Source organism: Triturus cristatus, chromosome 3_1 (assembly GCF_964204655.1).
Source record: "Triturus cristatus chromosome 3_1, aTriCri1.1, whole genome shotgun sequence".
NCBI classification, from domain to species: domain Eukaryota; kingdom Metazoa; phylum Chordata; class Amphibia; order Caudata; family Salamandridae; genus Triturus; species Triturus cristatus.
Genome location: NC_140583.1, coordinates 24,582,251 through 24,652,309, shown reverse-complemented (window position 1 = coordinate 24,652,309; position 70,059 = coordinate 24,582,251).

Below are 70,059 nucleotides of genomic sequence, written 5' to 3'. Positions count from 1 at the left end.
GGACCCGCTGTGGTAAGACTTGGGCAGGACCCGCTGTGGTAAGACTTGGGCAGGACCCTCTGTGGTAAGACTTGGGCAGGACCCTCTGTGGTAAGACTTGGGCAGGACCCTCTGTGGTAAGACTTGGGCAGGACCCTCTGTGGTAAGACTTGGGCAGGACCCCCTAAGGTAAGACTTGGGCAGGACCCCCTGTGGTAAGACTTGGGCAGGACCCCCTGTGGTAAGACTTGGGCAGGACCCGCTGTGGTAAGACTTGGGCAGGACCCGCTGTGGTAAGACTTGGGCAGGACCCGCTGTGGTAAGACTTGGGCAGGACCTGCTGTGGTAAGACTTGGGCAGGAGCCTCTAAGGCAGAGGTCTTCAAACTTTTGGATGCCGAGACCCCCCTGTCAACATTTTGAGGCGTAAGGACCCCCTCTTGACAAAAATGTCTAAACCTGTTGACTAAATTGCGTGGGATGAAAATGTAAATAAGGTTATGTGATGCCGCGTATTTTGGGATAGCATTGCTTCATTATTTTGATATTTGTTACACACAGTAACGCTAAGGAAATTTTTCACCCAATCAGTACCCATTTATAACCAAAATACAGCAATTATCATCAGAAAGATTTCAAGTCAACGTTTGTGAAGGGCCTTCCACTCTGCAGCAATACGTGCTGCCACATTAGAAGCTCACCTGGCCCTGACCGGAAGAAGCAGGGGTCCCTTAAAACCCTGGCGGTTTTGTGTAGAGTTAAGCCTTTTACCCATGCAGCTTTCCTCTCACCCCCTCCCTTCCATCCCTCTCTCCTCTCCTAACCCCGGATCCCTCTCTCACTTTGCAGGTCATTTTCTTTCACCCCTTTTTACAACTTCTGAACTCTCCCCATTCAACCTCTCACTTCACCTTTAATCACCTCTTGCTATTCTGTCCTTTCACTGCCCTCATCTCTAACAGTCTCTCACATTTATCTCATGGCCTCTCTGGCCCTGTCACCTCCCGTGCCCCTCAGTACTTCTCATTCACCTCGTCTCTTCATTCAAATTTTTGTCTATTTGTATCTTACACCTCTCCAGTCCCCCCATTCCTCTTTCACATCTCCCCTTTGTTCTAACAGAAGCCCTCACCTTTGGATCACACTCACTTCTTGCGTGTCCACACTTCTCTTCGGCAATTCACATTTCTCCTCATCCCTGACCTCTTCAATCAAATTCTCTCACTCCCTTGCTGTCCTCTCTCATTTTGGGTGCGGATGCAAGTTCAGAATGGGATGAATGAATGTATGATTACTGATGGGCTTGTTTGAGTGAGTTGCATATTGAGTAGTGAGGGGGACAGGTGAGTGAAGTGTCACATGAGTGCAGGATGAGTAGTGTACTCGTGTGACTGCAGGTTGAGGTATAGTGTGAGCAGGACAAGTGCATTTTGAGAGCAGAGTGATCACTGTGAGTGCAGGGTGAGCGGGTGAATGGTGCAAGTGCATGGTGATCAGTGTGAGTGCATTGTGATCGCTGTGAGTGCAAGGTGAGCGGGTGAATGGTGCAAGTGCATGGTGATCAGTGTGAGTGCATTGTGATCACTGTGAGTGCAAGGTGAGCGGGTGAATGGTGCAAGTGCATGGTGATCAGTGTGAGTGCATTGTGATCACTGTGAGTGCAGGGTGAGCGGGTGAATGGTGCAAGTGCATGGTGATCAGTGTGAGTGCATTGTGATCACTGTGAGTGCAGGGTGAGCGGGTGAATGGTGCAAGTGCATGGTGATCAGTGTGAGTGCATTGTGATCACTGTGAGTGCAGGGTGAGCGGGTGAATGGTGCAAGTGCATGGTGATCAGTGTGAGTGCATTGTGATCACTGTGAGTGCAGGGTGAGCGGGTGAATGGTGCAAGTGCATGGTGATCAGTGTGAGTGCATTGTGATCACTGTGAGTGCAGGGTGAGCGTGACAATGAAGGGCGAGAATGAGGAATGAGTTGTCTGAATGCAGGGTGCATTCCCAGACCCATGAAGTAACTCAGCATGTTATTGACGGGGCGTAGACTTTAAGATCTAAGTTAAACTATTGCGGCATTAATCGGGGATCGAGGGTGAAGAAAATAAATAATGTGCTGATCCTGCAACAAACTTCCAGTCCTATGGTTAGGGTTGCCAGCAGATTATTTTGGTGGCCCAGTCGGTACAAAAAAAAAAACAGTCACCTAAAGCGGTATTTTCAGCGCTTATCTGTGCATACTTCCCAGGGCCAGCTTTAGTGCTGGTGGTGCCCTGTGCGACCATGTTTGTTGGTGCCCCCCACAATGACCACCCCCACCACGGATTCTCTCACTAGCACCCTTTAACAGTGACCAAGTCTCCATAACCCCACACTCTCAGATGCATTGAATTAGTTATATAGTGCCACTCATACCAGTGTAGGGTGTCCGAGCACTTTGCATCACACACACAATACACAGAGACAATCAATCATAAGTGTGTAAATCAGTGTATAGGAAATGTTACATAAGCCAAAGGACTAAAAGTATAGGAGTCACATGTCTTCCATACTGGTAGGCAGTATAGTTAAGAGTGCTTGGTGTGGAGAAACACAAACTCATAGTCGAAAAAGAAACAGCATAGTTGGGAGTTTCCTTTAATAATAAGAATTGATTTCTAGCCAAATTAACCCTTTTTGCAACATTAATCAATGGTCTAATAATGTATACTTTGTAGTGTGTATGCTGTTCTAGGATGAAAGTTAATAGCTCACTATTCTCTATTAGGACTTTAAGTTATAAATTGCAAGTAACAAAAGGATGTCTCTTTTGAAAGCAGTAACCTGCTGATCTCTTCATATCATATGCACTCTGTAATCTACTTGGTACACGTTCTTTGCAGCAGGCATATTAACCCTCTGCACTAACATCACCCAAGTCAAAACCTCAACTATACAACATTCTGATCTCTCTCCAGGAAGATAATTAATCACACAAGTTATCTTGACATTTATGTGAGGCCTGGTAATTGCCGGGGAAAGAACGCTGCAGCAGGTGCTTCAAAAGCACAATAAACTTTCACACACGGCGCCCCCAGGAAGCCAACTTTGTATTCCTTTCCATGAAATGCATTCTCACACTACAGCAGTGTATGTAAAATCCAAATGTAAGGAATAGGCACAGTGGGGACCCAGGGGGTACTGGCACCAGCAAAAAAACCTAAGCCTCTGTAAGCAGTTTACAAAGGCATGTTAAATGGTCTTTAAAGACCTGTGAAAAAACACGGGGGTGCCGGAGATAGGAATCCAGACACTGCCCAGCTGAGCCCCCAGCAGCTCAAGTTTCACTGCAGCAGCCCGGGCTGAGACACAGACGGGTGAAGGGGGGGGGGGGGGGCTGAAGCCCTTGGGCCTGGGCAGAAGTGTGACTGGGAAGGCGCGACCCCCTTTGCATCACTCCACGGCCCCCCTGGGGGTCGCGCCCCACAGTTTGAAGACCCCTGCTCTAAGGTAAGACTTGGGCAGGACCCGCTGTGGTAAGACTTGGGCAGGAGCCTCTTAGGTAAGACTTGGGCAGGACCTGCTGTGGTAAGACTTGGGCAGGACCCCCTAAGGTAAGACTTGGGCAGGACCCCCTGTGGTAAGACTTGCGCAGGACTCCCTGTGGTAAGACTTGCGCAGGACCCGCTGTGGTAAGACTTGGGCAGGACCCGCTGTGGTAAGATTTGGGCAGGACCCTCTGTGGTAAGATTTGGGCAGGACCCTCTGTGGTAAGATTTGGTAAGACTTGGGCAGGTCCCCCTTTGGTAAGACGTGGGCAGGAGTCCCTAAGGTAAGACTTGGGCAGGACCTGCTGTGGTAAGACGTGCGCAGGACCTGCTGTGGTAAGACTTGGGCAGGACCCTCTGTGTTAAGACTTGGGCAGGACCCCCTGTAATAACACTTGGGAGGAACCCCGGTGGTAACACTTGGGCAGGACCCTCTGTGGTAAGACTTGGGCAGGAGCCCCTAAGGTAAGACTTGGGCAGGAGCCCCTAAGGTAAGACTTGGGCAGGACCCCCTGTGGCAAGACTTGGGCAGGACCCACTGTGGTAAGTTTTGGGCAGGATACCCTGTGGTAAGACTTGGGCAGGACCCCCTAAGGTAAGACTTGGGCAGGACCCGCTGTGGTCAGACTTGGGCAGGACCCGCTGTGGTAGTCTTGGGCAGGACCCGCTGTGGTAAGACTTGGGCAGGACCCTCTGTGGTAAGACTTGGGCAGGACCCCCTGTGGTAAGACTTGGGCAGGACCCGCTGTGGTAAGACGTGGGCAGGACCCGCTGTGGTAAGACTTGGGCAGGAGCCTCTAAGGTAAGACTTGGGCAGGACCCGCTGTGGTAAGACTTGGGCAGGACCCCCTAAGGTAAGACTTGGGCAGGACCTGCTGTGGTAAGACTTGGGCAGGACCTGCTGTGGTAAGACTTGGGCAGGACCTGCTGTGGTAAGACTTGGGCAGGAGCCTCTAAGGTAAGACTTGGGCAGGACCCGCTGTGGTAAGACTTGGGCAGGACCCCCTGTGGTAAGACTTGGGCAGGACCCGCTGTGGTAAGACGTGGGCAGGAACCGCTGTGGTAAGACTTGGGCAGGACCCTCTGTGGTAAGACTTGGACAGGACCCCCTAAGGTAAGACTTGGGCAGGACCTGCTGTGGTAAAACTTGGGCAGGACCCCCTGTGGTAAGACTTGCACAGGACCCGCTGTGGTAAGACTTGGGCAGTACCCGCTGTGGTAAGACTTGGGCAGTACCCGCTGTGGTAAGACTTGGGCAGGACCCGCTGTGGTAAGACTTGGGCAGGACCCCCTGTGGTAAGACTTGGGCAGGACCCCCTGTGGTAAGACTTGGGCAGGACCCCCTAAGGTAAGACTTGGGCAGGACCTGCTGTTGTAAGACGTGGGCAGGACCCGCTCTGGTAAGACATGGGCAGGACCCCCTGTGGTAAGACATGGGCAGGACCCCCTGTGGTAAGACTTGGGCAGGACCCCCTGTGGTAAGACTTGGGCAGGACCCCCTGTGGTAAGACTTGGGCAGGACCCCCTGTGGTAAGACTTGGGCAGGACCCGCTGTGGTAAGACTTGGGCAGGACCCGCTGTGGTAAGACTTGGGCAGGACCCGCTGTGGTAAGACTTGGGCAGGACCCGCTGTGGTAAGACTTGGGCAGGACCCGCTGTGGTAAGACTTGGGCAGGACCCGCTGTGGTAAGACTTGCGCAGGACCCCCTGTGGTAAGACTTGCGCAGGACCCCCTGTGGTAAGACTTGCGCAGGACACCCTTTGGTAAGACTTGGGCAGGACCCGCTGTGGTCAGACTTGGGCAGGACCCGCTGTGGTAAGACTTGGGCAGGACCCGCTGTGGTAAGACTTGGGCAGGACCCGCTGTGGTAAGACTTGGGCAGGACCCCCGGTGGTAAGACTTGGGCAGGTCCCGTTGTGGTAAGACTTGGGCAGGTCCCGGTGTGGTAAGACTTGCACAGGACCCCCTGTGGTAAGACTTGCGCAGGACCCGCCATGGTAAGACTTGCGCAGGACCCGCCGTGGTAAGACTTGGGCAGGACCCGCTGTGGTAAGACTTGGGCAGGACCCGCTGTGGTAAGACTTGGGCAGGACCCCCTGTGGTAAGACTTGGGCAGGACCCTCTGTGGTAAGATTTGGGCAGGACCCCCTGTGGTAAGACTTGGGCAGGAGCCCCTAAGGTAAGACTTGGGCAGGAGCCCCTAAGGTAAGACTTGGGCAGGACCCCCTGTGGTAAGACTTGGGCAGGACCCCCTTTGGTAAGGCTTGGGCAGGACCCGCTGTGGTAAGGCTTGGGCAGGACCCGCTGTGGTAAGACTTTGGCAGGACCCGCTGTGGTAAGACTTGGGCAGGACCCGCTGTGGTAAGACTTGGGCAGGACCCTCTGTGGTAAGACTTGGGCAGGAGCCCCTAAGGTAAGACTTGGGCAGGAGCCCCTAAGGTAAGACTTGGGCAGGACCCCCTGTGGCAAGACTTGGGCAGGACCCACTGTGGCAAGTTTTGGGCAGGATACCCTGTGGTAAGACTTGGGCAGGACCCCCTAAGGCAAGACTTGGGCAGGACCCGCTGTGGTCAGACTTGGGCAGGACCCGCTGTGGTAGTCTTGGGCAGGACCCGCTGTGGTAAGACTTGGGCAGGACCCTCTGTGGTAAGACTTGGGCAGGACCCCCTGTGGTAAGACTTGGGCAGGACCCGCTGTGGTAAGACGTGGGCAGGACCCGCTGTGGTAAGACTTGGGCAGGAGCCTCTAAGGTAAGACTTGGGCAGGACCCGCTGTGGTAAGACTTGGGCAGGACCCCCTAAGGTAAGACTTGGGCAGGACCTGCTGTGGTAAGACTTGGGCAGGACCCTCTGTGGTAAGACTTGGGCAGGACCTGCTGTGGTAAGACTTGGGCAGGAGCCTCTAAGGTAAGACTTGGGCAGGACCCGCTGTGGTAAGACTTGGGCAGGACCCCCTGTGGTAAGACTTGGGCAGGACCCGCTGTGGTAAGACGTGGGCAGGAACCGCTGTGGTAAGACTTGGGCAGGACCCTCTGTGGTAAGACTTGGACAGGACCCCCTAAGGTAAGACTTGGGCAGGACCTGCTGTGGTAAAACTTGGGCAGGACCCCCTGTGGTAAGACTTGCACAGGACCCGCTGTGGTAAGACTTGGGCAGTACCCGCTGTGGTAAGACTTGGGCAGGACCCGCTGTGGTAAGACTTGGGCAGGACCCCCTGTGGTAAGACTTGGGCAGGACCCCCTGTGGTAAGACTTGGGCAGGACCCCCTAAGGTAAGACTTGGGCAGGACCTGCTGTTGTAAGACGTGGGCAGGACCCGCTCTGGTAAGACATGGGCAGGACCCCCTGTGGTAAGACATGGGCAGGACCCCCTGTGGTAAGACTTGGGCAGGACCCCCTGTGGTAAGACTTGGGCAGGACCCCCTGTGGTAAGACTTGGGCAGGACCCGCTGTGGTAAGACTTGGGCAGGACCCGCTGTGGTAAGACTTGGGCAGGACCCGCTGTGGTAAGACTTGGGCAGGACCCCCTAAGGTAAGACTTGGGCAGGACCCGCTGTGGTAAGACTTGGGCAGGACCCCCTGTGGTAAGACTTGCGCAGGACCCCCTGTGGTAAGACTTGCGCAGGACACCCTTTGGTAAGACTTGGGCAGGACCCGCTGTGGTCAGACTTGGGCAGGACCCGCTGTGGTAAGACTTGGGCAGGACCCGCTGTGGTAAGACTTGGGCAGGACCCGCTGTGGTAAGACTTGGGCAGGACCCCCGGTGGTAAGACTTGGGCAGGTCCCGTTGTGGTAAGACTTGGGCAGGTCCCGGTGTGGTAAGACTTGCACAGGACCCCCTGTGGTAAGACTTGCGCAGGACCCGCCGTGGTAAGACTTGCGCAGGACCCGCCGTGGTAAGACTTGCGCAGGACCCGCCGTGGTAAGACTTGGGCAGGACCCGCCGTGGTAAGACTTGGGCAGGACCCCCTGTGGTAAGACTTGGGCAGGACCCTCTGTGGTAAGATTTGGGCAGGACCCCCTGTGGTAAGACTTGGGCAGGAGCCCCTAAGGTAAGACTTGGGCAGGAGCCCCTAAGGTAAGACTTGGGCAGGACCCCCTGTGGTAAGACTTGGGCAGGACCCCCTTTGGTAAGGCTTGGGCAGGACCCGCTGTGGTAAGGCTTGGGCAGGACCCGCTGTGGTAAGACTTTGGCAGGACCCGCTGTGGTAAGACTTGGGCAAGACCCGCTGTGGTAAGACTTGCGCAGGACACCCTTTGGTAAGACTTGGGCAGGACCCGCTGTGGTCAGACTTGGGCAGGACCCGCTGTGGTAGACTTGGGCAGGACCCGCTGTGGTAAGACTTGGGCAGGACCCGCTGTGGTAAGACTTGGGCAGGACCCCCTGTGGTAAGACTTGGGCAGGACCCTCTGTGGTAAGATTTGGGCAGGACCCCCTGTGGTAAGACTTGGGCAGGAGCCCCTAAGGTAAGACTTGGGCAGGAGCCCCTAAGGTAAGACTTGGGCAGGACCCCTTGTGGTAAGACTTGGGCAGGACCCCCTTTGGTAAGGCTTGGGCAGGACCCGCTGTGGTAAGACTTGGGCAGGACCCGCTGTGGTAAGACTTGGGCAAGACCCGCTGTGGTAAGACTTGGGCAGGACCCGCTGTGGTAAGACTTGGGCAGGACCCACTGTGGTAAGACTTGGGCAGGACCCTCTGTGGTAAGTTTTGGGCAGGATACCCTGTGGTAAGACTTGGGCAGGACCCGCTGTGGGAAGACTTGGGCAGGACCCGCTGTGGGAAGACTTGGGCAGGACCCGCTGTGGTAAGACTTGGGCAGGACCCGCTGTGGTAAGACTTGGGCAGGACCCGCTGTGGTAAGACTTGGGCAGGACCCCCTGTGGTAAGACTTGCACAGGACCCCCTGTGGTAAGACTTGCGCAGGACCCGCTGTGGTAAGACTTGCGCAGGACCCGCTGTGGTAAGACTTGCGCAGGACCCGCTGTGGTAAGACTTGCGCAGGACCCGCTGTGGTAAGACTTGCGCAGGACCCGCTGTGGTAAGACTTGGGCAGGACCCGCTATGGTAAGACTTGGGCAGGACCCTCTAAGGTAAGACTTGGGCAGGACCCGCTGTGGTAAGACTTGGGCAGGACCCGCTGTGGTAAGACTTGGGCAGGACCCGCTGTGGTAAGACTTGGGCAGGAGCCCCTACGGTAATACTTGGGCAGGAGCCCCTACGGTAAGAATTGGGCAGGAGCCCCTACGGTAAGACTTGGGCAGGACCCACTGTGGTAAGACTTGGGCAGGAGCCCCTAAGGTAAGACTTGGGCAGGACCCCCTTAGGTATGACTTGGGCAGGACCCGCTTTGGTAAGACTTGGGCAGGACCTGCTTTGGTAAGACGTGGGCAGGACCCGCTGTGGTAAGACTTGGGCAGGACCCCCTAAGGTAAGACTTGGGCAGGACTCCCTAAGGTAAGACTTGGGCAGGACCCGCTGTGGTAAGACTTGCGCAGGACCCCCTGTGGTAAGACTTGCACAGGACCCGCTGTGGTAAGACTTGGGCAGGACCCGCTGTGGTAAGACTTGGGCAGGACCCGCTGTGGTAAGACTTGGGCAGGACCCCCTGTGGTAAGACTTGGGCAGGAGCCCCTAAGGTAAGACTTGGGCAGGACCCGCTGTGGTAAGACTTGGGCAGGACCCGCTGTGGGAAGACTTGGGCAGGAGCCCCTAAGGTAAGAATTTGGCAGGACCCGCTGCGGTAAGACTTTGGCAGGACCCGCTGTGGTAAGACTTGGGCAGGACCCGCTGTGGTAAGACTTGGGCAGGACACTCTGTGGTAAGATTTGGGCAGGACCCTCTGTGGTAAGACTTGGGCTGGACCCGCTGCGGTAAGACTTGAGCAGGACCCACTGCGGTAAGACTTGGGCAGGACCCGCTGTGGTAAGACTTGGGCAGGACCCGCTGTGGGAAGACTTGGACAGGACCCGCTGTGGTAAGACTTGAGCAGGACCCGCTGTGGTAAGACTTGAGCAGGACCCGATGTTGTAAGACTTGGGCAGGACCCGCTGTGGTAAGACTTGGGCAGGACCTGCTGTGGTAAGACTTGGGCAGGACCCGCTGTGGTAAGACTTGGGCAGGAGTCCCTACGGTAAGACTTGGGCAGGACCCCCTACGGTAAGACTTGGGCAGGACCCCCTACGGTAAGACTTGGGCAGGACCCCCTAAGGTAAGACTTGTGCAGGACCCGCTGTTGTAAGACTTGGGCAGGACCTGCTGTGGCAGGACCCGCTGTGGTAAGACTTGGGCAGGACCTGCTGTGGTAAGACTTGGGCAGGACCCACTGTGGTAAGACTTGGGCAGGAGCCCCTAAGGTAAGACTTGGGCAGGACCCACTGTGGTAAGACTTGGGCAGGACCCCCTAAGGTAAGACTTGGGCAAGACCCGCTGTGGTAAGCCTTGGGCAGGACCCGCTGTGGTAAGACTTGAGCAGGACCCTCTGTGGTAAGACTTGGGCAGGACCCCCTGTGGTAAGACTTGGGCAGGACCCCCTGTGGTAAGACTTGGGCAGGACCCGCTGTGGGAAGACTTGGGCAGGACCCGCTGTGGGAAGACTTGGGCAGGACCCGCTGTGGGAAGACTTGGGCAGGACCCTTTGTGGTAAGACTTGGGCAGGACTCGCTGTGGGAAGACTTGGCAGGACCCGCTGTGGTAAGACTTGGGCAAGACCCGCTGTGGTAAGACTTGGGCAGGACCCCCTGTGGTAAGACTTGGGCAAGACCCTCTGTGGTAAGACTTGGGCAGGACCCTCTGTGGTAAGTTTTGGGCAGGATACCCTGTGGTAAGACTTGGGCAGGACCCGCTGTGGGAAGACTTGGGCAGGACCCGCTGTGGGAAGACTTGGGCAGGACCCGCTGTGGTAAGACTTGGGCAGGACCCGCTGTGGTAAGACTTGGGCAGGACCCGCTGTGGTAAGACTTGGGCAGGACCCCCTGTGGTAAGACTTGCACAGGACCCCCTGTGGTAAGACTTGCGCAGGACCCGCTGTGGTAAGACTTGCGCAGGACCCGCTGTGGTAAGACTTGCGCAGGACCCGCTGTGGTAAGACTTGGGCAGGACCCGCTGTGGTAAGACTTGGGCAGGACCCTCTAAGGTAAGACTTGGGCAGGACCCGCTGTGGTAAGACTTGGGCAGGACCCGCTGTGGTAAGACTTGGGCAGGACCCGCTGTGGTAAGACTTGGGCAGGAGCCCCTACGGTAATACTTGGGCAGGAGCCCCTACGGTAAGAATTGGGCAGGAGCCCCTACGGTAAGACTTGGGCAGGACCCACTGTGGTAAGACTTGGGCAGGAGCCCCTAAGGTAAGACTTGGGCAGGACCCCCTTAGGTATGACTTGGGCAGGACCCGCTTTGGTAAGACTTGGGCAGGACCTGCTTTGGTAAGACGTGGGCAGGACCCGCTGTGGTAAGACTTGGGCAGGACCCCCTAAGGTAAGACTTGGGCAGGACTCCCTAAGGTAAGACTTGGGCAGGACCCGCTGTGGTAAGACTTGCGCAGGACCCCCTGTGGTAAGACTTGCACAGGACCCGCTGTGGTAAGACTTGGGCAGGACCCGCTGTGGTAAGACTTGGGCAGGACCCGCTGTGGTAAGACTTGGGCAGGACCCGCTGTGGTAAGACTTGGGCAGGACCCCCTGTGGTAAGACTTGGGCAGGAGCCCCTAAGGTAAGACTTGGGCAGGACCCGCTGTGGTAAGACTTGGGCAGGACCCGCTGTGGGAAGACTTGGGCAGGAGCCCCTAAGGTAAGAATTTGGCAGGACCCGCTGTGGTAAGACTTTGGCAGGACCCGCTGTGGTAAGACTTGGGCAGGACCCGCTGTGGTAAGACTTGGGCAGGACCCTCTGTGGTAAGATTTGGGCAGGACCCTCTGTGGTAAGACTTGGGCAGGACCCGCTGCGGTAAGACTTGAGCAGGACCCACTGCGGTAAGACTTGGGCAGGACCCGCTGTGGTAAGACTTGGGCAGGACCCGCTGTGGGAAGACTTGGACAGGACCCGCTGTGGTAAGACTTGAGCAGGACCCGCTGTGGTAAGACTTGAGCAGGACCCGCTGTGGTAAGACTTGAGCAGGACCCGCTGTTGTAAGACTTGGGCAGGACCCGCTATGGTAAGACTTGGGCAGGACCTGCTGTGGTAAGACTTGGGCAGGACCCGCTGTGGTAAGACTTGGGCAGGAGTCCCTACGGTAAGACTTGGGCAGGAGCCCCTACGGTAAGACTTGGGCAGGACCCCCTACGGTAAGACTTGGGCAGGACCCCCTAAGGTAAGACTTGTGCAGGACCCGCTGTTGTAAGACTTGGGCAGGACCCGCTGTGGTAAGACTTGGGCAGGACCTGCTGTGGTAAGACTTGGGCAGGACCCACTGTGGTAAGACTTGGGCAGGAGCCCCTAAGGTAAGACTTGGGCAGGACCCACTGTGGTAAGACTTGGGCAGGACCCCCTAAGGTAAGACTTGGGCAGGACCCGCTGTGGTAAGCCTTGGGCAGGACCCGCTGTGGTAAGACTTGAGCAGGACCCTCTGTGGTAAGACGTGGGCAGGACCCGCTGTGGTAAGACTTGGGCAGGACCCTCTGTGGTAAGACTTGGGCAGGACCCGCTGTGGTAAGACTTGGGCAGGACCCGCTGTGGTAAGACGTGGGCAGGACCCGCTGTGGTAAGACTTGGGCAGGACCCTCTGTGGTAAGACTTGGGCAGGACCCTCTGTGGTAAGACTTGGGCAGGACCCGCTGTGGTAAGACTTGGGCAGGACCCGCTGTGGTAAGACTTGGGCAGGATCCCCTGTGGTAAGACTTGGGCAGGACCCGCTGTGGTAAGACTTGGGCAGGACCCCCTGTGGTAAGACTTGGGCAGGACCCCCTGTGGTAAGACTTGGGCAGGACCCCCTGTGGTAAGACTTGGGCCGGACCCCCTGTGGTAAGACTTGGGCAGGACCCCCTGTGGTAAGACTTGGGCAGGACCCCCTGTGGTAAGACTTGGGCAGGACCCGCTGTGGTAAGACTTGGGCAGGACCCCCTAAGGTAAGACTTGGGCAGGACACGCTGTGGTAAGACTTGGGCAGGAGCCCCTACGGTAAGACTTGGGCAGGACCCGCTGTGGTAAGACTTGGGCAGGACCCGCTGTGGTAAGACTTGGGCAGGACCCACTGTGGTAAGACTTGGGCAGGAGCCCCTAAGGTAAGACTTGGGCAGGACCCACTGTGGTAAGACTTGGGCAGGACCCCCTTAGGTAAGACTTGGGCAGGACCTGCTTTGGTAAGACGTGGGCAGGTCCTGCAGCGGTAAGAAATGGGCAAGACCCGCTGTGGTAAGACTTGGGCAGGACCCGCTGTGGTAAGACTTGGGCAGGACCCGCTGTGGTAAGACTTGGGCAGGACCCGCTGTGGTAAGACTTGGGCAGGACCTGCTGTGGTAAGACTTGGGCAGGACCCGCTGTGGTAAGACTTGGGCAGGACCCGCTGTGGTAAGACTTGGGCAGGACCTGCTGTGGTAAGACTTGGGCAGGACCCCCTGTGGTTAGACTTGCGCAGGACCCCCTGTGGTAAGACTTGCGCAGGACCCGCTGTGGTAAGACTTGCGCAGGACCCGCTGTGGTAAGACTTGCGCAGGACCCGCTATGGTAAGACTTGGGCAGGACCCGCTGTGATAAGACTTGGGCAGGACCCGCTGTGGTAAGACTTGGGCAGGACCCGCTGTGGGAAGACTTGGGCAGGACCCGCTGTGGGAAGACTTGGGCAGGACCCGCCGTGGGAAGACTTGGGCAGGACCCGCTGTGGGAAGACTTGGGCAGGACCCGCTGTGGGAAGACTTGGGCAGGACCCGCTGTGGGAAGACTTGGGCAGGAGCCCCTGTGGTAAGATTTGGGCAGGACCTGCTGTGGTAAGACGTGGGCAGGACCTGCTGTGGTAAGACGTGGGCAGGACCCCCTAAGGTAAGACTTGGGCAGGACCTCCTAAGGTAAGACTTGGGCAGGACCCGCTGTGGTAAGATTTGGGCAGGACCCGCTGTGGTAAGATTTGGGCAGGACCCGCTGTGGGAAGACTTGGGCAGGACCCGCTGTGGGAAGACTTGGGCAGGACCCCCTGTGGTAAGACTTAGGCAGGACCCGCTGTGGTAAGACTTGGGCAGGACCCGCTGTGGTAAGACTTGGGCAGGACCCGCTGTGGTAAGACTTGGGCAGGACCCCCTGTGGTAAGACTTGCACAGGACCCCCTGTGGTAAGACTTGCGCAGGACCCGCTGTGGTAAGACTTGCGCAGGACCCGCTGTGGTAAGACTTGCGCAGGACCCGCTGTGGTAAGACTTGCGCAGGACCCGCTGTGGTAAGACTTGCGCAGGACCCGCTGTGGTAAGACTTGGGCAGGACCCGCTGTGGTAAGACTTGGGCAGGAGCCTCTAAGGTAAGACTTGGGCAGGACCCGCTGTGGTAAGACTTGGGCAGGACCCGCTGTGGTAAGACTTGGGCAGGACCCGCTGTGGTAAGACTTGGGCAGGACCCGCTGTGGTAAGACTTGGGCAGGAGCCCCTACGGTAATACTTGGGCAGGAGCCCCTACGGTAAGAATTGGGCAGGAGCCCCTACGGTAAGACTTGGGCAGGACCCACTGTGGTAAGACTTGGGCAGGAGCCCCTAAGGTATGACTTGGGCAGGACCCGCTTTGGTATGACTTGGGCAGGACCCGCTTTGGTAAGACTTGGGCAGGACCTGCTTTGGTAAGACGTGGGCAGAACCCGCTGTGGTAAGACTTGGGCAGGACCCACTGTGGTAAGACTTGGGCAGGACCCCCTAAGGTAAGACTTGGGCAGGACTCCCTAAGGTAAGACTTGGGCAGGACCCGCTGTGGTAAGACTTGCGCAGGACCCCCTGTGGTAAGACTTGCACAGGACCCGCTGTTGTAAGACTTGGGCAGGACCCGCTGTGGTAAGACTTGGGCAGGACCCACTGTGGTAAGACTTGGGCAGGACCCCCTGTGGTAAGACTTGGGCAGGACCCCCTGTGGTAAGACTTGGGCAGGAGCCCCTAAGGTAAGACTTGGGCAGGACCCGCTGTGGTAAGACTTGGGCAGGACCCGCTGTGGTAAGACTTGGGCAGGACCCGCTGTGGTAAGACTTGGGCAGGAGCCCCTACGGTAAGACTTGGGCAGGAGCCCCTACGGTAAGACTTGGGCAGGAGCCCCTACGGTAAGACTTGGGCAGGACCCGCTGTGGTAAGATTTGGGCAGGACCCACTGTGGTAAGACTTGGGCAGGAGCCCCTAAGGTAAGACTTGGGCAGGACCCACTGTGGTAAGACTTGGGCAGGTCCCCCTTAGGTAAGACTTGGGCAGGTCCCCCTTAGGTAAGACTTGGGCAGGACCTGCTTTGGTAAGACGTGGGCAGGACCCGCTGTGGTAAGACTTGGGCAGGACCCACTGTGGTAAGACTTGGGCAGGACCCCCTAAGGTAAGACTCGGGCAGGTCTCCCTAAGGTAAGACTTGGGCAGGACCCGCTGTGGCGAGACTTGCGCAGGACCCCCTATGGTAAGACTTGCACAGGACCCGCTGTGGTAAGACTTGGGCAGGACCCGCTGTGGTAAGACTTGGGCAGGACCCGCTGTGGTAAGACTTGGGCAGGACCCGCTGTGGTAAGACTTGGGCAGGACCCCCTATGGTAAGACTTGGGCAGGACCTGCTGTGGTAAGACTTGGGCAGGACCTGCTGTGGTAAGACTTGGGCAGGACCTGCTGTTGTAAGACATGGGCAGGACCCGCTCTGGTAAGACTTGGGCAGGACCCCCTGTGGTAAGACTTGGGCAGGACCCCCTGTGGTAAGACTTGGGCAGGACCCGCTGTGGGAAGACTTGGGCAGGACCCGCTGTGGGAAGACTTGGGCAGGACCCTCTGTGGTAAGACTTGGGCAGGACCCACTGTGGTAAGACTTGGGCAGGACCCCCTAAGGTAAGACTTGGGCAGGACCCCCTAAGGTAAGACTTGGGCAGGACCCCCTAAGGTAAGACTTGGGCAGAACCCGCTGTGGTAAGACGTGGGCAGGACCCGCTGTGGTAAGACGTGGGCAGGACCCGCTGTGGTAAGACGTGGGCAGGACCCGCTGTGGTAAGACGTGGGCAGGACCCGCTGTGGTAAGACGTGGGCAGGACCCGCTGTGGGAAGACTTGGGCAGGACCCGCTGTGGTAAGACTTGGGCAGGACCCCTAAGGTAAGACTTGGGCAGGATCCGCTGTGGTAAGACTTGGGCAGGACCCGCTGTGGTAAGACTTGGGCAGGACCCGCTGGAGTAAAACTTGGGCAGGACCCGCTGGGGTAAGACTTGGGCAGGACCCGCTGTGGTAAGACTTGGGCAGGACCCGCTGTGGTAAGACTTGCAGGACCCGCTGTGGTAAGACTTGGGCAGGACCCCCTGTGGTAAGACTTGGGCAGGACCCCCTGTGGTAAGACTTGGGCAGGACCCCCTTTGGTAAGACTTGGGCAGGACCCCCTGTGGTAAGACTTGCGCAGGACCCGCTGTGGTAGGACTTGGGCAGGACCCGTTGTGGTAAGACTTGGGCAGGACCCGCTGTGGTAAGACTTGAGCAGGAGCCCCTAAGGGAAGACTTGGGCAGGACCCCCTGTGGTAAGACTTGGGCAGGACCCGCTGTGGTAAGACTTGGGCAGGACCCGCTGTGGTAAGACTTGGGCAGGACCCGCTGTGGTAAGACTTGGGCAGGACCCGCTGTGGTAAGACTTGGGCAGGACCCCCTGTGGTAAGACTTGCGCAGGACCCCCTGTGGTAAGACTTGCGCAGGACCCGCTGAGGTAACACTTGGGCAGGAGCTCCTGTGGTAAGACTTGGGCAGGACCCCTTGTGGTAAGACTTGGGCAGGACCCGCTGTGGTAAGACTTGGGCAGGAACCCCTGTGGTAAGACTTGGGCAGGAGCCCCTGTGGTATGACTTGGGCAGGACACTCTGTGGTAAGACTTGGGCAGGACCCCCTAAGGTAAGACTTGGGCAGGACCTGCTGTGGTAAGACGTGGGCAGGACCCTCTGTGGTAAGACTTGGGCAGGATCCCCTGTGGTAAGACTTGGGCAGGAGCCCCTGTGGTAAGACTTGGGCAGGAGCCCCTGTGGTAAGACTTGGGCAGGAGCCCCTGTGGTAAGACTTGGGCAGGACCCGCTGTGGTAAGACTTGGGCAGGACCCGCTGTGGTAAGACTTGGGCAGGACCCGCTGTGGGAGGACTTGGGCAGGACCCCCTGTGGTAAGACTTGGGCAGGACCCGCTGTGGTAAGACTTGGGCAGGACCCGCTGCGGTAAGACTTGGGCAGGACCCGCTGTGGGAAGACTTGGGCAGGACCCGCTGCGGTAAGACTTGGGCAGGACCCGCTGCGGTAAGACTTGGGCAGGACCCGCTGCGGTAAGACTTGGGCAGGACCCCCTGTGGTAAGACTTGGGCAGGACCCGCTGTGGGAAGACTTGGGCAGGACCCGCTGTGGTAAGACTTGGGCAGGACCCGCTGTGGTAAGACTTGGGCAGGACCCTCTGTGGTAAGACTTGGGCAGGACCCGCTGTGGTAAGACGTGGGCAGGACCCGCTCTGGGAAGACTTGGGCAGGACCCCCTGTGGTTAGACTTGGGCAGGACCCCCTGTGTTTAGACTTGGGCAGGACCCTCTGTGGTTAGACTTGGGTAGGACCCTCTTTGGTAAGACTTGGGCAGGACCCCCTGTGGTAAGACTTGAGCAGGATCCCCTGTGGTAAGACTTGGGCAGGATCTGCTGTGTTAAGACTTGGGCAGTACCCCCTAAGGTAAGACTTGGGCAGGACCTCCTGTAATAAGACTTGGGCAGGACCCCCTAAGGTAAGACTTGGGTAGGACCCGCTGTGGTAAGCCTTGGGCAGTACCCGCTGTGGTAAGACTTGGGCAGGACCCGCTGTGGTAAGACTTGGGCAGGACTCCCTGTGGTAAGACTTGGGCAGGACCCCCTAAGGTAAGACTTGGGCAGGACCCGCTGTGGTAAGACTTGGGCAGGACCCTCTGTGGTAAGACTTGGGCAGGACCCCCTGTGGTAAGACTTGGGCAGGACCCCCTGTGGTAAGACTTGAGCAGGACCTCCTGCAATAAGACTTGGGCAGGACCCCCTAAGGTAAGACTTGGGCAGGACCCGCTGTGGTAAGCCTTGGGCAGGACCCGCTGTGGTAAGACTTGGGCAGGACCCTTTGTGGTAAGACTTGGGCAGGACCCTCTGTGGTAAGACTTGGGCAGGACCCTCTGTGGTAAGACTTGGGCAGGACCCGCTGTGGTAAGACTTGGGCAGGACTCCCTGTGGTAAGACTTGGGCAGGACCCCCTAAGGTAAGACTTGGGCAGGACCCGCTGTGGTAAGACTTGGGCAGGACCCTCTGTGGTAAGACTTGGGCAGGACCCCCTGTGGTAAGACTTGGGCAGGACCCCCTGCAATAAGACTTGGGCAGGACCCCCTAAGGTAAGACTTGGGCAGGACCCGCTGTGGTAAGCCTTGGGCAGGACCCGCTGTGGTAAGACTTGGGCAGGACCCTCTGTGGTAAGATTTGTGCAGGACCCTCTGTGGTAAGATTTGGGCAGGACCCTCTGTGGTAAGATTTGGGCAGGACCCCCTGTGGTAAGACTTGGGCAGGACCCCCTTTGGTAAGACTTGGGCAAGTCCCCCTTTGGTAAGACTTGGGCAGAATCCGCTGTGGTAAGACTTGGGCAGGACCCGCTGTGGTAAGACTTGGGCAGGACCCACTGTGGCAAGACTTGGGCAGGACCCGCTGTGGTAAGACTTGGGCAGGATCTGCTGTGTTAAGACTTGGGCAGTACCCCCTAAGGTAAGACTTGGGCAGGACCTCCTGTAATAAGGCTTGGGCAGGACTCCCTAAGGTAAGACTTGGGCAGGACCCGCTGTGGTAAGCCTTTGGCAGTACCCGCTGTGGTAAGACTTGGGCAGGACCCTCTGTGGTAAGACTTGGGCAGGACCCTCTGTGGTAAGACTTGGGCAGGACCCTCTGTGGTAAGACTTGGGCAGGACCCTCTGTGGTAAGACTTGGGCAGAACCCCCTGTGGTAAGACTTGGGCAGGACCCGCTGTGGTAAGACTTGGGCAGGAGCCCCTAAGGTAAGACTTTGGCAGGACCCGCTGTGGTAAGACTTTGGCAGGACCCGCTGTGGTAAGACTTGGGCAGGACCCGCTGTGGTAAGACTTGGGCAGGACCCTCTGTGGTAAGATTTGGGCAGGACCCTCTGTGGTAAGACTTGGGCAGGACCCGCTGCGGTAAGACTTGAGCAGGACCCGCTGCGGTAAGACTTGGGCAGGACCCGCTGCGGTAAGACTTGGGCAGGACCCGCTGTGGGAAGACTTGGACAGGACCCGCTGTTGTAAGACTTGGGCAGGACCCGCTGTGGTAAGACTTGGGCAGGACCCGCTGTGGTAAGACTTGGGCAGGACCCGCTGTGGTAAGACTTGGGCAGGAGCCCCTAAGGTAAGACTTGGGCAGGACCCACTGTGGTAAGACTTGGGCAGGACCCCCTAAGGTAAGACTTGGGCAGGACCCGCTGTGGTAAGCCTTGGGCAGGACCCGCTGTGGTAAGACTTGAGCAGGACCCTCTGTGGTAAGACTTGCGCAGGACCCCCTAAGGTCAGACTTGGGCAGGACCCGCTGTGGTAAGACTTGGGCAGGACCCGCTGTGGTAAGACTTGGGCAGGACCCCCTGTGGTAAGACTTGGACAGGACCCGCTGTTGTAAGACTTGGGCAGGACCCGCTGTGGTAAGACTTGGGCAGGACATGCTGTGGTAAGACTTGGGCAGGACCCGCTGTGGTAAGACTTGGGCAGGAGTCCCTAAGATAAGACTTGGGCAGGAGCCCCTACGGTAAGACTTGGGCAGGACCCCCTAAGGTAAGACTTGTGCAGGACCCGCTGTGGTAAGACTTGTGCAGGACCCGCTGTGGTAAGACTTGGGCAGGACCCGCTGTGGTAAGACTTGGGCAGGACCTGCTGTGGTAAGACTTGGGCAGGACCCGCTGTGGTAAGACTTGGGCAGGAGCCCCTAAGGTAAGACTTGGGCAGGACCCACTGTGGTAAGACTTGGGCAGGACCCCCTAAGGTAAGACTTGGGCAGGACCCCCTAAGGTAAGACTTGGGCAGGACCCGCTGTGGTAAGACTTGAGCAGGACCCTCTGTGGTAAGACTTGTGCAGGACCCCCTGTGGTAAGACTTGGGCAGGACCCGCTGTGGTAAGACTTGGGCAGGACCCGCTGTGGTAAGACTTGGGCAGGACCCGCTGTGGTAAGACTTGGGCAGGACCCGCTGTGGTAAGACTTGCGCAGGACCCCCTAAGGTCAGACTTGGGCAGGACCCGCTGTGGTAAGACTTGGGCAGGACCCGCTGTGGTAAGACTTGGGCAGGACCCCCTGTGGTAAGACTTGGGCAGGACCCACTGTGGTAAGACTTGGGCAGGACCCACTGTGGTAAGACTTGGGCAGGACCCGCTGTGGTAAGACTTGGGCAGGACCCGCTGTGGTAAGACTTGGGCAGGAGCCCCTAAGGTAAGACTTGGGCAGGACCTGCTGTGGTAAGACGTGCGCAGGACCTGCTGTGGTAAGACTTGGGCAGGACCCTCTGTGGTAAGACTTGGGCAGGACCCCCTGTGGTAACACTTGGGAGGACCCCCTGTGGTAAGATTTGGGCAGGACCCTCTGTGGTAAGATTTGGGCAGGACCCCCTGTGGTAAGAATTGGGCAGGACCACCTGTGGTAAGACTTGGGCAGGACCCACTGTGGTAAGTTTTGGGCAGGATACCCTGTGGTAAGACTTGGGCAGGACCCTCTGTGGTAAGATTTGGGCAGGACCCGCTGTGGGAAGACTTGGGCAAGAGCCCCTGTGGTAAGACTTGGGCAGGAGCCCCTGTGGTAAGACTTGGGCAGGAGCCCCTGTGGTAAGACTTGGGCAGGACACCCTGTGGTAAGACTTGGGCAGGACCTGCTGTAATAAGACTTGGGCAGGACCCCCTAAGGTAAGACTTGGGCAGGACCCGCTGTGGTAAGCCTTGGGCAGGACCCGCTGTGGTAAGACTTGGGCAGGACACTCTGTGGTAAGATTTGGGCAGGACCCCCTGTGGTAAGACGTGGGCAGGACCCCCTGTGGTAAGACGTGGGCAGGACCCGCTGTGGTAAGACGTGGGCAGGACCCGCTGTGGTAAGACTTGGGCAGGACCCTCTGTGGTAAGACTTGGGCAGGACCCTCTGTGGTAAGACTTGGGCAGGACCCACTGTGGTAAGACTTGGGCAGGACCCCCTAAGGTAAGACTTGGGCAGGACCCGCTGTGGTAAGACTTGGGCAGGACCCTCTGTGGTAAGACTTGGGCAGGACCCCCTGTGGTAAGACTTGGGCAGGACCCCCTGTGGTAAGACTTGGGCAGGACCCCCTGTGCAGGAGCCCCTGTGCAGGAGCCCCTAAGGTAATACTTGGGCAGGACCCGCTGCGGTAAGACTTGGGCAGGACCCGCTGTGGGAAGACTTGGACAGGACCCGCTGTTGTAAGACTTGGGCAGGACCCGCTGTGGTAAGACTTGGGCAGGACATGCTGTGGTAAGACTTGGGCAGGACCCGCTGTGGTAAGACTTGGGCAGGAGTCCCTAAGATAAGACTTGGGCAGGAGCCCCTACGGTAAGACTTGGGCAGGACCCCCTAAGGTAAGACTTGTGCAGGACCCGCTGTGGTAAGACTTGTGCAGGACCCGCTGTGGTAAGACTTGGGCAGGACCCGCTGTGGTAAGACTTGGGCAGGACCTGCTGTGGTAAGACTTGGGCAGGACCCGCTGTGGTAAGACTTGGGCAGGAGCCCCTAAGGTAAGACTTGGGCAGGACCCACTGTGGTAAGACTTGGGCAGGACCCCCTAAGGTAAGACTTGGGCAGGACCCGCTGTGGTAAGCCTTGGGCAGGACCCGCTGTGGTAAGCCTTGGGCAGGACCCGCTGTGGTAAGACTTGAGCAGGACCCTCTGTGGTAAGACTTGGGCAGGACCCCCTGTGGTAAGACTTGGGCAGGACCCGCTGTGGTAAGACTTGGGCAGGACCCGCTGTGGTAAGACTTGGGCAGGACCCGCTGTGGTAAGACTTGGGCAGGACCCGCTGTGGTAAGACTTGCGCAGGACCCCCTAAGGTCAGACTTGGGCAGGACCCGCTGTGGTAAGACTTGGGCAGGACCCGCTGTGGTAAGACTTGGGCAGGACCCCCTGTGGTAAGACTTGGGCAGGACCCACTGTGGTAAGACTTGGGCAGGACCCACTGTGGTAAGACTTGGGCAGGACCCGCTGTGGTAAGACTTGGGCAGGACCCGCTGTGGTAAGACTTGGGCAGGACCCGCTGTGGTAAGACTTGGGCAGGAGCCCCTAAGGTAAGACTTGGGCAGGACCTGCTGTGGTAAGACGTGCGCAGGACCTGCTGTGGTAAGACTTGGGCAGGACCCTCTGTGGTAAGACTTGGGCAGGACCCCCTGTGGTAACACTTGGGAGGACCCCCTGTGGTAAGATTTGGGCAGGACCCTCTGTGGTAAGATTTGGGCAGGACCCTCTGTGGTAAGAATTGGGCAGGACCACCTGTGGTAAGACTTGGGCAGGACCCACTGTGGTAAGTTTTGGGCAGGATACCCTGTGGTAAGACATGGGCAGGACCCTCTGTGGTAAGATTTGGGCAGGACCCGCTGTGGGAAGACTTGGGCAAGAGCCCCTGTGGTAAGACTTGGGCAGGAGCCCCTGTGGTAAGACTTGGGCAGGAGCCCCTGTGGTAAGACTTGGGCAGGACACCCTGTGGTAAGACTTGGGCAGGACCTGCTGTAATAAGACTTGGGCAGGACCCCCTAAGGTAAGACTTGGGCAGGACCCGCTGTGGTAAGCCTTGGGCAGGACCCGCTGTGGTAAGACTTGGGCAGGACACTCTGTGGTAAGATTTGGGCAGGACCCCCTGTGGTAAGACGTGGGCAGGACCCCCTGTGGTAAGACGTGGGCAGGACCCCCTGTGGTAAGACGTGGGCAGGACCCGCTGTGGTAAGACGTGGGCAGGACCCGCTGTGGTAAGACTTGGGCAGGACCCTCTGTGGTAAGACTTGGGCAGGACCCTCTGTGGTAAGACTTGGGCAGGACCCACTGTGGTAAGACTTGGGCAGGACCCCCTAAGGTAAGACTTGGGCAGGACCCGCTGTGGTAAGACTTGGGCAGGACCCTCTGTGGTAAGACTTGGGCAGGACCCCCTGTGGTAAGACTTGGGCAGGACCCCCTGTGGTAAGACTTGGGCAGGACCCCCTGTGCAGGAGCCCCTGTGCAGGAGCCCCTAAGGTAATACTTGGGCAGGACCCCCTGTGGTAAGACTTGGGCAGGACCCGCTGTGGTAAGTCTTGGGCAGGACCCGCTGTGGTAAGTCTTGGGCAGGACCCCCTAAGGTAAGACTTGGGCAGGACACGCTGTGGTAAGATTTGGGCAGGAGCCCCTACGGTAAGACTTGGGCAGGAGCCCCTACGGTAAGACTTGGGCAGGACCCGCTGTGGTAAGACTTGGGCAGGACCCACTGTGGTAAGACTTGGGCAGGAGCCCCTAAGGTAAGACTTGGGCAGGCCCCACTGTGGTAAGACTTGGGCAGGACCCCCTTAGGTAAGACTTGGGCAGGACCTGCTTTGGTAAGACGTGGGCAGGACCCACTGTGGTAAGACTTGGGCAGGACCCGCTGTGGTAAGACTTGGGCAGGACCTGCTGTGGTAAGACTTGGGCAGGACCCCCTATGGTAAGACTTGCGCAGGACCCCCTGTGGTAAGACTTGCGCAGGACCCGCTGTGGTAAGACTTGGGCAGGACCCGCTGTGGTAAGACTTGGGCAGGACCTGCTGTGGTAAGACTTGGGCAGGACCCGCTGTGGTAAGACTTGGGCAGGACCTGCTGTGGTAAGACTTGGGCAGGACCTGCTGTGGTAAGACTTGGGCAGGACCTGCTGTGGTAAGACTTGGGCAGGACCCCCTATGGTAAGACTTGCGCAGGACCCCCTGTGGTAAGACTTGCGCAGGACCCGCTGTGGTAAGACTTGGGCAGGACCCGCTGTGGTAAGACTTGGGCAGGACCCGCCGTGGTAAGACTTGCGCAGGACCCGCCGTGGTAAGACTTGGGCAGGACCCGCCGTGGTAAGACTTGGGCAGGACCCCCTGTGGTAAGACTTGGGCAGGACCCTCTGTGGTAAGATTTGGGCAGGACCTCTGTGGTAAGACTTGGGCAGGAGCCCCTAAGGTAAGACTTGGGCAGGACCCCCTGTGGTAAGACTTGCGCAGGACCCGCTGTGGTAAGACTTGCGCAGGACCCGCTGTGGTAAGACTTGGGCAGGACCCGCTGTGGTAAGACTTGGGCAGGAGCCCCTAAGGTAAGACTTGGGCAGGACCCGCTGTGGGAAGACTTGGGCAGGACCCGCTGTGGGAAGACTTGGGCAGGACCCGCTGTGGGAAGACTTGGGCAGGACCCGCTGTGGGAAGACTTGGGCAGGCGCCCCTGTGGTAAGACTTGGGCAGGAGCCCCTGTGGTAAGACTTGGGCAGGACACCCTGTGGTAAGACGTGGGCAGGACCTGCTGTGGTAAGACGTGGGCAGGACCTGCTGTGGTAAGACGTGGGCAGGACCCCCTAAGGTAAGACTTGGGCAGGACCTCCTAAGGTAAGACTTGGGCAGGACCCGCTGTGGTAAGATTTGGGCAGGACCCGCTGTGGTAAGATTTGGGCAGGACCCGCTGTGGGAAGACGTGGGCAGGACCCGCTGTGGGAAGACTTGGGCAGGACCCGCTGTGGAAAGACTTGGGCAGGACCCCCTGTGGTAAGACTTGGGCAGGACCCGCTGTGGTAAGACTTGGGCAGGACCCGCTGTGGTAAGACTTGGGCAGGACCCCCTGTGGTAAGACTTGCACAGGACCCCCTGTGGTAAGACTTGCGCAGGACCCGCTGTGGTAAGACTTGCGCAGGACCCGCTGTGGTAAGACTTGCGCAGAACCCGCTGTGGTAAGACTTGGGCAGGACCCGCTGTGGGAAGACTTGGACAGGAGCCCCTAAGGTAAGACTTGGGCAGGACCCGCTGTGGTAAGACTTGGGCAGGACCCACTGTGGTAAGACTTGGGCAGGACCCGCTGTGGTAAGACTTGGGCAGGACCCTCTGTGGTAAAACTTGGGCAGGAGCCCCTACGGTAATACTTGGGCAGGAGCCCCTACGGTAAGAATTGGGCAGGAGCCCCTACGGTAAGACTTGGGCAGGACCCACTGTGGTAAGACTTGGGCAGGAGCCCCTAAGGTAAGACTTGGGCAGGACCCACTGTGGTAAGACTTGGGCAGGACCCCCTTAGGTAAGACTTGGGCAGGACCCGCTTTGGTAAGACTTGGGCAGGACCCGCTTTGGTAAGACTTGGGCAGGACCTGCTTTGGTAAGACGTGGGCAGGACCCGCTGTGGTAAGACTTGGGCAGGACCCACTGTGGTAAGACTTGGGCAGGACCCCCTAAGGTAAGACTTGGGCAGGACTCCCTAAGGTAAGACTTGGGCAGGACCCGCTGTGGTAAGACTTGCGCAGGACCTCCTGTGGTAAGACTTGCACAGGACCCGCTGTGGTAAGACTTGGGCAGGACCCGCTGTGGTAAGACTTGGGCAGGACCCGCTGTGGTAAGACTTGGGCAGGACCCGCTGTGGTAAGACTTGGGCAGGACCCCCTGTGGTAAGACATGGGCAGGAGCCCCTGTGGTAAGACTTGGGCAGGAGCCCCTAAGGTAAGACTTGGGCAGGACCCGCTGTGGTAAGACTTGGGCAGGACCCGCTGTGGTAAGACTTGGGCAGGACCCGCTGTGGTAAGACTTGGGCAGGACTCGCTGTGGTAAGACTTGGGCAGGACCCGCTGTGGTAAGACTTTGGCAGGAGCCCCTACGGTAAGACTTGGGCAGGAGCCCCTACGGTAAGACTTGGGCAGGAGCCCCTACGGTAAGACTTGGGCAGGAGCCCCTACGGTAAGACTTGGGCAGGACCCGCTGTGGTAAGACTTGGGCAGGACCCACTGTGGTAAGACTTGGGCAGGAGCCCCTAAGGTAAGACTTGGGCAGGACCCACTGTGGTAAGACTTGGGCAGGACCCCCTTAGGTAAGACTTGGGCAGGACCTGCTTTGGTAAGACGTGGGCAGGACCCGCTGTGGTAAGACTTGGGCAGGACCCACTGTGGTAAGACTTGGGCAGGACCCCCTAAGGTAAGACTTGGGCAGGACTCCCTAAGGTAAGACTTGGGCAGGACCCGCTGTGGTAAGACTTGCGCAGGACCCCCTGTGGTAAGACTTGCACAGGACCCGCTGTGGTAAGTCTTGGGCAGGACCCGCTGTGGTAAGACTTGGGCAGGACCCGCTGTGGTAAGACTTGGGCAGGACCCGCTGTGGTAAGACTTGGGCAGGACCCGCTGTGGTAAGACTTGGGCAGGACCTGCTGTGGTAAGACTTGGGCAGGACCTGCTGTGGTAAGACTTGGGCAGGACCTGCTGTTGTAAGACATGGGCAGGACCCGCTCTGGTAAGACTTGGGCAGGACCCCCTGTGGTAAGACTTGGGCAGGACCCGCTGTGGTAAGACTTGGGCAGGACCCGCTGTGGTAAGACTTGGGCAGGACCCGCTGTGGTAAGACTTGGGCAGGTCCCACTGTGGTAAGACTTGGGCAGGACCCCCTAAGGTAAGACTTGGGCAGGACCCCCTGTGGTAAGACTTGGGCAGAACCCGCTGTGGTAAGACGTGGGCCGGACCCGCTGTGGTAAGACGTGGGCAGGACCCGCTGTGGTAAGACGTGGGCAGGACCCGCTGTGGTAAGATGTGGGCAGGACCCGCTGTGGGAAGACTTGGGCAGGACCCGCTGTGGTAAGACTTGGGCAGGAACCCCTAAGGTAAGACTTGGGCAGGATCCACTGTGGTAAGACTTGGGCAGGACCCGCTGTGGTAAGACTTGGGCAGGACCCGCTGGGGTAAGACTTGGGCAGGACCCGCTGGGGTAAGACTTGGGCAGGACCCGCTGGGGTAAGACTTGGGCAGGACCCGCTGTGGTAAGACTTGGGCAGGACCCGCTGTGGTAAGACTTGGGCAGGACCCGCTGTGGTAAGACTTGGGCAGGACCCCCTGTGGTAAGACTTGGGCAGGACCCCCTGTGGTAAGACTTGGGCAGGACCCCCTGTGGTAAGACTTGGGCAGGACCCGCTGTGGTAGGACTTGGGCAGGACCCGCTGTGGTAAGACTTGGGCAGGACCCGCTGTGGTAAGACTTGGGCAGGAGCCCCTAAGGGAAGACTTGGGCAGGACCCCCTGTGGTAAGACTTGGGCAGGACCCGCTGTGGTAAGACTTGGGCAGGACCCGCTGTGGTAAGACTTGGGCAGGACCCCCTGTGGTAAGACTTGCGCAGGACCCCCTGTGGTAAGACTTGCGCAGGACCCGCTGAGGTAACACTTGGGCAGGAGCTCCTGTGGTAAGACTTGGGCAGGACCCCCTGTTGTAAGACTTGGGCAGGACCCGCTGTGGTAAGACTTGGGCAGGAACCCCTGTGGTAAGACTTGGGCAGGAGCCCCTGTGGTAAGACTTGGGCAGGACACCCTGTGGTAAGACTTGGGCAGGACCCCCTAAGGTAAGACGTGGGCAGGACCTGCTGTGGTAAGACGTGGGCAGGACCCTCTGTGGTAAGACTTGGGTAGGATCCCCTAAGGTAAGATTTGGGCAGGACCTGCTGTGGAAAGACGTGGGCAGGACCCTCTGTGGTAAGATTTGGGCAGGATCCCCTGTGGTAAGACTTGGGCAGGAGCCCCTGTGGTAAGACTTGGGCAGGAGCCCCTGTGGTAAGACTTGGGCAGTAGCCCCTGTGGTAAGACTTGGGCAGGACCCGCTGTGGTAAGACTTGGGCAGGACCCGCTGTGGTAAGACTTGGGCAGGACCCGCTGTGCTAAGACTTGGGCAGGACCCGCTGTGGTAAGACTTGGGCAGGACCCGCTGTGGTAAGACTTGGGCAGGACCCGCTGCGGTAAGACTTGGGCAGTACCCGCTGTAGGAAGACTTGGGCAGGACCCGCTGCGGGAAGACTTGGGCAGGACCCGCTGCGGGAAGACTTGGGCAGGACCCGCTGCGGGAAGACTTGGGCAGGATCCCCTGTGGTAAGACTTGGGCAGGACCCGCTGTGGTAAGACTTGGGCAGGACCCGCTGTGGTAAGACTTGGGCAGGACCCGCTGTGGTAAGACTTGGGCAGGACCCGCTGTGGTAAGACGTGGGCAGGACCCGCTGTGGTAAGATGTGGGCAGGACCCGCTCTGGGAAGACTTGGGCAGGACCCCCTGTGGTTAGACTTGGGCAGGACCCTCTGTGGTTAGACTTGGGCAGGACCCTCTGTGGTAAGACTTGGGCAGGACCCCCTGTGGTAAGACTTGAGCAGGATCCCCTGTGGTAAGACTTGGGCAGGACTCCCTGTGGGAAGACTTGGGCAGGACCCGCTGTGGGAAGACTTGGGCAGGACCCGCTGTGGGAAGACTTGGGCAGGACCCGCTGTGGGAAGACTTGGGCAGGACCCCCTAAGGTAAGACTTGGGCAGGACCCGCTGTTCTAAGACTTGGGCAGGACCCGCTGTTCTAAGACTTGGGCAGGACCCGATGTGGCAAGACTTGGGCAGGACCCGATGTGGCAAGACTTGGGCAGGACCCCCTGTGGTCAGACTTGAGCAGGACCCGCTGTGGTAAGACTTGGGCAGGACCCCCTGTGGTAAGACTTGGGCAGGACCCCCTGTGGTAAGACTTGGGCAGGACCCCCTGTGGTAAGACTTGGGCAGGACCCGCTGTGGTAAGACTTGGGCAGGACCCGCTGTGGCAAGACTTGGGCAGGACCCGCTGTGGTAAGACTTGGGCAGGATCTGCTGTGTTAAGACTTGGGCAGTACCCCCTAAGGTAAGACTTGGGCAGGACCTCCTGTAATAAGACTTGGGCTAGACCCGCTGCGGTAAGACTTGGGCAGGACCCGCTGCGGTAAGACTTGGGCAGGACCCGCTGTGGTAAGACTTGGGCAGGACCCGCTGTGGTAAGACTTGGGCAGGACACTCTGTGGTAAGATTTGGGCAGGACCCTCTGTGGTAAGACTTGGGCAGGACCCGCTGTGGTAAGACGTGGGCAGGACCCGCTGTGGTAAGACTTGGGCAGGACCCTCTGTGGTAAGACTTGGACAGGACCCCCTAAGGTAAGACTTGGGCAGGACCTGCTGTGGTAAGACTTGGGCAGGACCCCCTGTGGTAAGACTTGAGCAGGAGCCCCTAAGGTAAGACTTGGGCAGGACCCGCTGTGGTAAGACTTGGGCAGGACCCCCTGTGGTAAGACTTGGGCAGGACCCACTGTGGTAAGACTTGGGCAGGACCCCCTGTGGTAAGACTTGGGCAGGACCCCCTGTGGTAAGACTTGGGCAGGACCCGCTGTGGTAAGACTTGGGCAGGACCCGCTGTGGTAAGACTTGGGCAGGAGCCCCTAAGGTAAGACTTGGGCAGGACCTGCTGTGGTAAGACGTGCGCAGGACCCTCTGTGGTAAGACTTGGGCAGGACCCTCTGTGGTAAGACTTGGGCAGGACCCTCTGTGGTAAGACTTGGGCAGGACCCCCTGTGGTAAGATTTGGGCAGGACCCTCTGTGGTAAGAATTGGGCAGGACCCCCTGTGGTAAGAATTGGGCAGGACCCCCTGTGGTAAGAATTGGGCAGGACCACCTGTGGTAAGACTTGGGCAGGACCCACTGTGGTAAGTTTTGGGCAGGATACCCTGTGGTAAGACTTGGGCAGGACCCTGTGTGGTAAGATTTGGGCAGGACCCGCTGTGGTAAGACTTGGGCAGGAGCCCCTGTGGTAAGACTTGGGCAGGAGCCCCTGTGGTAAGACTTGGGCAGGACCCCCTAAGGTAAGACTTGGGCAGGACCCGCTGTGGTAAGCCTTGGGCAGGACCCGCTGTGGTAAGACTTGGGCAGGACCTGCTGTGGTAAGACTTGGGCAGGACACACTGTGGTAGGACTTGGGCAGGAGCCCCTACGGTAAGACTTGGGCAGGAGCCCCTACGGTAAGACTTGGGCAGGACCCGCTGTGGTAAGACTTGGGCAGGACCCACTGTGGTAAGACTTGGGCAGGAGCCCCTAAGGTAAGACTTGGGCAGGACCCCCTTAGGTAAGACTTGGGCAGGACCTGCTTTGGTAAGACGTGGGCAGGACCCGCTGTGGTAAGACTTGGGAAGGACCTGCTGTGGTAAGCCTTGGGCAGGACCCGCTGTGATAAGACTTGGGCAGGACCCTCTGTGGTAAGATTTGGGCAGGACCCTCTGTGGTAAGACTTGGGCAGGATCCCCTGTGGTAAGACTTGGGCAGGACCCGCTGTGGTAAAACTTGGGCAGGAGCCCCTAAGGTAAGACTTTGGCAGGACCCTCTGTGTAAGACTTTGGCAGGACCCCTGTGGTAAGACTTGGGCAGGACCCGCTGTGGTAAGACATGGGCAGGACCCGCTGTGGTAAGACATGAGCAGGACCCGCTGTGGTAAGACTTGAGCAGGACCCGCTGTGGTAAGACTTGGGCAGGACCCGCTGTGGGAACACTTCGACAGGAACCGTTGTGGTAAGACTTGGGCAGGACCCTCTGTGGTAAGACTTGGGCAGGACCCTCTGTGGTAAGACTTGGGCAGGACCCTCTGTGGTAAGACTTGGGCAGGACCCACTGTGGTAAGACTTGGGCAGGACCCCCTAAGGTAAGACGTGGGCAGGACCTGCTGTAATAAGACTTGGGCAGGACCCCCTAAGGTAAGACTTGGGCAGGACCCGCTGTGGTAAGCCTTGGGCAGGACCCGCTGTGGTAAGACTCGGGCAGGACCCGCTGTGGGAAGACTTCGACAGGACCCGCTGTGGTAAGACTTGGGCAGGACCCTCTGTGGTAAGACTTGGGCAGGACCCTCTGTGGTAAGACTTGGGCAGGACCCTCTGTGGTAAGACTTGGGCAGGACCCGCTGTGGTAAGACATGAGCAGGACCCGCTGTGGTAAGACTTGAGCAGGACCCGCTGTGGTAAGACTTGGGCAGGACCCGCTGTGGTAAGATATGGGCAGGACCCGCTGTGGTAAGACATGAGCAGGACCCGCTGTGGTAAGACTTGAGCAGGACCCGCTGTGGTAAGACTTGGGCAGGACCCGCTGTGGGAAGACTTGGGCAGGACCCTCTGTGGTAAGACTTGGGCAGGACCCCCTGTGGTAAGACTTGGGCAGGACCCTCTGTGGTAAGACTTGGGCAGGACCCTCTGTGGTAAGACTTGGGCAGGACCCACTGTGGTAAGACTTGGGCAGGACCCCCTAAGGTAAGACTTGGGCAGGACCCCCTGTGGTAAGACTTGGGCAGGACCCTCTGTGGTAAGACTTGGGCAGGACCCTCTGTGGTAAGACTTGGGCAGGACCCGCTGTGGTAAGACTTGGGAAGGACCCGCTGTGGTAAGACTTGGGCAGGACCTGCTGTGGTAAGACTTAGGCAGGAGCCTCTAAGGTAAGACTTGGGCAGGACCCGCTGTGGTAAGACTTGGGCAGGACCCCCTAAGGTAAGACTTGGGCAGGACCTGCTGTGGTAAGACGTGGGCAGGACCCGCTGTGGTAAGACTTGGGCAGGACCCGCTGTGGTAAGCCTTGGGCAGGACCCGCTGTGGTAAGACTTGGGCAGGACCCTCTGTGGTAAGACTTGTGCAGGACCCCCTGTGGTAAGACTTGGGCAGGACCCTCTGTGGTAAGACTTGGGCAGGACCCCCTGTGGTAACACTTGGGAGGACCCCCTGTGGTAAGATTTGGGCAGGACCCTCTGTGGTAAGAATTGGGCAGGACCCCCTGTGGTAAGAATTGGGCAGGACCCCCTGTGGTAAGAATTGGGCAGGACCACCTGTGGTAAGACTTGGGCAGGACCCACTGTGGTAAGTTTTGGGCAGGATACCCTGTGGTAAGACTTGGGCAGGACCCTCCGTGGTAAGATTTGGGCAGGACCCGCTGTGGTAAGACTTGGGCAGGAGCCCCTGTGGTAAGACTTGGGCAGGAGCCCCTGTGGTAAGACTTGGGCAGGACACCCTGTGGTAAGACTTGGGCAGGACCTGCTGTAATAAGACTTGGGCAGGACCCTGTGTGGTAAGACTTGGGCAGGACCCTGTGTGGTAAGACTTGGGCAGGACCTGCTGTGGTAAGACGTGGGCAGGACCCGCTGTGGTAAGACTTGGGCAGGAGCCCCTAAGGTAAGACTTGGGCAGGACACGCTGTGGAAAGACGTGGGCAGGACCTGCTGTGGGAAGACGTGGGCAGGACCCCCTATGGTAAGACTTGGGCAGGACCCTGTGTGGTAAGACTTGGGCAGGACCCCCTGTGGTAAGACGTGGGCAGGACCCCCTATGGTAAGACTTGGGCAGGACCCTGTGTGGTAAGACTTGGGCAGGACCTGCTGTGGTAAGACGTGGGCAGGACCTGCTGTGGGAAGACGTGGGCAGGACCCTCTGTGGTAAGACTTGGGCAGGACCCACTGTGGTAAGACTTGGGCAGGACCCCCTAAGGTAAGACGTGGGCAGGACCTGCTGTAATAAGACTTGGGCAGGACCCCCTAAGGTAAGACTTGGGCAGGACCCGCTGTGGTAAGCCTTGGGCAGGACCCGCTGTGGTAAGACTCGGGCAGGACCCGCTGTGGGAAGACTTCGACAGGACCCGCTGTGGTAAGACTTGGGCAAGACCCTCTGTGGTAAGACTTGGGCAGGACCCTCTGTGGTAAGACTTGGGCAGGACCCTCTGTGGTAAGACTTGGGCAGGACCCGCTGTGGTAAGACATGAGCAGGACCCGCTGTGGTAAGACTTGAGCAGGACCCGCTGTGGTAAGACTTGGGCAGGACCCGCTGTGGTAAGATATGGGCAGGACCCGCTGTGGTAAGATATGGGCAGGACCCGCTGTGGTAAGACTTGGGCAGGACCCGCTGTGGGAAGACTTGGGCAGGACCCTCTGTGGTAAGACTTGGGCAGGACCCCCTGTGGTAAGACTTGGGCAGGACCCTCTGTGGTAAGACTTGGGCAGGACCCTCTGTGGTAAGACTTGGGCAGGACCCACTGTGGTAAGACTTGGGCAGGACCCCCTAAGGTAAGACTTGGGCAGGACCCCCTGTGGTAAGACTTGGGCAGGACCCTCTGTGGTAAGACTTGGGCAGGACCCTCTGTGGTAAGACTTGGGCAGGACCCGCTGTGGTAAGACTTGGGAAGGACCCGCTGTGGTAAGACTTGGGCAGGACCTGCTGTGGTAAGACTTAGGCAGGAGCCTCTAAGGTAAGACTTGGGCAGGACCCGCTGTGGTAAGACTTGGGCAGGACCCCCTAAGGTAAGACTTGGGCAGGACCTGCTGTGGTAAGATGTGGGCAGGACCCGCTGTGGTAAGACTTGGGCAGGACCCGCTGTGGTAAGACTTGGGCAGGACCCCCTAAGGTAAGACTTGGGCAGGACCTGCTGTGGTAAGATGTGGGCAGGACCCGCTGTGGTAAGACTTGGGCAGGACCCGCTGTGGTAAACCTTGGGCAGGACCCGCTGTGGTAAGACTTGGGCAGGACCCTCTGTGGTAAGACTTGTGCAGGACCCCCTGTGGTAAGACTTGGGCAGGACCCCCTGTGGTAAGACTTGGGCAGGACCCCCTAAGGTAAGACTTGGGGAGGACCCGCTGTGGTAAGACTTGGGCAGGACCCTCTGTGTTAAGACTTGGGCAGGACCCCCTGTGGTAAGACTTGGGCAGGACCTGCTGTAATAAGACTTGGGCAGGACCCTGTGTGGTAAGACTTGGGCAGGACCCTGTGTGGTAAGACTTGGGCAGGACCTGCTGTGGTAAGACGTGGGCAGGACCCGCTGTGGTAAGACTTGGGCAGGAGCCCCTAAGGTAAGACTTGGGCAGGACACGCTGTGGAAAGACGTGGGCAGGACCTGCTGTGGGAAGACGTGGGCAGGACCCCCTATGGTAAGACTTGGGCAGGACCCTGTGTGGTAAGACTTGGGCAGGACCCCCTGTGGTAAGACGTGGGCAGGACCCCCTATGGTAAGACTTGGGCAGGACCCTGTGTGGTAAGACTTGGGCAGGACCTGCTGTGGTAAGACGTGGGCAGGACCTGCTGTGGGAAGACGTGGGCAGGACCCTCTGTGGTAAGACTTGGGCAGGACCCACTGTGGTAAGACTTGGGCAGGACCCCCTAAGGTAAGACGTGGGCAGGACCTGCTGTAATAAGACTTGGGCAGGACCTGCTGTGGGAAGACGTGGGCAGGACCCTCTGTGGTAAGACTTGGGCAGGACCCACTGTGGTAAGACTTGGGCAGGACCCGCTGTGGTAAGACTTGGGCAAGACCCTCTGTGGTAAGACTTGGGCAGGACCCTCTGTGGTAAGACTTGGGCAGGACCCTCTGTGGTAAGACTTGGGCAGGACCCGCTGTGGTAAGACATGAGCAGGACCCGCTGTGGTAAGACTTGAGCAGGACCCGCTGTGGTAAGACTTGGGCAGGACCCGCTGTGGTAAGATATGGGCAGGACCCGCTGTGGTAAGATATGGGCAGGACCCGCTGTGGTAAGACTTGGGCAGGACCCGCTGTGGGAAGACTTGGGCAGGACCCTCTGTGGTAAGACTTGGGCAGGACCCCCTGTGGTAAGACTTGGGCAGGACCCTCTGTGGTAAGACTTGGGCAGGACCCTCTGTGGTAAGACTTGGGCAGGACCCACTGTGGTAAGACTTGGGCAGGACCCCCTAAGGTAAGACTTGGGCAGGACCCCCTGTGGTAAGACTTGGGCAGGACCCTCTGTGGTAAGACTTGGGCAGGACCCTCTGTGGTAAGACTTGGGCAGGACCCCCTAAGGTAAGACTTGGGCAGGACCCCCTGTGGTAAGACTTGGGCAGGACCCCCTAAGGTAAGACTTGGGCAGGACCTCCTGTAATAAGACTTGGGCAGGACCCCCTAAGGTAAGCATTGGGCAGGACCCGCTGTGCTAAGCCTTGGGCAGGACCCGCTGTGGTAAGACTTGGGCAGGACCCGCTGTGGTAAGACTTGGGCAGGACCCCCTGTGGTAAGACTTGGGCAGGACCCCCTGTGGTAAGACTTGGGCAGGACCCCCTGTGGTAAGACTTGGGCAGGACCCCCTAAGGTAAGACTTGGGCAGGACCTCCTGTAATAAGACTTGGGCAGGACCCCCTAAGGTAAGACTTGGGCAGGACCCGCTGTGGTAAGACTTAGGCAGGACCCTCTGTGGTAAGACTTGGGCAGGACCCCCTGTGGTAAGACTTGGGCAGGACCCCCTGTGGTAAGACTTGGGCAGCACCCCCTGTGGTAAGACTTGGGCAGGACCCCCTGTGGTAAGACTTGGGCAGGAGCCCGCTGTGGTAAGACTTGGGCAGGAGCCCGCTGTGGTAAGACTTGGGCAGGACCCGCTGTGGTAAGACTTGGGCAGGACCCGCTGTGGTAAGACTTGGGCAGGACCCGCTGTGGTAAGACTTGGGCAGGAGCCCCTACGGTAAGACTTGGGCAGGACCCGCTGTGGTAAGACTTGGGCAGGACCCACTGTGGTAAGACTTGGGCAGGAGCCCCTAAGGTAAGACTTGGGCAGGACCCCCTTAGGTAAGACTTGGGCAGGACCTGCTTTGGTAAGACGTGGGCAGGACCCGCTGTGGTAAGACTTGGGCAGGACCTGCTGTGGTAAGCCTTGGGCAGGACCCGCTGTGATAAGACTTGGGCAGGACCCTCTGTGGTAAGATTTGGGCAGGACCCTCTGTGGTAAGACTTGGGCAGGATCCCCTGTGGTAAGACTTGGGCAGGACCCGCTGTGGTAAAACTTGGGCAGGAGCCCCTAAGGTAAGACTTTGGCAGGACCCTCTGTGGTAAGACTTTGGCAGGACCCCTGTGGTAAGACTTTGGCAGGACCCGCTGTGGTAAGACTTGGGCAGGACCCGCTGTGGTAAGACATGGGCAGGACCCGCTGTGGTAAGACATGGGCAGGACCCGCTGTGGTAAGACATGAGCAGGACCCGCTGTGGTAAGACTTGAGCAGGACCCGCTGTGGTAAGACTTGGGCAGGACCCGCTGTGGGAAGACTTCGACAGGACCCGCTGTGGTAAGACTTGGGCAGGACCCACTGTGGTAAGACTTGGGCAGGAGCCCCTACGGTAAGACTTGGGCAGGAGCCCCTACGGTAAGACTTGGGCAGGACCCGCTGTGGTAAGACTTGGGCAGGACCCGCTGTGGTAAGACTTGGGCAGGACCCACTAAGGTAAGACTTGGGCAGGACCCCCTTAGGTAAGACTTGGGCAGGACCTGCTTTGGTAAGACGTGGGCAGGACCCGCTGTGGTAAGACTTGGGCAGGACCTGCTGTGGTAAGCCTTGGGCAGGACCCGCTGTGATAAGACTTGGGCAGGACCCTCTGTGGTAAGATTTGGGCAGGACCCTCTGTGGTAAGACTTGGGCAGGATCCCCTGTGGTAAGACTTGGGCAGGACCCGCTGTGGTAAAACTTGGGCAGGAGCCCCTAAGGTAAGACTTTGGCAGGACCCTCTGTGGTAAGACTTTGGCAGGACCCCTGTGGTAAGACTTGGGCAGGACCCGCTGTGGTAAGACATGGGCAGGACCCGCTGTGGTAAGACATGGGCAGGACCCGCTGTGGTAAGACATGAGCAGGACCCGCTGTGGTAAGACTTGAGCAGGACCCGCTGTGGTAAGACTTGGGCAGGACCCGCTGTGGGAAGACTTCGACAGGACCCGCTGTGGTAAGACTTGGGCAGGACCCGCTGTGGTAAGACTTGGGCAGGAACCGCTGTGGTAAGACTTGAGCAGGACCTGCTGTGGTAAGACTTGGGCAGGACCCGCTGTGGTAAGACTTGGGCAGGACCTGCTGTGGTAAGACTTGGGCAGGACCCGCTGTGGTAAGACTTGGGCAGGACCCGCTGTGGGAAGACTTGGGCAGGACCCGCTGTGGGAAGACTTGGGCAGGACCCACTGTGGTAAGACTTGAGCAGGAGCCCCTAAGGTAAGACTTGGGCAGGACCCGCTGTGGTAAGACTTGGGCAGGACCCCCTGTGGTAAGACTTGCGCAGGACCTCTTGTGGTAAGACTTGCACAGGACCCGCTGTGGTAAGACTTGGGCAGGACCCGCTGTGGTAAGACTTGGGCAGGACCCGCTGTGGTAAGACTTGGGCAGGACCCACTGTGGTAAGACTTGGGCAGGAGCCCCTAAGGTAAGACTTGGGCAGGACCCGCTGTGGTAAGACTTGGGCAGGACCCCCTGTGGTAAGACTTGCACAGGAGCCCCTGTGGTAAGACTTGCGCAGGACCCGCTGTGGTAAGACTTGGGCAGGACCCGCTGTGGTAAGACTTGGGCAGGAGCCTCTGTGGTAAGATTTGGGCAGGACCCTCTGTGGTAAGATTTGGGCAGGACCCCCTGTGGTAAGACTTGGTCAGGACCCCCTGTGGTAAGACTTGGTCAGGACCCCCTGTGGTAAGACTTGGGCAGGACCCGCTGTGGTAAGACTTGGGCAGGATCCGCTGTGGTAAGACTTGGGCAGGAATCCCTGTGGTAAGACTTGGGCAGGACCCGCCGTGGTAAGACTTGGGCAGGACCCCCTGTGGTAAGACTTGGGCAGGACCCCCTGTGGTAAGACTTGGGCAGGATCCGCTGTGGTAAGACTTGGGTAGGACCCACTGTGGTAAGACTTGGGCAGGACCCGCTGTGGTAAGTTTTGGGCAGGAGCCCCTAAGGTAAGACTTGGGCAGGACCCGCTGTGGTAAGACTTGGGCAGGACCCCCTGTGGTAAGACTTGGGCAGGACCCCCTAAGGTAAGACTTGGGCAGGACCCGCTGTGGTAAGACTTGGGCAGGACCCGCTGTGGTAGACTTGGGCAGGACCCGCTGTGGTAAGACTTGGGCAGGACCCGCTGAGGTAAGACTTGGGCAGGACCCCCTGTGGTAAGACTTGGGCAGGTCCCGGTGTGGTAAGACTTGGGCAGGTCCCAGTGTGGTAAGACTTGCACAGGACCCCCTGTGGTAAGACTTGCGCAGGACCCGCTGTGGTAAGACTTGCGCAGGAACCGCTGTGGTAAGACTTGGGCAGGACCCGCTGTGGTAAGACTTGGGCAGGACCCCCTGTGGTAAGACTTGGGCAGGACCCCCTGTGGGAAGACTTGGGCAGGAGCCACTGTGGTAAGACTTGGGCAGGACGCCCTTTGGTAAGACTTGGGCAGGACCCCCTGTGGTAAGACTTGGGCAGGTCCTGGTGTGGTAAGACTTGGGCAGGACCCACTGTGGTAAGACTTGGGCAGGACCCACTGTGGTAAGACTTGGGCAGGACCCACTGTGGTAAGACTTGGGCAGGACCCCCTAAGGTAAGACTTGGGCAGGACCCCCTAAGGTAAGACTTGGGCAGGACCTTCTGTGGTAAGACGTGGGCAGGACCCGCTGTGGTAAGACTTGGGCAGGACCCGCTGTGGGAAGACGTGGGCAGGACCCTCTGTGGTAAGACTTGGGCAGGACCCACTGTGGTAAGACTTGGGCAGGACCCCCTAAGGTAAGACTTGGGCAGGACCCCCTAAGGTAAGACTTGGGCAGGACCCCCTAAGGTAAGACTTGGGCAGGACCCCCTGTGGTAAGACTTGGGCAGGACCCCCTGTGGTAAGACTTGGGCAGGACCCCCTGTGGTAAGACTTGGGCAGGACCCGCTGTGGTAAGACTTGGGCAGGACCCGCTGTGGTAAGACTTGAGCAGGACCCCCTGTGGTAAGACTTGGGCAGGAGCCACTGTGGTAAGACTTGGGCTGGGCCCCCTGTGGTAAGACTTGGACAGGACCCCCTATGGTAAGACTTGGGCAGGAGCCCCTGTGGTAAGACTTGGACAGGACCCCCTGTGGTAAGACTTGGGCAGGACCCGCTGTGGTAAGACTTGGGCAGGACCCGCTGTGGTAAGACTTGGGCAGGACCCGCTGTGGTAAGACTTGGGCAGGACCTGCTGTGGTAAGACTTGGGCAGGACCCGCTGTGGTAAGACTTGGGCAGGACCCGCTGTGGTAAGACTTGGGCAGGAGCCCCTAAGGTAAGACTTGGGCAGGACCTGCTGTGGTAAGACGTGAGCAGGTCCCAGTGTGGTAAGACTTGCACAGGACCCCCTGTGGTAAGACTTGCGCAGGACCCGCTCTGGTAAGACTTGGGCAGGACCCGCTGTGGTAAGACTTGGGCAGGACCCGCTGTGGTAAGACTTGGGCAGGACCCGCTGTGGTAAGACTTGGGCAGGACCCCCTGTGGTAAGACTTGGGCAGGACCCGCTGTGGGAAGACTTGGGCAGGAGCCACTGTGGTAAGACTTGGGCAGGACCCGCTGTGGTAAGACTTGGGCAGGACCCCCTTTGGTAAGACGTGGGCAGGACCCTCTGTGGTAAGACTTGGGCAGGAGCCCCTAAGGTAAGATTTGGGCAGGACTTGCTGTGGTAAGACTTTGGCAGGACCCCCTGTGGTAAGACTTGGGCAGGACCCCCTTTGGTAAGACTTGGGCAGGACCCCCTTTGGTAAGACTTGGGCAGGTCCCGGTGTGGTAAGACTTGGGCAGGACCCGCTGTGGTAAGACTTGGGCAGGTCCCGGTGTGGTAAGACTTGCACAGGACTCCCTGTGGTAAGACTTGCGCAGGACCCGCTGTGGTAAGACTTGCGCAGGACCCGCTGTGGTAAGACTTGAGCAGGACCCCCTGTGGTAAGACTTGGGCAGGACCCCCTGTGGTAAGACTTGGGCAGGACCCCCTGTGGTAAGACTTGGGCAGGACCCGCTGTGGGAAGACTTGGGCAGGACCCGCTGTGGTAAGACTTGGGCAGGAGCCCCTGTGGTAAGACTTGGGGAGGAGCCCCCAAGGTAAGACTTGGGCAGGACACCCTGCTGTAAGACTTGGGCAGGACCTGCTGTGGTAAGACGTTGGCAGGACCTGCTGTGGTAAGACGTGGGCAGGACCTCCTGTGGTAAGACTTGGACAGGACCCCCTAAGGTAAGACTTGGGCAGGACCCGCTGTGGTAAGACTTGGGCAGGACCCCCTGTGGTAAGACTTGGGCAGGAGCCCCTGGGGTAAGACTTGGGCAGGAGCCCCTGTGGTAAGACTTGGGCAGGAGCCCCTGTGGTAAGACTTGGGCAGGAGCCCCTGTGGTAAGACGTGGGGCAGGAGCCCCTGTGGTAAGACTTGGGGCAGGAGCCGCTGTGGTAAGACTTGGGCAGGACCCGCTGTGGTAAGACGTGGGCAGGACCTGCTGTGGGAAGACGTGGGCAGGACCCCCTGTGGTAAGACTTGGGCAGGACCCTCTGGGGTAAGACTAGGGCAGGACCCCCTGTGGTAAGACTTGAGCAGGATCCCCTAAGGTAAGACGTGGGCAGGACCCGCTGTGGTAAGACGTGGGCAGGACCCGCTGTGGTAAGACTTGGGCAGGACCCCCTGTGGTAAGACTTGGGCAGGACCCTCTGTGGTAAGACTTGGGCAGGACCCACTGTGGTAAGACTTGGGCAGGACCCCCTAAGGTAAGACTTGTGCAGGACCCCCTGTGGTAAGACTTGGGCAGGACCCCCTGTGGTAAGACTTGGGCAGGACCCCCTGTGGTAAGACGTGGGCAGGACCCGCTGTGGTAAGACTTGGGCAGGACCCGCTGTGGTAAGACTTGGGCAGGACCCGCTGTGGGAAGACTTGGGCAGGACCCGCTGTGGTAAGACTTGGGCAGGAGCCCCTGTGGTAAGACTTGGGGAGGAGCCCCCAAGGTAAGACTTGGGCAGGACACCCTGCTGTAAGACTTGGGCAGGACCTGCTGTGGTAAGACGTTGGCAGGACCTGCTGTGGTAAGACGTGGGCAGGACCTCCTGTGGTAAGACTTGGACAGGACCCCCTAAGGTAAGACTTGGGCAGGACCCGCTGTGGTAAGACTTGGGCAGGACCCCCTGTGGTAAGACTTGGGCAGGAGCCCCTGGGGTAAGACTTGGGCAGGAGCCCCTGTGGTAAGACTTGGGCAGGAGCCCCTGTGGTAAGACTTGGGCAGGAGCCCCTGTGGTAAGACGTGGGGCAGGAGCCCCTGTGGTAAGACTTGGGGCAGGAGCCGCTGTGGTAAGACTTGGGCAGGACCCGCTGTGGTAAGACGTGGGCAGGACCTGCTGTGGGAAGACGTGGGCAGGACCCCCTGTGGTAAGACTTGGGCAGGACCCTCTGGGGTAAGACTAGGGCAGGACCCCCTGTGGTAAGACTTGAGCAGGATCCCCTAAGGTAAGACGTGGGCAGGACCCGCTGTGGTAAGACGTGGGCAGGACCCGCTGTGGTAAGACTTGGGCAGGACCCCCTGTGGTAAGACTTGGGCAGGACCCTCTGTGGTAAGACTTGGGCAGGACCCACTGTGGTAAGACTTGGGCAGGACCCCCTAAGGTAAGACTTGTGCAGGACCCCCTGTGGTAAGACTTGGGCAGGACCCCCTGTGGTAAGACTTGGGCAGGACCCCCTGTGGTAAGACGTGGGCAGGACCCGCTGTGGTAAGACTTGGGCAGGACCCGCTGTGGGAAGACTTGGGCAGGACCCTCTGTGGTAAGACTTGGGCAGGACCCACTGTGGTAAGACTTGGGGAGGACCCCCTAAGGTAAGACTTGGGCAGGACCCCCTAAGGTAAGACTTGGGCAGGACCCCCTGTGGTAAGACTTGGGCAGGACCCCCTGTGGTAAGACTTGGGCAGGACCCTCTGTGGTAAGACTTGGGCAGGACCCTCTGTGGTAAGACTTGGGCAGGACCCGCTGTGGTAAGACTTGGGCAGGACCTGCTGTGGTAAGACTTGGGCAGGACCCGGGCAGGAGCCCCTAAGGTAAGACTTGGGCAGGACCTGCTGTGGTAAGATGTGAGCAGGACCCGCTGTGGTAAGACTTGGGCAGGACCCTCTTTGGTAAGACTTGGGCAGGACCCTCTTTGGTAAGACTTGGGCAGGACCTGCTGTGGTAAGAATTGGGCAGGACCCCCTGTGGTAAGACTTGGGCAGGAACCCCTAAGGTAAGACTTGGGCAGGACCCCCTGTGGTAAGACTTGGGCAGGACCCCCTGTGGTAAGACTTGGGCAGGACCCCCTGAGGTAAGACTTGGGCAGGACCCCCTGAGGTAAGACTTGGGCAGGACCCGCTGTGGTAAGACTTGGGCAGGACCCGCTGTGGTAAGACTTGGGCAGGACCCGCTGTGGTAAGACTTGGGCAGGACCCGCTGTGGTAAGACTTGGGCAGGACCCGCTGTGGTAAGACTTGTGCAGGACCTGCTGTGGTAAGACTTGGGCAGGACCCGCTGTGGTAAGACTTGGGCAGGACCCGCTGTGGTAAGACTTGGGCAGGACCCCCTGTGGTAAGACTTGGGCAGGACCCCCTGTGGTAAGACTTGGGCAGGAGCCGCTGTGGTAAGACTTGGGCAGGACCCGCTGTGGGAAGACTTGGGCAGGACCCACTGTGGTAAGACTTGGGGAGGACCCCCTAAGGTAAGACTTGGGCAGGACCCGCTGTGGTAAGACTTGGGCAGGACCCGCTGTGGTAAGTTTTGGGCAGGAGCCCCTAAGGTAAGACTTGGGCAGGACCCCCTGTGGTAAGACTTGGGCAGGACCCCCTGTGGTAAGACTTGCGCAGGACCCCCTGTGGTAAGACTTGCGCAGGACCCCCTGTGGTAAGACTTGCGCAGGACCCCCTTTGGTAAGACTTGGGCAGGACCCGCTGTGGTCAGACTTGGGCAGGACCCGCTGTGGTAAGACTTGGGCAGGACCCGCTGTGGTAAGACTTGGGCAGGACCCGATGTGGCAAGACTTGGGCAGGACCCCCTGTGGTCAGACTTGAGCAGGACCCGCTGTGTTAAGACTTGGACAGGATCTGCTGTGTTAAGACTTGGGCAGGACCCCCTAAGGTAAGACTTGGGCAGGACCTCCTGTAATAAGACTTGGGCAGGACCCTCTGTGGTAAGATTTGGGCAGGACCCTCTGTGGTAAGATTTGGGCAGGACCCCCTGTGGTAAGACTTGGGCAAGTCCCCCTTTGGTAAGACTTGGGCAGGATCCGCTGTGGTAAGACTTGGGCAGGACCCGCTGTGGCAAGACGTGGGCAGGACCCGCTGTGGCAAGACTTGGGCAGGACCCCCTGTGGTCAGACTTGAGCAGGACCCGCTGTGGTAAGACTTGGGCAGGATCTGCTGTGTTAAGACTTGGGCAGGACCCCCTAAGGTAAGTCTTGGGCAGAACCTCCTGTAATAAGACTTGGGCAGGACCCCGTAAGGTAAGCCTTGGGCAGGACCCGCTGTGGTAAGCCTTGGGCAGGACTCGCTGTGGTAAGACTTGGGCAGGACCCCCTGTGGTAAGACTTGCGCAGGACCCGCTGTGGTAAGACTTGGGCAGGACCCGCTGTGGTAAGACTTGGGCAGGACCCGCTGTGGTAAGACTTGGGCAGGACCCGCTGTGGTAAGACTTGGGCAGGACCTGCTGTGGGAAGCCTTGGGCAGGACCCACTGTGGTAAGACTTGGGCAGGAGCCCCTAAGGTAAGACTTGGGCAGGACCCGCTGTGGTAAGACTTGGGCAGGACCCGCTGTGGTAAGACTTGGGCAGGACCCGCTGTGGTAAGTTTTGGGCAGGAGCCCCTAAGGTAAGACTTGGGCAGGACCCCCTGTGGTAAGACTTGGGCAGGACCCCCTGTGGTAAGACTTGCGCAGGACCCCCTGTGGTAAGACTTGCGCAGGACCCCCTGTGGTAAGACTTGCGCAGGACCCCCTTTGGTAAGACTTGGGCAGGACCCGCTGTGGTCAGACTTGGGCAGGACCCGCTGTGGTAGACTTGGGCAGGACCCGCTGTGGTAAGACTTGGGCAGGACCCGATGTGGCAAGACTTGGGCAGGACCCACTGTGGTAAGACTTGGGCAGGAGCCCCTAAGGTAAGACTTGGGCAGGACCCGCTGTGGTAAGACTTGGGCAGGACCCGCTGTGGTAAGACTTGGGCAGGACCCGCTGTGGTAAGTTTTGGGCAGGAGCCCCTAAGGTAAGACTTGGGCAGGACCCGCTGTGGTAAGACTTGGGCAGGATCCGCAGTGGTAAGACTTGGGCAGGACTCCCTGTGGTAAGACTTGGGCAGGACCCGCCGTGGTAAGACTTGGGCAGGACCCGCTGTGGTAAGACATGAGCAGGACCCGCTGTGGTAAGACTTGAGCAGGACCCGCTGTGGTAAGACTTGGGCAGGACCCGCTGTGGTAAGATATGGGCAGGACCCGCTGTGGTAAGACATGAGCAGGACCCGCTGTGGTAAGACTTGAGCAGGACCCGCTGTGGTAAGACTTGGGCAGGACCCGCTGTGGGAAGACTTGGGCAGGACCCTCTGTGGTAAGACTTGGGCAGGACCCTCTGTGGTAAGACTTGGGCAGGACCCCCTGTGGTAAGACTTGGGCAGGACCCTCTTTGGTAAGACTTGGGCAGGACCTGCTGTGGTAAGAATTGGGCAGGACCCCCTGTGGTAAGACTTGGGCAGGAACCCCTAAGGTAAGACTTGGGCAGGACCCCCTGTGGTAAGACTTGGGCAGGACCCTCAGTGGTAAGACTTGGGCACGACCCGCTGTGGTAAGACTTGGGCAGGACCCCCTAAGGTAAGACTTGGGCAGGACCCCCTAAGGTAAGACTTGGGCAGGACCCCCTGTGGTAAGACTTGCGCAGGACCCGCTGTGGTAAGACTTGGGCAGGACCCGCTGTGGTAAGACTTGGGCAGGACCCGCTGTGGTAAGACTTGGGCAGGAGCCCCTAAGATAAGACTTGGGCAGGACCCGCTGTGGTAAGACTTGGGCAGGACCCGCTGTGGTAAGACTTGGGCAGGACCTGCTGTGGGAAGCCTTGGGCAGGACCCACTGTGGTAAGACTTGGGCAGGAGCCCCTAAGGTAAGACTTGCACAGGAGCCCCTGTGGTAAGACTTGGGAGGACCCACTGTGGTAAGACTTGGGCAGGACCCGCTGTGGTAAGACTGGGGCAGGACCCGCTGTGGTAAGACTTGGGCAGGACCCTCTGTGGTAAGATTTGGGCAGGACCCTCTGTGGTTAGATATGGGCAGGACCCCCTGTGGTAAGACTTGGGCAGGACCCCCTGTGGTAAGACTTGGGCAGGACCCGCTGTGGTAAGACTTGGGCAGGATCCGCTGTGGTAAGACTTGGGCAGGACTCCCTGTGGTAAGACTTGGGCAGGACCCGCCGTGGTAAGACTTGGGCAGGACCCGCCGTGGTAAGACTTGGGCAGGACCCCCTGTGGTAAGACTTGGGCAGGATCCGCTGTGGTAAGACTTGGGCAGGACCCCCTGTGGTAAGACTTGGGCAGGACCCGCTGTGGTAAGACGTGGGCAGGAGCCCCTAAGGTAAGACTTGGGCAGGACCTGCTGTGGTAAGACGTGGGCAAGACCCGCTGTGGTTAGACTTGGGCAGGACCCTCTGTGGTAAGACTTGGGCAGGACCCCCTGTGGTAAGACTTGGGAGGACCCCCTGTGGTAAGACTTGGGCAGGACCCTCTGTGGTAAGATTTGGGCAGGACCCCCTGTGGTAAGACTTGGGCAGGAACCCCTAAGGTAAGACTTGGGCAGGAGCACCTAAGGTAAGACTTGGGCAGGACCCCCTGTGGTAAGACTTGGGCAGGACCCCCTTTGGTAAGACTTGGGCAGGACCCCCTAAGGTAATACTTGGGCAGGACCCGCTATGGTAAGACTTGGGCAGGACCTGCTGTGGTAAGACTTGGGCAGGACCTGCTGTGGTAAGACTTGGGCAGGACCCACTGTGGTAAGACTTGGGCAGGACCCTCTGTGGTACGTTTTGGGCAGGACACCCTGTGGGAAGACTTGAGCAGGACCCTCTGTGGTAAGACTTGGGCAGGACCCCCTGTGGTAAGACTTGGGCAGGACCCGCTGTAGTAAGACTTGGACAGGAGCCCCTAAGGTACGACTTGGGCAGGACCCGCTGTGGTAAGACTTGCGCAGGACCCCCTGTGGTAAGACTTGCGCAGGACCCCCTTTGGTAAGACTTGCGCAGGACCCGCTGTGGTCAGACTTGGGCAGGACCCGCTGTGATAGACTTGGGCAGGACCCGCTGTGGTAAGACTTGGGCAGGAGCCCCTAAGGTAAGACTTGGGCAGGACCCCCTGTGGTAAGACTTGGGCAGGTCCCGGTGTGGTAAGACTTGGGCAGGACCCCCTGTGGTAAGACTTGCATAGGACCCCTGTGGTAAGACTTGCGCAGGACCCGCTGTGGTAAGACTTGGGCAGGACCCGCTGTGGTAAGACTTGGGCAGGACCCGCTGTGGTAAGACTTGGGCAGGACCCGCTGTGGTAAGACGTGGGCAGGACCCGCTGTGGTAAGACTTGGGCAGGAGCCCCTAAGGTAAGACTTGGGCAGGACCCGCTGCGGTAAGACTTGGGCAGGACCCCCTGTGGTAAGACTTGGGCAGGACCCGCTGTGGGAAGACTTGGGCAGGACCCGCTGTGGTAAGACTTGGGCAGGAGCCCCTGTGGTAAGACTTGGGCAGGACCCGCTGTGGTAAGTCTTGGGCAGGACCCGCTGTGGTAAGACTTGGGCAGGAGCCCCTAAGATAAGACTTGGGCAGGACCCGCTGTGGTAAGACTTGGGCAGGACCCGCTGTGGTAAGACTTGGGCAGGAGCCCCTAAGATAAGACTTGGGCAGGACCCGCTGTGGTAAGACTTGGGCAGGACCCGCTGTGGTAAGACTTGGGCAGGACCCGCTGTGGTAAGACTTGGGCAGGACCTGCTGTGGGAAGCCTTGGGCAGGACCCACTGTGGTAAGACTTGGGCAGGAGCCCCTAAGGTAAGACTTGCACAGGAGCCCCTGTGGTAAGACTTGGGAGGACCCACTGTGGTAAGACTTGCACAGGAGCCCCTGTGGTAAGACTTGCGCAGGACCCCCTGTGGTAAGACTTGGGCAGGACCCGCTGTGGTAAGACTTGGGCAGGACCCGCTGTGGTAAGACTTGGGCAGGACCCTCTGTGGTAAGATTTGGGCAGGACCCTCTGTGGTTAGATATGGGCAGGACCCCCTGTGGTAAGACTTGGGCAGGACCCCCTGTGGTAAGACTTGGGCAGGACCCGCTGTGGTAAGACTTGGGCAGGATCCGCTGTGGTAAGACTTGGGCAGGACTCCCTGTGGTAAGACTTGGGCAGGACCCGCCGTGGTAAGACTTGGGCAGGACCCGCCGTGGTAAGACTTGGGCAGGACCCCCTGTGGTAAGACTTGGGCAGGACCCCCTGTGGTAAGACTTGGGCAGGACCCCCTGTGGTAAGACTTGGGCAGGACCCCCTGTGGTAAGACTTGGGCAGGACCCGCTGTGGTAAGACGTGGGCAGGAGCCCCTAAGGTAAGACTTGGGCAGGACCTGCTGTGGTAAGACGTGGGCAAGACCCGCTGTGGTTAGACTTGGGCAGGACCCGCCGTGGTAAGACTTGGGCAGGACCCGCCGTGGTAAGACTTGGGCAGGACCCCCTGTGGTAAGACTTGGGCAGGACCCCCTGTGGTAAGACTTGGGCAGGACCCCCTGTGGTAAGACTTGGGCAGGACCCCCTGTGGTAAGACTTGGGCAGGATCCGCTGTGGTAAGACTTGGGCAGGATCCGCTGTGGTAAGACTTGGGCAGGACCCCCTGTGGTAAGACTTGGGCAGGACCCGCTGTGGTAAGACGTGGGCAGGAGCCCCTAAGGTAAGACTTGGGCAGGACCTGCTGTGGTAAGACGTGGGCAAGACCCGCTGTGGTTAGACTTGGGCAGGACCCCCTGTGGTAAGACTTGGGAGGACCCCCTGTGGTAAGACTTGGGCAGGACCCTCTGTGGTAAGATTTGGGCAGGACCCCCTGTGGTAAGACTTGGGCAGGAACCCCTAAGGTAAGACTTGGGCAGGACCCCCTTTGGTAAGACTTGGGCAGGACCCCCTAAGGTAAGACTTGGGCAGGACCCGCTATGGTAAGACTTGGGCAGGACCTGCTGTGGTAAGACTTGGGCAGGACCTGCTGTGGTAAGACTTGGGCAGGACCCACTGTGGTAAGACTTGGGCAGGACCCTCTGTGGTACGTTTTGGGCAGGATACCCTGTGGTAAGACTTGGGCAGGACCCTCTGTGGTAAGATTTGGGCAGGACACCCTGTGGGAAGACTTGAGCAGGACCCTCTGTGGTAAGACTTGGGCAGGACCCCCTGTGGTAAGACTTGCGCAGGACCCGCTGTAGTAAGACTTGGGCAGGAGCCCCTAAGGTACGACTTGGGCAGGACCCGCTGCGGTAAGACTTGGGCAGGACCCCCTGTGGTAAGACTTGGGCAGGACCCGCTGTGGGAAGACTTGGGCAGGACCCGCTGTGGTAAGACTTGGGCAGGAGCCCCTGTGGTAAGACTTGGACAGGACCCCCTGTGGTAAGACTTGGGCAGGACCCGCTGTGGGAAGACTTGGGCAGGACCCGCTGTGGTAAGACTTGGGCAGGAGCCCCTGTGGTACGACTTGGGCAGGAGCCCCTGTGGTACGACTTGGGCAGGAGCCCCTAAGGTAAGACTTGGGCAGGAGCCCCTAAGGTAAGACTTGGGCAGGACACCCTGTGGTAAGACTTGGGCAGGACCTGCTGTGGTAAGACGTGGGCAGGACCTGCTGTGGTAAGACGTGGGCAGGACCCCCTAAGGTAAGACTTGGGCAGGACCCCCTAAGGTAAGACTTGGGCAGGACCCGCTGTGGTAAGACTTGGGCAGGACCCGCTGTGGTAAGACTTGGGCAGGACCCGCTGTGGTAAGACTTGGGCAGGAGCCCCTGTGGTAAGACTTGGGCAGGACCCGCTGTGGTAAGACTTGGGCAGGACCCGCTGTGGTAAGACTTGGGCAGGACCCGCTGTGGTAAGACTTGGGCAGAACCCTCTGGGTAAGACTTGGGCAGGACCCCCTGTGGTAAGACTTGGGCAGGACCCGCTGTTGAAAGACTTGGGCAGGACCCGCTGTTGAAAGACTTGGGCAGGACCCCCTGTGGGAAGACTTGGGCAGCACCCTCTGTGGGAAGACTTAGGCAGGACCCGCTGTGGTAAGACTTGGGCAGGACCCGCTGTGGTAAGACTTGGGCAGGACCCCCTGTGGTAAGACTTGGGCAGGACCCGCTGTGGTAAGACTTGGGCAGGACCCGCTGTGGTAAGACTTGGGCAGGACCTGCTGTAATAAGACTTGGGCAGGACCCCCTAAGGTAAGACTTGGGCAGGACCCGCTGTGGTAAGACTTGGGCAGGACCCGCTGTGGTAAGACTTGGGCAGGACACTCTGTGGTAAGATTTGGGCAGGACCCTCTGTGGTAAGACTTGGGCAGGACCCGCTGTGGTAAGACGTGGGCAGGACCCGCTGTGGTAAGACTTGGGCAGGACCCTCTGTGGTAAGACTTGGACAGGACCCCCTAAGGTAAGACTTGGGCAGGACCTGCTGTGGTAAGACTTGGGCAGGACCCCCTGTGGTAAGACTTGAGCAGGAGCCCCTAAGGTAAGACTTGGGCAGGACCCGCTGTGGTAAGACTTGGGCAGGACCCCCTGTGGTAAGACTTGGGCAGGACCCACTGTGGTAAGACTTGGGCAGGACCCCCTGTGGTAAGACTTGGGCAGGACCCGCTGTGGTAAGACTTGGGCAGGACCCGCTGTGGTAAGACTTGGGCAGGAGCCCCTAAGGTAAGACTTGGGCAGGACCTGCTGTGGTAAGACGTGCGCAGGACCTGCTGTGGTAAGACTTGGGCAGGACCCTCTGTGGTAAGACTTGGGCAGGACCCCCTGTGGTAACACTTGGGAGGACCCCCTGTGGTAAGATTTGGGCAGGACCCTCTGTGGTAAGAATTGGGCAGGACCCCCTGTGGTAAGAATTGGGCAGGACCACCTGTGGTAAGACTTGGGCAGGACCCACTGTGGTAAGTTTTGGGCAGGATACCCTGTGGTAAGACTTGGGCAGGACCCTCCGTGGTAAGATTTGGGCAGGACCCGCTGTGGTAAGACTTGGGCAGGAGCCCCTGTGGTAAGACTTGGGCAGGAGCCCCTGTGGTAAGACTTGGGCAGGAGCCCCTGTGGTAAGACTTGGGCAGGACACCCTGTGGTAAGACTTGGGCAGGACCTGCTGTAATAAGACTTGGGCAGGACCCCCTAAGGTAAGACTTGGGCAGGACCCGCTGTGGTAAGCCTTGGGCAGGACCCGCTGTGGTAAGACTCGGGCAGGACACTCTGTGGAAAGATTTGGGCAGGACCCTCTGTGGTAAGACGTGGGTAGGACCGCCTGTGGTAAGACTTGGGCAGGACCCGCTGTGGTAAGACGTGGGCAGGACCCGCTGTGGTAAGACTTGGGCAGGACCCTCTGTGGTAAGACTTGGGCAGGACCCTCTGTGGTAAGACTTGGGCAGGACCCTCTGTGGTAAGACTTGGGCAGGACCCTCTGTGGTAAGACTTGGGCAGGACCCCCTAAGGTAAGACTTGGGCAGGACCCCCTGTGGTAAGACTTGGGCAGGACCCTCTGTGGTAAGACTTGGGCAGGACCCTCTGTGGTAAGACTTGGGCAGGACCCGCTGTGGTAAGACTTGGGAAGGACCCGCTGTGGTAAGACTTGGGCAGGACCTGCTGTGGTAAGACTTGGGCAGGAGCCTCTAAGGTAAGACTTGGGCAGGACCCGCTGTGGTAAGACGTGGGCAGGACCCCCTCAGGTAAGACTTGGGCTGGACCTGCTGTGGTAAGACGTGGGCAGGACCCGCTGTGGTAAGACTTGGGCCGGACCCTCTGTGGTAAGACTTGGACAGGACCCCCTAAGGTAAGACTTGGGCAGGACCCCCTGTGGTAAGACTTGGGCAGGACCCCCTGTGGTAAGGCTTGGGCAGGAGCCCCTAAGGTAAGACTTGGGCAGGACCCCCTGTGGTAAGACTTGGGCAGGACCCCCTAAGGTAAGACTTGGGCAGGACCTCCTGTAATAAGACTTGGGCAGGACCCCCTAAGGTAAGACTTGGGCAGGACCCGCTGTGGTAAGCCTTGGGCAGGACCCGCTGTGGTAAGACTTGGGCAGGACCCTCTGTGGTAAGACTTGGGCAGGACCCCCTGTGGTAAGACTTGGGCAGGACCCCCTGTGGTAAGACTTGGGCAGGACCCCCTAAGGTAAGACTTGGGCAGGACCTCCTGTAATAAAACTTGGGCAGGACCTCCTAAGGTAAGACTTGGGCAGGACCCGCTGTGGTAAGACTTGGGCAGGACCCCCTGTGGTAAGACTTGGGCAGGACCCCCTGTGGTAAGACTTGGGCAGGACCCCCTGTGGTAAGACTTGGGCAGGACCCCCTGTGGTAAGACTTGGGCAGGAGCCCCTAAGGTAAGACTTGGGCAGGACCCGCTGTGGTAAGACTTGGGCAGGACCCGCTGTGGTAAGACTTGGGCAGGACCCCCTAAGGTAAGACTTGGGCAGGACACGCTGTGGTAAGACTTGGGCAGGAGCCCCTATGGTAAGACTTGGGCAGGAGCCCCTACGGTAAGACTTGGGCAGGACCCGCTGTGGTAAGACTTGGGCAGGACCCACTGTGGTAAGACTTGGGCAGGAGCCCCTAAGGTAAGACTTGGGCAGGACCCCCTTAGGTAAGACTTGGGCAGGACCTTCTTTGGTAAGACGTGGGCCGGGTCCCGCTGTGGTAAGACTTGGGCAGGACCTGCTGTGGTAAGCCTTGGGCAGGACCCGCTGTGATAAGACTTGGGCAGGACCCTCTGTGGTAAGATTTGGGCAGGACCCTCTGTGGTAAGACTTGGGCAGGATCCCCTGTGGTAAGACTTGGGCAGGACCCGCTGTGGTAAAACTTGGGCAGGAGCCCCTAAGGTAAGACTTTGGCAGGACCCTCTGTGTAAGACTTTGGCAGGACCCCTGTGGTAAGACTTGGGCAGGACCCGCTGTGGTAAGACATGGGCAGGACCCGCTGTGGTAAGACATGGGCAGGTCCCGCTGTGGTAAGACATGAGCAGGACCCGCTGTGGTAAGACTTGAGCAGGACCCGCTGTGGTAAGACTTGGGCAGGACCCGCTGTGGGAAGACTTCGACAGGACCCGTTGTGGTAAGACTTGGGCAGGACCCTCTGTGGTAAGACTTGGGGAGGACCCTCTGTGGTAAGACTTGGGCAGGACCCTCTGTGGTAAGACTTGGGCAGGACCCACTGTGGTAAGACTTGGGCAGGACCCCCTAAGGTAAGACGTGGGCAGGACCTGCTGTAATAAGACTTGGGCAGGACCCCCTAAGGTAAGCCTTGGGCAGGACCCGCTGTGGTAAGCCTTGGGCAGGACCCGCTGTGGTAAGCCTTGGGCAGGACCCGCTGTGGTAAGACTCGGGCAGGACCCGCTGTGGGAAGACTTCGACAGGACCCGCTGTGGTAAGACTTGGGCAGGACCCTCTGTGGTAAGACTTGGGCAGGACCCTCTGTGGTAAGACTTGGGCAGGACCCTCTGTGGTAAGACTTGGGCAGGACCCTCTGTGGTAAGACTTGGGCAGGACCCGCTGTGGTAAGACTTGGGCAGGACCCGCTGTGGTAAGACTTGAGCAGGACCCGCTGTGGTAAGACTTGAGCAGGACCCGCTGTGGTAAGACTTGGGCAGGACCCGCTGTGGTAAGACATGAGCAGGACCCGCTGTGGTAAGACTTGAGCAGGACCCGCTGTGGTAAGACTTGGGCAGGACCTGCTGTGGGAAGACTTGGGCAGGACCCTCTGTGGTAAGACTTGGGCAGGACCCCCTGTGGTAAGACTTGGGCAGGACCCTCTGTGGTAAGACTTGGGCAGGACCCTCTGTGGTAAGACTTGGGCAGGACCCACTGTGGTAAGACTTGGGAAGGACCCGCTGTGGTAAGACTTGGGCAGGACCTGCTGTGGTAAGACTTAGGCAGGAGCCTCTAAGGTAAGACTTGGGCAGGACCCGCTGTGGTAAGACTTGGGCAGGACCCCCTAAGGTAAGACTTGGGCAGGACCTGCTGTGGTAAGACGTGGGCAGGACCCGCTGTGGTAAGACTTGGGCAGGACCCGCTGTGGTAAGCCTTGGGCAGGACCCGCTGTGGTAAGACTTGGGCAGGACCCTCTGTGGTAAGACTTGTGCAGGACCCCCTGTGGTAAGACTTGGGCAGGACCCCCTGTGGTAAGACTTGGGCAGGACCCCCTAAGGTAAGACTTGGGCAGGACCCGCTGTGGTAAGACTTGGGCAGGACCCTCTGTGGTAAGACTTGGGCAGGACCCCCTGTGGTAAGACGTGGGCAGGACCCCCTATGGTAAGACTTGGGCAGGACCCTGTGTGGTAAGACTTGGGCAGGACATGCTGTGGTAAGACGTGGGCAGGACCCGCTGTGGTAAGACTTGGGCAGGAGCCCCTAAGGTAAGACTTGGGCAGGACACGCTGTGGTAAGACATGGGCAGGACCTGCTGTGGGAAGACGTGGGCAGGACCCCCTATGGTAAGACTTGGGCAGGACCCTGTGTGGTAAGACTTGGGCAGGACCCCCTGTGGTAAGACGTGGGCAGGACCCCCTATGGTAAGACTTGGGCAGGACCCTGTGTGGTAAGACTTGGGCAGGACCTGCTGTGGTAAGACGTGGGCAGGACCCGCTGTGGTAAGTCTTGGGCAGGAGCCCCTAAGGTAAGACTTGGGCAAGTCCCCCTTTGGTAAGACTTGGGCAGGACACGCTGTGGTAAGACTTGGGCAGGACCCCCTTTGGTAAGACTTGGGCAGGATCCGCTGTGGTAAGACTTGGGCAGGACCCGCTGTGTTAAGCCTTGGGCAGGACCCCCTGTGGTAAGACTCGGGCAGGACACTCTGTGGTAAGATTTGGGCAGGACCCTCTGTGGTAAGACGTGGGCAGGACCCCCTGTGGTAAGACTTGGGCAGGACCCGCTGTGGTAAGACGTGGGCAGGACCCGCTGTTGTAAGACTTGGGCAAGACCCTCTGTGGTAAGACTTGGGCAGGACCCTCTGTGGTAAGACTTGGGCAGGACCCTCTGTGGTAAGACTTGGGCAGGACCCTCTGTGGTAAGACTTGGGCAGGACCCACTGTGGTAAGACTTGGGCAGGACCCCCTAAGGTAAGACTTGGGCAGGACCCCCTGTGGTAAGACTTGGGCAGGACCCTCTGTGGTAAGACTTGGGCAGGACCCTCTGTGGTAAGACTTGGGCAGGACCCGCTGTGGTAAGACTTGGGCAGGACCCGCTGTGGTAAGACTTGGGCAGGACCCCCTAAGGTAAGACTTGGGCAGGACCTGCTGTGGTAAGACGTGGGCAGGACCCGCTGTGGTAAGACTTGGGCCGGACCCTCTGTGGTAAGACTTGGACAGGACCCCCTAAGGTAAGACTTGGGCAGGACCCCCTGTGGGAAGACTTGGGCAGGACCCCCTGTGGTAAGACTTGGGCAGGAGCCCCTAAGGTAAGACTTGGGCAGGACCCCCTGTGGTAAGACTTGGGCAGGACCCCCTAAGGTAAGACTTGGGCAGGACCTCCTGTAATAAGACTTGGGCAGGACCCCCTAAGGTAAGACTTGGGCAGGACCCGCTGTGGTAAGACTTGGGCAGGACCCGCTGTGGTAAGACTTGGGCAGGACCCCCTGTGGTAAGACTTGGGCAGGACCCCCTGTGGTAAGACTTGGGCAGGACCCCCTGTGGTAAGACTTGGGCAGGACCCCCTAAGGTAAGACTTGGGCAGGACCTCCTGTAATAAGACTTGGGCAGGACCCCCTAAGGTAAGACTTGGGCAGGACCCGCTGTGGTAAGACTTGGGCAGGACCCTCTGTGGTAAGACTTGGGCAGGACCCCCTGTGGTAAGACTTGGGCAGCACCCCCTGTGGTAAGACTTGGGCAGGACCCCCTGTGGTAAGACTTGGGCAGGAGCCCCTAAGGTAAGTGTTAGACGGCGACCTCAGAGGAGCCCGGAAAGGGGTCCGGACTTCCCTGAGTCCCACCCGTGTAGTAGTGTAGCCGGGCACTGGCGAGAGATTCCCCAGGGGGAGGAATCTCGCAACTAGGATCGTACTTCTGGCACCACACGACACAGAGAGACCACACTGGGTATTCTCAGAACGAGCTTTATCAAATAGGTATCACTGCCAATATGTACAAGGTGAGCACGGGCTCAAGAGTCTCGGAAAGGGAGGGGGTAGCGGGACTGTCTCTGATAACGGTTCAAAGCAGGGACGTATCCGGCGCACAGCTCACAATCCTCGAGCTGGGGGATACGTGGTCGGAGTCGGGGTCCGGCGGGACCGTGAGAGTCTGGGGGAGCCGCGAGTCACTCAGCAGGGCTCAGGTACAAGTTCGGAGGTCTTACGATCTTCAGGGAGCCGCGAGTCGCTCAGCAGGGCTCAGGTACAAGTTCGGAGGTCTTACGATCTTCAGGGAGCCGCGAGTCACTCAGCAGGGCTCAGGTACAAGTTCGGAGGTCTTACGATCTTCAGGGAGCCGCGAGTCACTCAGCAGGGCTCAGGTGAGTTCCAGTTCCAGGAGCCGCGACCACGTCAGCAGGCTCTCCTTGTTCCAGCGTCGAATCTGCCGGCCAGTCTCAGAGCACCCCTGGTTATAGGTCGACCCCGCTTTGATGTCCGGAGTCTGCGCAGGCAGGGGTCTTGTCACCTGGGGGCCGCTTGTCGGGGTTTCCTGCTATTGTCTTTTGATCCTTTCAGGGCCGGGACGGGAGGAGTCCCAGACACCCAGCAGGCACGGAGCCAGCCCGCCGGGAGGCCGGAGGGCCGATCGAAACCCATCGTCCCAGGGGAGTTCAGAGGTGCGATAGAAACTGCTCCTCCCTCTCTCATCCCCTGGAAGCGTGATGTCCTCCAGCCGGAGTGGCGCCTCGAGGCCCGGGTCGCGCTGGAGCCGGGCGGCCATCTTGTTGCAGGGAGTGGGCACGCGGGCCCGGGGTGGCCGAAAGGAGAGAGGCCATGGACGGGGATGTCCGGGGTTGGTGCAGGTGTCCTGGTGGGAAAGGTCGGCTGGGCCGCGTGCTAGGGCTGCAGGCACCAGATTACGGTGGTGCGGGGGCACGGAGGGCCATTCTACTAGGCCGGGTCCAACACGCGTCCCCCCCAGCTGAAAGCCGGAGAGAACTGCCCATCACCTTGGGGGGTTCTCTTCGCTGAGGCGGAAGAACCGGGAGAGGCCGTCAGCGTTGGCGTGGTCCGTACCAGGGCGGTGTTCTACGGTGAAGTCCATTCCCTGGAGGGAGATTGACCACCGCAGTAGCTTGGGGTTTTCTCCTCGCATCTGCATGAGCCATCGCAAGGGCCGATGGTCAGTTTGGACCCTGAAATGAGTGCCGAACAGGTAGGGTCGTAGTTTTTTGAGTGCCCAGACCACGGCAAAGGCTTCGCGCTCTATGGTGCTCCACTTCTGTTCTCGGGGTAGCAGCCGCCGACTGAGGAAGGCGACGGGCTGGTCTAAGCCTTGATCATTCACTTGGGACAGGACGGCCCCAATGCCATGCTCGGAGGCATCGGTCTGGACTATGAACTCCTTGGTGTAGTCGGGAGCCTGGAGGACGGGGGCCGTGCACATGGCCTTTTTTAGAGCATCGAAAGCTTCCTGGCAGGCAGCCGTCCATTGCACCTTCTTTGGCTGCTTTTTAGACGTGAGTTCAGTGAGAGGGCCGACCAGGCTGCCATACCCCCGAATGAATCGGCGGTGGTAGCCCGTGAGTCCCAGAAAGGCTCGGACTTCTGTTTGGGTGATGGGTGGGTCCCAGGCCAGGATGGCGTCGATCTTTGGCTGTAGAGGAGCGACCTGGCCACTCCCGACTTGGTGCCCCAGGTAGACTACGGATCCTTGCCCGATCTGGCACTTGCTGGCTTTTACGGTGAGGCCTGCCTGGCGCAGGGCGGTTAGCACTCTCCGGAGGTGGTGGAGGTGCTCACTCCACTCTGAACTGAAGACAGCGATGTCGTCCAGATAGGCCGCGCTGAACTGTTCTAGCCCGGCCAGGACCCTATTTACCAGTCTCTGGAAAGTGGCCGGGGCATTTTTCATCCCGAAGGGCATCACGCGGAAGCGGTAGTGCCCATCGGGGGTGGAGAAGGCAGACCTCTCCTTGGCCCCTTCGGTGAGCGCAATCTGCCAGTAGCCGCAGGTGAGGTCGAAAGTGCTGAGGAACCGGGCGGCCCCTAGTCGGTCGATGAGCTCGTCTGCTCGTGGAATGGGGTGGGCATCGGCTCGGGTAACGTCATTGAGCCCCCGGTAATCCACGCAGAACCGGAGCTCGGGGGCGACACCGGGGGCTGCTGCCTTCGGAACCAGGACCACGGGGCTGGCCCAGGGACTGTCAGAGGGCTCGATTACCCCCAGGGTCAACATCTTCGAGACTTCGGCTTGAATACAGGACCGGACCCGGTCAGGAACCCGGTAGGCTCGGTGTCTCACCGGCGGGCTGTCCCCGGTGTCCACATCGTCAACACACCAGTTGGTGACCCGGGGGGTCAGGGAGAAGAGGTCAGAAAATTGTCTGAGGAGCTGGCGGCAGTCCGCTTGTTGCTGGGCAGTGAGGGCTGGGGAGAGGTTCACTCCCTCCACGGAGCCATCCTGCTCCTTGACACACAGGAGGTCCGGGAGGGGATCCGACTCATCTTCGGCCCCGTCATCGGTGGCCAGCAGGAGGCTCAGTTCTGTCCGCACGAAGTGAGGCTTGAGGCGGTTTACGTGCAGGACCCGGAGGGGATCCCGAGGCGACTGGACGTCCACCAAGTAGGTGACTTGGCTCTTCCTCTCAACCATTTTGTAGGGCCCAGTCCATCGGTCCTGGAGAGCGCCAGGCTTCACGGGGGCCATGACCCACACCTGCTGGCCCGGCTGGAACTCGACCAGAGTAGCATTCTGGTCTTACCAGCGCTTCATTTCTTCTTGACTCGCCTCCAGGTTGGCCTCGGCCAGTTCTCGGAACCTCCTGGTCTGGTTCCGGAGGGCCAGGACATATTGGAACACATCTCGGGGGGTGGTCTGGGGTGCTGCCTCCCACCCTTCCTTAACCAAACTGAGGGGACCTCGGACAGGGTGCCCATAGAGTAATTCAAACGGGCTGAACCCTAAGGACTTCTGGGGGACCTCCCGGTAAGCGAACAAGAGGCAGGGGAGCAGGACGTCCCACTTACGCCGGAGGGGCTCTTCTAGGCCAGCGATCATCCCTTTTAAAGTCCTATTAAACCTCTCTACTAGGCCGTTCCCTTGGGGATGGTACGGGGTGGTGAACTTATAGGACACCCCACATTGTTGCCACAGGGACGCCATATACCTTGATATAAAATTAGTGCCGCGATCGCTCACGACCTCGCGGGGGAAACCCACCCTTGAAAAGATCCCCATTAGGGCCCGGCCCACCACGGGGGCCGTACTGGTGCGCAGGGGAATAGCCTCTGGGTAGCGGGTGGCGTGGTCCACTAGGACCAAGATGAAACGGTGACCTTGGGAGGTGGGGGGGTCCAGTGGCCCCACGATGTCGATTCCGACTCGTTCGAAGGGGGTACTGACGACCGGGAAGGGTTGGAGGGGAGCCTTGCGCTTCCCCCCACTCTTCCCACTGGCTTGGCACGTGGGGCAGGACTTGCAGTGTGCCTCTACCGCGGCCTTCATCTTAGGCCAATAAAAATGGGTCACGAGACGGCTGTAGGTCTTGTCCTGACCCAGGTGACCAGCGAGGGGGACATCGTGGGCTAAGCCCAGGAGGAAATCCCGGAAGCGGAGGGGTACCACCAGTACCCGTCCGGATCCCAGCTCCACTGATTTCTGCTCACTATACAGGATGTTATTCTCCCAATAGATTCGGTGCGTTCCGGTCTGGTCACCTGCGGCTTGGCCCTCGGCCTGGCGTCGCAGCCCGACCAGGGAAGGACAGGTGGCTTGCTCCCGGCAAAATTCTTCCCGCCCTCGTGGCGCCAATGGGCCAACTCGGGTAGATCCCCCAACTCGGGGACCGGGGCGGGGTCGGATGGTGCGGGTTCGTCGCTGGCGACGGACCCTTCCGATGGGGGAACGGGAGGACCCTCGGCGGGGACGGTACGGGCTTCTTCGACCGGGGTGCTCTCGACTTCTCTCCGGGGAGTGAGTCGGGCTGTCATAGATCGGGTGGTGGCACACACCCACTCGGGGAGTCCCATCATTCCTAGGTGGGCCTTGCGCTCTACGTGCTTCCAGGGAGAACTCTCCAGGTCGTTCCCTAAGAGGCAGTCGACCGGCTGGGAGGTTCTTACGGCCACCTTGAGTTTACCTATCACCCCTCCCCACTCAAATGGCACCAGGGCTACCTGACACATACTTTCCCTATTGTCTGCAGATATTACGGGGCAAAAGACATTGGGGAGGATCTGCTCCTCGGGAACTAGGTGCCTGAGGACACCGATGATACTGGTCCCGGTGTCCCGCAGGGCCTCTACCTGGTGGCCATTGATCTTGACGAGCTGCCCATATTTCTGTGTGTTGGACGGTAGGAGGCTACCAGGGATCATTTCCCTATCTCCCAGTGATACTAGGGCCATAGCGGCGGGTTCCCACTCCTCGGCTTCCTCAACCTCCTCCCCCAGGGCTACGTTGGCTATCTGTCTCGCAGGGGTGACTTGGGTGGCCATGGGGCACTCTGGGTCATTGGCGTAGTGCCCGGGTTTCTGGCAACGAAAACATGTGACGGTCACCCGGTGTCCTCGTCTCCCAGGGGGCCCTGTTACTGGTGGGGGGGGGGCGCCGGGAAAGGTGGAGGTGGTGTCTTCGGGGGGCTAGGCTGGGACTCTCTCGGCCCTCCCTGGTTCCCTCCCCCTCTCTGGCGGGGTGGTCCCTGACTGGTTCGGGGGTACTCTCCTACCATGCCCCGGGAGACCCGGGTGTTGGTCCAGCGGTCGGCCTCCACAGCCAGCTTAGGGGGATCTGTGAGCTTGCTATCCAGCAGATGTTGACGTAGCTCTACGAAGCAGTTCGCAGCCAGATGTTCCCATAACATGAGGTCAGTGAGTTCGGCAAGGGTGGTGACCTTGCTGCCCTTGACCCACCCATCGAAGGCCCGACTAAAAAAGTTTACATACTCCACCCAGGTGGTGCCCGGGATCTTCCTGCAGTCCCGGAACCGTTGGCGGTACATTTCTGGGGTGAGGCCGTATCTTGTGAGGAGAGCCTCTTTCATGTGGCTGTAGGAGGTCTGCAGGGAGAGGGGTAGGTCGAGCAGGGTGTCCCTTCCTTCGCTCAGAAACCGCCCCCACAACCCCGCCCCCCAGTCCTTCTGTGGAATCCGATGGGAGGTCATGGCGACCTCGTAGGCCCGAAACCATTGCTGAATGTCATCGTTTTTATAATATTCTTTGACCACATCCTTGGGGATGTGGACCTTCTGTTCCGCTGGGGGGGCCGTCTCTCGGTTCCCCGAGGGCCTCCCGTCCTCATTTCGGGCCTTGAGCTCGAGTTCTTTTAAGCTGCGTTCGTGCTCTAGTTGGAGTTTTCTTCCTTCGTGCTCCCGTTGGAGCTTCTTTTCTTCCAGTTCGCCTTGTACGCGCATTTGCTCTACCGCTAGCTTTTTCTCCGCTAACTTCAATTCGCCCTCGATTTTGAGTTTGGCTAACTCGAGTTCATGACTGCGGCTTCTCTCTCTGTCCGCGAGTTCTCCCGGGGATAGGCCCCCGTCTGGTACAATGCCTTGCACCTGATTGTCGCTGCTTTCACTTGGAGGGGGTTCGGCTTCGTCGGGGCGCTCCCCCGTGCCTTCCGGGCGGGACGCCCCGGTCTCCACCCAAGTTTTCAGTGCTTTCTGCAAGTCTTCCTTAGTGTTGAGGCCAGTGGTAGCTATTTTAAGTTCTTTGCAAAATTGTTTTAGCTCTTTGTGCGTGTATTCTTCCAGATGCTCCACCTGGAACACTCTGTTGGTGTTGGTTTCTGCGGAGCTCATGGCGCTTCCTTCTGCCATCTTTGTTGGTCGCGCGTCCGTTGTTCACTGTACGATCTCTAGGTGATGGGCCCGAATCCCGTCGCTTGCCACCAATGTTAGACGGCGACATCAGAGGAGCCCGGAAAGGGGTCCGGACTTCCCTGAGTCCCACCCGTGTAGTAGTGTAGCCGGGCACTGGCGAGAGATTCCCCAGGGGGAGGAATCTCGCAACTAGGATCGTACTTCTGGCACCACACGACACAGAGAGACCACACTGGGTATTCTCAGAACGAGCTTTATCAAATAGGTATCACTGCCAATATGTACAAGGTGAGCACGGGCTCAAGAGTCTCGGAAAGGGAGGGGGTAGCGGGACTGTCTCTGATAACGGTTCAAAGCAGGGACGTATCCGGCGCACAGCTCACAATCCTCGAGCTGGGGGATACGTGGTCGGAGTCGGGGTCCGGCTGGACCGTGAGAGTCTGGGGGAGCCGCGAGTCACTCAGCAGGGCTCAGGTACAAGTTCGGAGGTCTTACGATCTTCAGGGAGCCGCGAGTCGCTCAGCAGGGCTCAGGTACAAGTTCGGAGGTCTTACGATCTTCAGGGAGCCGCGAGTCACTCAGCAGGGCTCAGGTACAAGTTCGGAGGTCTTACGATCTTCAGGGAGCCGCGAGTCACTCAGCAGGGCTCAGGTGAGTTCCAGTTCCAGGAGCCGCGACCACGTCAGCAGGCTCTCCTTGTTCCAGCGTCGAATCTGCCGGCCAGTCTCAGAGCACCCCTGGTTATAGGTCGACCCCGCTTTGATGTCCGGAGTCTGCGCAGGCAGGGGTCTTGTCACCTGGGGGCCGCTTGTCGGGGTTTCCTGCTATTGTCTTTTGATCCTTTCAGGGCCGGGTCGGGAGGAGTCCCAGACACCCAGCAGGCACGGAGCCAGCCCGCCGGGAGGCCGGAGGGCCGATCGAAACCCATCGTCCCAGGGGAGTTCAGAGGTGCGATAGAAACTGCTCCTCCCTCTCTCATCCCCTGGAAGCGTGATGTCCTCCAGCCGGAGTGGCGCCTCGAGGCCCGGGTCGCGCTGGAGCCGGGCGGCCATCTTGTTGCAGGGAGTGGGCACGCGGGCCCGGGGTGGCCGAAAGGAGAGAGGCCATGGACGGGGATGTCCGGGGTTGGTGCAGGTGTCCTGGTGGGAAAGGTCGGCTGGGCCGCGTGCTAGGGCTGCAGGCACCAGATTACGGTGGTGCGGGGGCACGGAGGGCCATTCTACTAGGCCGGGTCCAACAGTAAGACTTGGGTAGGACCCGCTGTGGTAAGACTTGGGCAGGACCCGCTGTGGTAAGACTTGGGCAGGACCCCCTAAGGTAAGACTTGGGCAGGACACGCTGTGGTAAGACTTGGGCAGGAGCCCCTACGGTAAGACTTGGGCAGGAGCCCCTACGGTAAGACTTGGGCAGGACCCGCTGTGGTAAGACTTGGGCAGGACCCACTGTGGTAAGACTTGGGCAGGAGCCCCTAAGGTAAGACTTGGGCAGGACCCCCTTAGGTAAGACTTGGGCAGGACCTGCTTTGGTAAGACGTGGGCAGGACCCGCTGTGGTAAGACTTGGGCAGGACCTGCTGTGGTAAGCCTTGGGCAGGACCCGCTGTGATAAGACTTGGGCAGGACCCTCTGTGGTAAGATTTGGGCAGGACCCTCTGTGGTAAGACTTGGGCAGGATCCCCTGTGGTAAGACTTGGGCAGGACCCGCTGTGGTAAAACTTGGGCAGGAGCCCCTAAGGTAAGACTTTGGCAGGTCCCTCTGTGGTAAGACTTTGGCAGGACCCCTGTGGTAAGACTTGGGCAGGACCCGCTGTGGTAAGACATGGGCAGGACCCGCTGTGGTAAGACATGGGCAGGACCCGCTGTGGTAAGACATGAGCAGGACCCGCTGTGGTAAGACTTGAGCAGGACCCGCTGTGGTAAGACTTGGGCAGGACCCGCTGTGGGAAGACTTCGACAGGACCCGCTGTGGTAAGACTTGGGCAGGACCCACTGTGGTAAGACTTGGGCAGGAGCCCCTACGGTAAGACTTGGGCAGGAGCCCCTACGGTAAGACTTGGGCAGGACCCGCTGTGGTAAGACTTGGGCAGGACCCACTGTGGTAAGACTTGGGCAGGAGCCCCTAAGGTAAGACTTGGGCAGGACCCCCTTAGGTAAGACTTGGGCAGGACCTGCTTTGGTAAGACGTGGGCAGGACCCGCTGTGGTAAGACTTGGGCAGGACCTGCTGTGGTAAGCCTTGGGCAGGACCCGCTGTGATAAGACTTGGGCAGGACCCTCTGTGGTAAGATTTGGGCAGGACCCTCGGTGGTAAGACTTGGGCAGGATCCCCTGTGGTAAGACTTTGGCAGGACCCCTGTGGTAAGACTTGGGCAGGACCCGCTGTGGTAAGACATGGGCAGGACCCGCTGTGGTAAGACATGGGCAGGACCCGCTGTGGTAAGACATGAGCAGGACCCGCTGTGGTAAGACTTGAGCAGAACCCGCTGTGGTAAGACTTGGGCAGGACCCGCTGTGGGAAGACTTCGACAGGACCCGCTGTGGTAAGACTTAAGCAGGACCCGCTGTGGTAAGACTTGGGCAGGACCCGCTGTGGTAAGACTTGGGCAGGACCCGCTGTGGTAAGACTTGAGCAGGACCTGCTGTGGTAAGACTTGGGCAGGACCCGCTGTGGTAAGACTTGGGCAGGACCTGCTGTGGTAAGACTTGGGCAGGACCTGCTGTGGTAAGACTTGGGCAGGACCCGCTGTGGTAAGACTTGGGCAGGACCCGCTGTGGGAACACTTGGGCAGGACCCGCTGTGGGAAGACTTGGGCAGGACCCACTGTGGTAAGACTTGAGCAGGAGCCCCTAAGGTAAGACTTGGGCAGGACCCGCTGTGGTAAGACTTGGGCAGGACCCCCTGTGGTAAGACTTGCGCAGGACCTCCTGTGGTAAGACTTGCGCAGGACCCGCTGTGGTAAGACTTGGGCAGGACCCGCTGTGGTAAGACTTGGGCAGGACCTGCTGTGGGAAGACTTGGGCAGGACCCACTGTGGTAAGACTTGGGCAGGAGCCCCTAAGGTAAGACTTGGGCAGGACCCGCTGTGGTAAGACTTGGGCAGGACCCCCTGTGGTAAGACTTGCACAGGAGCCCCTGTGGTAAGACTTGCGCAGGACCCCCTGTGGTAAGACTTGCGCAGGACCCGCTGTGGTAAGACTTGGGCAGGACCCGCTGTGGTAAGACTTGGGCAGGAGCCTCTGTGGTAAGATTTGGGCAGGACCCTCTGTGGTAAGATTTGGGCAGGACCCCCTGTGGTAAGACTTGGTCAGGACCCCCTGTGGTAAGACTTGGGCAGGACCCGCTGTGGTAAGACTTGGGCAGGATCCGCTGTGGTAAGACTTGGGCAGGAATCCCTGTGGTAAGACTTGGGCAGGACCCGCCGTGGTAAGACTTGGGCAGGACCCCCTGTGGTAAGACTTGGGCAGGACCCCCTGTGGTAAGACTTGGGCAGGACCCGCTGTGGTAAGACTTGGGTAGGACCCGCTGTGGTAAGACTTGGGCAGGACCCGCTGTGGTAAGTTTTGGGCAGGAGCCCCTAAGGTAAGACTTGGGCAGGACCCCCTGTGGTAAGACTTGGGCAGGACCCCCTGTGGTAAGACTTGGGCAGGACCCCCTGTGGTAAGACTTGGGCAGGACCCCCTGTGGTAAGACTTGGGCAGGACCCCCTTTGGTAAGACTTGGGCAGGACCCCCTAAGGTAAGACTTGGGCAGGACCCCCTAAGGTAAGACTTGGGCAGGACCCGCTGTGGTAAGACTTGGGCAGGACCCGCTGTGGTAAGACTTGGGCAGGACCCGCTGTGGTAAGACTTGGGCAGGACCCGCTGTGGTAAGTTTTGGGCAGGAGCCCCTAAGGTAAGACTTGGGCAGGACCCCCTGTGGTAAGACTTGGGCAGGACCCCCTGTGGTAAGACTTGCACAGGACCCCCTGTGGTAAGACTTGCGCAGGACCCCCTGTGGTAAGACTTGCGCAGGAACCGCTGTGGTAAAACTTGGGCAGGAGCCCCTACGGTAATACTTGGGCAGGAGCCCCTACGGTAAGAATTGGGCAGGAGCCCCTACGGTAAGACTTGGGCAGGACCCACTGTGGTAAGACTTGGGCAGGAGCCCCTAAGGTAAGACTTGGGCAGGACCCACTGTGGTAAGACTTGGGCAGGACCCCCTTAGGTAAGACTTGGGCAGGACCCGCTTTGGTAAGACTTGGGCAGGACCCGCTTTGGTAAGACTTGGGCAGGACCTGCTTTGGTAAGACGTGGGCAGGACCCGCTGTGGTAAGACTTGGGCAGGACCCACTGTGGTAAGACTTGGGCAGGACCCCCTAAGGTAAGACTTGGGCAGGACTCCCTAAGGTAAGACTTGGGCAGGACCCGCTGTGGTAAGACTTGCGCAGGACCTCCTGTGGTAAGACTTGCACAGGACCCGCTGTGGTAAGACTTGGGCAGGACCCGCTGTGGTAAGACTTGGGCAGGACCCGCTGTGGTAAGACTTGGGCAGGACCCGCTGTGGTAAGACTTGGGCAGGACCCCCTGTGGTAAGACATGGGCAGGAGCCCATGTGGTAAGACTTGGGCAGGAGCCCCTAAGGTAAGACTTGGGCAGGACCCGCTGTGGTAAGACTTGGGCAGGACCCGCTGTGGTAAGACTTGGGCAGGACCCGCTGTGGTAAGACTTGGGCAGGACTCGCTGTGGTAAGACTTGGGCAGGACCCGCTGTGGTAAGACTTGGGCAGGAGCCCCTACGGTAAGACTTGGGCAGGAGCCCCTACGGTAAGACTTGGGCAGGAGCCCCTACGGTAAGACTTGGGCAGGAGCCCCTACGGTAAGACTTGGGCAGGACCCGCTGTGGTAAGACTTGGGCAGGACCCACTGTGGTAAGACTTGGGCAGGAGCCCCTAAGGTAAGACTTGGGCAGGACCCACTGTGGTAAGACTTGGGCAGGACCCCCTTAGGTAAGACTTGGGCAGGACCTGCTTTGGTAAGACGTGGGCAGGACCCGCTGTGGTAAGACTTGGGCAGGACCCGCTGTGGTAAGACTTGGGCAGGACCCACTGTGGTAAGACTTGGGCAGGACCCCCTAAGGTAAGACTTGGGCAGGACTCCCTAAGGTAAGACTTGGGCAGGACCCGCTGTGGTAAGACTTGCGCAGGACCCCCTGTGGTAAGACTTGCACAGGACCCGCTGTGGTAAGTCTTGGGCAGGACCCGCTGTGGTAAGACTTGGGCAGGACCCGCTGTGGTAAGACTTGGGCAGGACCCGCTGTGGTAAGACTTGGGCAGGACCCGCTGTGGTAAGACTTGGGCAGGACCTGCTGTGGTAAGACTTGGGCAGGACCTGCTGTGGTAAGACTTGGGCAGGACCTGCTGTTGTAAGACATGGGCAGGACCCGCTCTGGTAAGACTTGGGCAGGACCCCCTGTGGTAAGACTTGGGCAGGACCCGCTGTGGTAAGACTTGGGCAGGACCCGCTGTGGTAAGACTTGGGCAGGACCCGCTGTGGTAAGACTTGGGCAGGTCCCACTGTGGTAAGACTTGGGCAGGACCCCCTAAGGTAAGACTTGGGCAGGACCCCCTGTGGTAAGACTTGGGCAGAACCCGCTGTGGTAAGACGTGGGCCGGACCCGCTGTGGTAAGACGTGGGCAGGACCCGCTGTGGTAAGACGTGGGCAGGACCCGCTGTGGTAAGATGTGGGCAGGACCCGCTGTGGGAAGACTTGGGCAGGACCCGCTGTGGTAAGACTTGGGCAGGAACCCCTAAGGTAAGACTTGGGCAGGATCCACTGTGGTAAGACTTGGGCAGGACCCGCTGTGGTAAGACTTGGGCAGGACCCGCTGGGGTAAGACTTGGGCAGGACCCGCTGGGGTAAGACTTGGGCAGGACCCGCTGGGGTAAGACTTGGGCAGGACCCGCTGTGGTAAGACTTGGGCAGGACCCGCTGTGGTAAGACTTGGGCAGGACCCGCTGTGGTAAGACTTGGGCAGGACCCCCTGTGGTAAGACTTGGGCAGGACCCCCTGTGGTAAGACTTGGGCAGGACCCCCTGTGGTAAGACTTGGGCAGGACCCCCTGTGGTAAGACTTGGGCAGGACCCGCTGTGGTAGGACTTGGGCAGGACCCGCTGTGGTAAGACTTGGGCAGGACCCGCTGTGGTAAGACTTGGGCAGGAGCCCCTAAGGGAAGACTTGGGCAGGACCCCCTGTGGTAAGACTTGGGCAGGACCCGCTGTGGTAAGACTTGGGCAGGACCCGCTGTGGTAAGACTTGGGCAGGACCCCCTGTGGTAAGACTTGCGCAGGACCCCCTGTGGTAAGACTTGCGCAGGACCCGCTGAGGTAACACTTGGGCAGGAGCTCCTGTGGTAAGACTTGGGCAGGACCCCCTGTTGTAAGACTTGGGCAGGACCCGCTGTGGTAAGACTTGGGCAGGAACCCCTGTGGTAAGACTTGGGCAGGAGCCCCTGTGGTAAGACTTGGGCAGGACACCCTGTGGTAAGACTTGGGCAGGACCCCCTAAGGTAAGACGTGGGCAGGACCTGCTGTGGTAAGACGTGGGCAGGACCCTCTGTGGTAAGACTTGGGTAGGATCCCCTAAGGTAAGATTTGGGCAGGACCTGCTGTGGAAAGACGTGGGCAGGACCCTCTGTGGTAAGATTTGGGCAGGATCCCCTGTGGTAAGACTTGGGCAGGAGCCCCTGTGGTAAGACTTGGGCAGGAGCCCCTGTGGTAAGACTTGGGCAGTAGCCCCTGTGGTAAGACTTGGGCAGGACCCGCTGTGGTAAGACTTGGGCAGGACCCGCTGTGGTAAGACTTGGGCAGGACCCGCTGTGCTAAGACTTGGGCAGGACCCGCTGTGGTAAGACTTGGGCAGGACCCGCTGTGGTAAGACTTGGGCAGGACCCGCTGCGGTAAGACTTGGGCAGTACCCGCTGTAGGAAGACTTGGGCAGGACCCGCTGCGGGAAGACTTGGGCAGGACCCGCTGCGGGAAGACTTGGGCAGGACCCGCTGCGGGAAGACTTGGGCAGGACCCGCTGCGGGAAGACTTGGGCAGGATCCCCTGTGGTAAGACTTGGGCAGGACCCGCTGTGGTAAGACTTGGGCAGGACCCGCTGTGGTAAGACTTGGGCAGGACCCGCTGTGGTAAGACTTGGGCAGGACCCGCTGTGGTAAGACGTGGGCAGGACCCGCTGTGGTAAGATGTGGGCAGGACCCGCTCTGGGAAGACTTGGGCAGGACCCCCTGTGGTTAGACTTGGGCAGGACCCTCTGTGGTTAGACTTGGGCAGGACCCTCTGTGGTAAGACTTGGGCAGGACCCCCTGTGGTAAGACTTGAGCAGGATCCCCTGTGGTAAGACTTGGGCAGGACTCCCTGTGGGAAGACTTGGGCAGGACCCGCTGTGGGAAGACTTGGGCAGGACCCGCTGTGGGAAGACTTGGGCAGGACCCGCTGTGGGAAGACTTGGGCAGGACCCCCTAAGGTAAGACTTGGGCAGGACCCGCTGTTCTAAGACTTGGGCAGGACCCGCTGTTCTAAGACTTGGGCAGGACCCGATGTGGCAAGACTTGGGCAGGACCCGATGTGGCAAGACTTGGGCAGGACCCCCTGTGGTCAGACTTGAGCAGGACCCGCTGTGGTAAGACTTGGGCAGGACCCCCTGTGGTAAGACTTGGGCAGGACCCCCTGTGGTAAGACTTGGGCAGGACCCCCTGTGGTAAGACTTGGGCAGGACCCACTGTGGTAAGACTTGGGCAGGACCCGCTGTGGCAAGACTTGGGCAGGACCCGCTGTGGTAAGACTTGGGCAGGATCTGCTGTGTTAAGACTTGGGCAGTACCCCCTAAGGTAAGACTTGGGCAGGACCTCCTGTAATAAGACTTGGGCTAGACCCGCTGCGGTAAGACTTGGGCAGGACCCGCTGCGGTAAGACTTGGGCAGGACCCGCTGTGGTAAGACTTGGGCAGGACCCGCTGTGGTAAGACTTGGGCAGGACACTCTGTGGTAAGATTTGGGCAGGACCCTCTGTGGTAAGACTTGGGCAGGACCCGCTGTGGTAAGACGTGGGCAGGACCCGCTGTGGTAAGACTTGGGCAGGACCCTCTGTGGTAAGACTTGGACAGGACCCCCTAAGGTAAGACTTGGGCAGGACCTGCTGTGGTAAGACTTGGGCAGGACCCCCTGTGGTAAGACTTGAGCAGGAGCCCCTAAGGTAAGACTTGGGCAGGACCCGCTGTGGTAAGACTTGGGCAGGACCCCCTGTGGTAAGACTTGGGCAGGACCCACTGTGGTAAGACTTGGGCAGGACCCCCTGTGGTAAGACTTGGGCAGGACCCCCTGTGGTAAGACTTGGGCAGGACCCGCTGTGGTAAGACTTGGGCAGGACCCGCTGTGGTAAGACTTGGGCAGGAGCCCCTAAGGTAAGACTTGGGCAGGACCTGCTGTGGTAAGACGTGCGCAGGACCCTCTGTGGTAAGACTTGGGCAGGACCCTCTGTGGTAAGACTTGGGCAGGACCCTCTGTGGTAAGACTTGGGCAGGACCCCCTGTGGTAAGATTTGGGCAGGACCCTCTGTGGTAAGAATTGGGCAGGACCCCCTGTGGTAAGAATTGGGCAGGACCCCCTGTGGTAAGAATTGGGCAGGACCACCTGTGGTAAGACTTGGGCAGGACCCACTGTGGTAAGTTTTGGGCAGGATACCCTGTGGTAAGACTTGGGCAGGACCCTGTGTGGTAAGATTTGGGCAGGACCCGCTGTGGTAAGACTTGGGCAGGAGCCCCTGTGGTAAGACTTGGGCAGGACCCCCTAAGGTAAGACTTGGGCAGGACCCGCTGTGGTAAGCCTTGGGCAGGACCCGCTGTGGTAAGACTTGGGCAGGACCTGCTGTGGTAAGACTTGGGCAGGACACACTGTGGTAGGACTTGGGCAGGAGCCCCTACGGTAAGACTTGGGCAGGAGCCCCTACGGTAAGACTTGGGCAGGACCCGCTGTGGTAAGACTTGGGCAGGACCCACTGTGGTAAGACTTGGGCAGGAGCCCCTAAGGTAAGACTTGGGCAGGACCCCCTTAGGTAAGACTTGGGCAGGACCTGCTTTGGTAAGACGTGGGCAGGACCCGCTGTGGTAAGACTTGGGCAGGACCTGCTGTGGTAAGCCTTGGGCAGGACCCGCTGTGATAAGACTTGGGCAGGACCCTCTGTGGTAAGATTTGGGCAGGACCCTCTGTGGTAAGACTTGGGCAGGATCCCCTGTGGTAAGACTTGGGCAGGACCCGCTGTGGTAAAACTTGGGCAGGAGCCCCTAAGGTAAGACTTTGGCAGGACCCTCTGTGTAAGACTTTGGCAGGACCCCTGTGGTAAGACTTGGGCAGGACCCGCTGTGGTAAGACATGGGCAGGACCCGCTGTGGTAAGACATGAGCAGGACCCGCTGTGGTAAGACTTGAGCAGGACCCGCTGTGGTAAGACTTGGGCAGGACCCGCTGTGGGAACACTTCGACAGGAACCGTTGTGGTAAGACTTGGGCAGGACCCTCTGTGGTAAGACTTGGGCAGGACCCTCTGTGGTAAGACTTGGGC